A 71,595-nucleotide genomic window follows, 5' to 3' on the forward strand; every position below is an offset into this window, starting at 1 on the left:
TTGTCACATTTTGGACGACATACTAATGTATGACTTTTTTGTCACATTTTGGACGACATACTAATGTATGACTTTTTGGTCACATTTTGGACGACATACTAAACTATGATATTTTGTCAAAATTTTGATGACATACTAAAGTATGAGGGCCACACAGTGGTGTAGTGGTTAGCACTCTCGCCTTGCAGCGAGAAGACCCGGGTTCGAGCCCCGGTTGGAACAAGGGCCTTTCTGCATGGAGTTTGCATGTTCTCCCCGTGTGTGCGTGGGTTCTCTCCGGGTTCTCCGGCTTCCTCCCACAGTCCAAAAACATGCAATGTGGGGATAGGTAAATTGGACACTCCAAATTGACCATAGGAGTGAGTGTGAGAGTGAATGGTTGTTTGTCTCTATCTGTGTGTGGCCCTGCGATGGACTGGCGAACTGTCCAGGGTGTACCCCGCCTATCGCCCGATGTAGCTGAGATTGGCACAGCACTCCCCGCGACCCTCTGGTTGAGGATAAAGCGGTAGATGATGACTGACTGACTGACTAATGTATGACTTTTTTGTCACGTTTTGGACGACATACTAATGTATGACTTTTTTGTCACTATTTGGACGACATACTAATGTATGACTTTTTTGTCACATTTTGGACGACATACTAATGTATGACTTTTTTGTCACTATTTGGACGACATACTAATGTATGACTTTTTTGTCACTATTTGGACGACATACTAATGTATGACTTTTTTGTCACATTTGGGACGACATACTAATGTATGACTTTTTTGTCACTATTTGGACGACATACTAACCTAAGACTTTTGTTTCACATTTTGGACGACATACTAATGTATGACTTTTTTGTCATATTTTGGACGACATACTAATGTATGACTTTTGCTTCACATTTTGGACGACATACTAACCTATGACTTTTGTTTCACATTTTGGACGACATACGAATGTGTGACTTTTCTGTCACATTTTGGACGACATACTAATGTATGACTTTTTTGTCATATGTTGGACGACATACTAACCTATGACTTTTGTTTCACATTTTGGACGACATACGAATGTGTGACTTTTCTGTCACATTTTGGACGACATACTAACCTATGACTTTTGTCACATTTTGGACGACATACTAACCTATGACTTTTGTTTCACATTTTGGACGACATACTAACCTATGACTTTTTTGTCACATTTTGGACGACATACTAACCTATGACTTTTTTGTCCATGAAGGAAATCTGAAACTCAAGCAATTATTTAGAAATACTATGTCTTATCCATAGCTGTTAGTTAGATATGACTTTTGTGTCACATTTTGGACGACATACGAATGTATGACTTTTCTGTCACATTTTGGACGACATACTAATGTATGACTTTTTTGTCACATTTTGGACGACATACTAATGTATGACTTTTTTGTCACTATTTGGACGACATACTAACCTATGACTTTTGTTTCACATTTTGGACAACATATTAATGTATGACTTTTTTGTCACATTTTGGACGACATACTAATGTATGACTTTTTGTCATATTTTGGACAACATACTAATGTATGACTTTTCTGTCACATTTTGGACGACATACTAAAGTATGACATTTGTTTCACATTTTGGACGACATACTAATGTATGACTTTTCTGTCACATTTTGGACGACATACTTAACTATGACATTTTTGCCTCATTTTGGACAACAAACTAAACTATGAATTTTTTATCACAATTTGTACGACATACGAAAATGACTTTTTTGTCTCATTTTGGACGACATACTAAACTATGATATTTTGTCAAAATTTTGATGACATACTAAAGTATGAGGGCCACACAGTGGTGTAGTGGTTAGCACTCTCGCCTTGCAGCGAGAAGACCCGGGTTCGAGCCCCGGTTGGAACAAGGGCCTTTCTGCATGGAGTTTGCATGTTCTCCCTGTGTGTGCGTGGGTTCTCTCCGGGTACTCCGGCTTCCTCCCACAGTCCAAAAACATGCAATGTGGGGATAGGTAAATTGGACACTCCAAATTGACCATAGGAGTGAGTGTGAGAGTGAACGGTTGTTTGTCTCTATCTGTGTGTGGCCCTGCGATGGACTGGCGAACTGTCCAGGGTGTACCCCGCCTATCGCCCGATGTAGCTGAGATTGGCACAGCACCCCCCGCGACCCTCTGGTTGAGGATAAAGCGGTAGATGATGACTGACTGACTGACTAAAGTATGATTTTTTTGTCAAAATTTGGACGACATACTAAACTATGACTTTTTTGTCTCATTTTGGACGACATACTAAACTATGACTTTTTTGTCTCATTTTGGACGACATACTAAACTATGACTTTTTTGTCAAAATTTGGACAGCACACTAAACTGACTTTTTTGTCATATTTTTGTACTGAATTGTTTGCCCAAAAAGATTTGTTCATCAAAACGTTTTACTAAATAGTAAATGCCTCGCACAATTAACATTACAAAGATAGTTCTATATGATATCATTTGTTTCACTTGTTTCATGTTATCAAATGTGAACACTATAATAATTGCAAATAACAATGAATACAACTAAAATAATCATAAATAACAATGAATATCAATACATAAATGCAATAGGCAGTGCATTTATTTCAATGAGAGAATGCACATCGTTTTGTATTTTTATCTTTTTCGTCAGCGTCTTCTGACTTTGACGAACGTTCGTCAAACGTCGGCTAATTAGCAACGTGAATCACTTGATTGAAACTTTATTTGCTGAGTGACACCAAGTGGAATCAATCTTGTCACACAGCCCCAATCATGTTTTCTTCAAAGCCTGCAGTGAAGAGAAAGGTTGGGTATGAGCACAGGCAATTTCAGGGAAAGTGGGAGACACAATATTTTTTTGTTGAGCACAGGCTGCACCACGACGTGTCTTATTTGCACAGAGAAAATTGCGCTGCACAAGGAATACATCCAGAAACGTCATTACTCAACTAGACATGCTGAGGAGTATGCAAAATACCAGGAAAATGAGAGAGAGCCAACCAAGATTTAAAATGTCTCGTAAGGCAACAGGATTTCTTCAAGAAAATAACCAAAGAGAATAATACAGCAGTCGAAGCTAGCTAGCATATTACAGGCTGCAGCCTGAAATTTTTTTTTTCATAAATATCACACAGTAAACGGTTTACTGTGTGATATTTATGATAATTATCAGAAAACCTCGCATCCGTTTGGTCGATGTAGTCGCTGTGTTTCACCAGCAGATGGCAGTCAAACTCAAACTGAGCTCTTGCTTCGGGTCCGTCACTGTTTCCTGTTTCCTCCGGCCGCTGCAGACTAAACAGGTCAGTATATCACTATATATGACCGAAGTAAAACAGTTCAACAGTAAACTGAGCCACTAAATGATCGAATCTCTCTGTTATGAGTAATTAAAGCGTTAAAAGTAACAGTAGACTTTTTCCTGGGACGCTTAGTGAGTGCTTAAATGTCATGTTTACGGCGTCTTTTCCAAAGTCACCACACGACTAGGACTACCGGCACGCTTTTACTCACTTCCGATACTTATACTACTAATAATAACCTATTTGTTTATATAGACATAATGACCCCGTTTAATTCAGTCTTCTGTCCCCTCTGTCTCAAATAACCTTGTTTTTTTATTTATTGATATATTTTGTTCATGATTGTTTATCAACCTATATATGTATAGATAAATGTAAGTATATGTATATATATATATATATATATGTGTATATATATATATATACATATATATATATATATACACATATATGTAGTGTTCTGTGTCCTACATGAAAGTGTTTTTTTTTTATATGTTGGCTCCTGATTCAGTGAGGGTCAGCTCTGTTGTAGTGTCTCTGTATGTGTCCCTCGTTTCATCTGTCCTCTCTGTGTCCAGCTTCCTCAGGCGATGATGGCTCAGGCTCCTCTCAGGATGGACCCAGACCAGTTCAGCTGCTCCATCTGTCTCATGCTCCTCAAGGATCCAGTCACTATCCCGTGTGGCCACAGCTACTGCATGAGCTGCCTGACACAGTACTGGGACCGCCAGCGTGTGTGCAGCTGTCCACAGTGTAGAGCCACCTTCAGTCCCAGACCCACTCTGGGCAGGAACACTCTGCTGGTGGAGATGTTGCAGACACTCAAGCTGAGTTTGGTTCCCTCAGCTCCACCTCTGTACGAGGACCATGGCTTTGACCACGCTACATTTGATGTGTCTTCAGTTCGCCCTGAGAGGACTGACGGTCAGGTGAGGAGTCTGACAGCTACTCTTAGATTTTAGAAGACGTTTCGGCTTCTTCAGTTGTGATTTTGGTGTGGGAGTCCCCAGGTTATTAAACCCTGGAGTATATTTTGTTTTACATTGACTTCTTTTCTTTTAATTTTGTGTCATGATGATGTGATGTTGCTGTTTCAGAGGCTTTTGGAGAACACGCGCAGACATCTAGCAGAGCAAATCAAAGAAAGTGACCAGGAGCTTCAGCAGCTGAAGCAAACAATGCGTTCCTTCTCTGTGAGTAGACACAACACTGAATATTTAATAGTGCATTTAACATCATCTTACTTCAAACTGTATTGTGTAACTTTTGCAGATAAACAAACATCTGTTACATTCAAACAGCCTCAGGCTACAACCTGGTGTATTTAGAAGTCAATGTAAAACAAAATATACTACATTTTAATGTCCATTTGTTAAATAAATACGTTTAATTAAATTAAACAATAGTCAAATGAATTATAATGTGAAATATAACGGCTGTGCTGATGTTCGTTTCTTCAGCGTCTGTCCAATGAAGGACAGTAGCCGGATCTTCGTGGAGCTGCTGGAGTTCTTGGAGCGCCGTCGCGTTGAGGTGAAGGAACTGATCCGAGTTCAGGAAAAGGCGGAAGTGGCTCGAGCCGAGAACCAACTGCAGCGCCTGGAGCAGCATGTCTCAGAGCTGAGGAGGAGAGACAGCGAGCTGGAGCGACTGCACCAGAGTCAGGACCAGCACCTGATTACACAGGTGACGTGAGGTGCACACACAGACACTGTTTTTCAGTTTGTTGTCCAGGCCAGGGCTCATGCATAAAAGTAAAACAAACTTTGCACATTGTTCTACGTTTTAAAAGAAATAAAATCACAGCTTCACATCTTCCTGCAAAATCTTGGCTCAACTGTAAAGAAACCGTTGTAGACTTTATTGTGGTAGAAATTATGATGTCCGTCACTCTGTTATAAATCAAATCTGGACAGCTAATTAAGTCTATCCCTACATTATTTGCTCACTTGTCATCTTCAGACTGTCCTACATTATCACAAATGAAGTGTGTTACTGTAAATGGAGCTGTAAACGTACACTTTTACATTCTTGTTAATTATACATCAATGATTTTTCAGCGAAATTTTATAACATATTTATATTATGCTCAAAAGCCGTATATTCTATCAATCTGTGGGAAAATAGCATCTCTGAAAATCACTTATTTATTTTGGAAAAGCAAATGAGCAACATTGCTGTGAATCTTGTGTTGATGCTGATTGATACAGCTGCTATCCTGCCACCTTGTGGTTGACTTTGTCATAGTGTGGAATGGATTCTCAGTGGTGATTTAAACCGCTGTATCGAGTTTAAACCTCAGATAATGCTTCATTCTTGTGTGTGCCATCAAGTGCAGTGATTAATGTTTTTAAAGTTGTCCTGATGCTTTTGCTTCTGCAGATGTGTCAGTCTTACCGCAGTCCAGCCTCTGCAGGAGCCCCCGGATCTCTGACAGTCAGCCCGCACGTCTCCTTCGGGCCTGTGAGGAGGGCAGTGTCAGACCTGAAACAGCAGCTGCAAACTCTGTACCACAGAGAATTCCCAACTATCACCTCTGTAGGTCTGTTTTCCTCCTCTTTCTACATATATCTATATGGTTAAATGTTCCATCATCATCCCAAAGAGGTGCATTCAGCTGCTCCCAGTCTGACCAATGATTTCCTGTTTACACAGTGAAATCTGTCAACATCCTGCAGATAAAAAAGGCCAACATGGGTAAGTGCATTTTCAAAAAGATATGAGATGAAAAGGGTAAAACTGTCTGGACTACGTTTAGTATTGATTGGGCTTTTAGTTTTGATATATTCTGATGTTTTGTATGATTATTGTTGCTGCTTTGTACTTTGTAATCTGGATTTTGTAAATTGGTCTTTGTTTGTTTTGTTTTTTTATAAAAAAAACACTGTTTCACGTTTGGTAATTTTTTCCAATTTTGAAAAAACGTGTAAAGCAAATGCTGTTTTCAATTCCTTGAACTTTTTGTTTTGGACAAAACAAAAGATTTGAGGATGTGGTCTTTTAGAGGTTTTATATTTTCACCATTTAACACTCACAATATAAATAACTCACAAATACACAGCAGATGAATCTATAGTTAAAGTAATTGTTGTTATACTGTATAATACTATAACTTTTCTGGATCATAAGTTTTCCTACTGTCAGCATCACTTTGTCTTGTTAGTCACCATCTTCATGTTTTTAGTTTCATTCTTCTCTTCTCCTTCACCTGTGAATGCAAATACAAGACAATGACATGAAAACCTCACAATTCACATTTAGTTATGACCTAGAGAAAATAATGTGTCCCTATTTTTAAGTCTTCACAGTTTGAATCTTGCGCTCTTTTGACTCATGCAGCTATCCCTGCAGACATGCCGGATTTGGACAGCAGAAGTAGTCTCCTTCAGAGTGAGTAGCTTCTGATCCATCACTCTAAACTCCCAGTCCAAACTTAACTAAAATCACATTAAATGTTCTGTCAAATCTAACTAACAGCTATGGATAAGACATAGTATTTCTAAATAATTGCTTGAGTTTCAGATTTCCTTCATGGAAACTCTCCTCGACCTGTGTTTCTCTGACCTCAAGTTTGAAACCACACAAGCTTTACAAACACTATGAATCCCTCTGTATGTTTTTCTTTTTTTCTCTGCAGACTTTGTTTCTCTCTCTTTGGACCCGTTTACAGCACACAGGGAGCTCTCTCTCACTGACGGGAACCGTGCGGTGAGTCGAACCGGACAACTACACTCTTACCCGGACCATCCTGATCGGTTCGACTCATGGGGCCAGGTGCTGTGTCGCGAAGGACTCGAGGGCCGCAGCTACTGGGAGGCCGAGTGGACTGGACAACAAGTGGGACTGGGGCTCACTTACGAGAGCATCGGTAGAAAGGTACATCCTGAATTAATTCTTGCTCTTTGCATAATTGGAGGAAACTGGCAGGTCCCTTAGTAAGTAAATGTGTGTCCTTAGTTGACCCAGATAGAATCTAAATACCTGACCTGGTAGGGTAGACTTAGTTCAGACGTTGATAACAGAATGCCTGTCAGGCATCATGACAGGTTTGATTTGTCCTCTCTCAAGCTCCGTCTGAATTAGACAGAAAAATGTTATGGGAGGATGCATGTGGCAAATGTCTGTGTCTGGAGACGGTGGATTGTCTCCAGTTGTAGAGAAAAACCTTTAATGGGCTCTGAAACATGTTTGGATGAGACAAATCATGTATTTAATGTGTAGCTTTCACTTTTGAGTGTTATGTCTGTTAGTTATATAAAAAAACTAATTACTAAGAAATGTGTTTCAGCTCTTACCATGTGTCACAGTTTAACCTTTGATACCTCACCAGGGATCATCCAATGATTGCAGGCTGGGACACAACTCCCTCTCATGGGGTCTTAGCTGCAGCGCCTCCTCTTTCACCTTCTGTCATGGAAATGAATCCCAGGCACTGGCGACACCCTCCAGCTCTGTGTCAAACCGGATCGGAGTGTTTGTGGACTTTGAAGCAGGAATGATCCTCTTCTACATGGCGACACCCAGAGGAGTCCACCTCCTGCACAGCCTGAAAACCCACCTCACCCAGCCCCTATATCCTGCGGTGTGGCTCGGAGCCAATTCTACCGTCACCTTCTGTGCCGTGGACTGATGGAGCACACATCTAGATGCTGTCAAGAGTCTACACTACATTGCATTTCAAACAGCCGTTATTGTAGTAGTATGTAGTTATAATAATAGCTTGCATCACAGATTAAATTTAAGTGAAGCTAATGGAAATTAGTTTAAATAATGCAAGCTTCTTCACACAAAATGTTAAACGTACTTGTGCCTTTAAATGATTTCAACCTTGAAATTTTATTTTATTGTTTAGTTTAACAAAATGTGGGCTGATCTCAGCAACTATTCCAATATACTGTGTGTAGCTCCTTTCACAGATAAAGTTCCCCTCGTGCTTCACTTAAGTGTATTATTACCCGCTCAGGCAGCTACTACCATATAACCATATAACACTTCTACCTCTCACAGCTAAGCTGTAGGTCTGTAATCATATGTAGTATTTGGAGAGCCATGTTACAGGAACCACAGAAAACCTGCTTGGTGAGAAAATCATTTCCTGATCCTGGCAGAGCTGCGCTTGAGCAACCTGGAGTAAGACAATCTAGAGACAGAGTAGCTTTAGTGCTCAAGGTGTTTTTAATCATTAACCATTGACAGAAATCAGCAGAGAAATGAGGTGTGACAAAAGACAGAAAACAAAACGACACCATGGAATCAGATCTTGTTGAAAGCTGCTACGTCAACACTCTGGACCTGAAACAGAGGAAAAGTGAGACGTAAATGTAACTTTGGTTTTAAAAGTCATTTTTAGTGTGAAGCAGAATCACTGCCATGTGCACTCTGACTGCATCCTTTTGTTTACCGTAACAGTTTCGACTGCAATCTTCCTGACAGTGCAACCTCCTGGTAGCTGGAAGACATTCTTGCTGCCATGAGGCTGCTGTTATTGTAAGAGTCTGGCAACATTACCAAGGGCGTGGGTGTGGTTACAAGACTGGCGGGGACACTGCCACTGTGTTGTCAGAACAGCACATATCAGCTATGTTTCTGCTCGGCTCTGAATATGCTCGCCATCGCTATCCTCTCACAGCATTCGCGCACGCATACATGTCGTACATGTCCCCACCAAATGCTGTGAGAGGAGAGCGATAGCGAGTGAGTGAGCGTATTTTTTCGAGCGTCATTGAATGCATCACAGCCAAGCAGAAACATAACTGCGAGTCACAGGACACAAGAGATATGTGGACACAGCAGCACAGTGTCCTCACCAGTCTTGAAACCCAACCTACACCCTTGGTAATGTTGCCAGACTCTTACAATAACAATCCGAGCTAACCTGAATTTAGTTTACATGCCTGTTAATTTGCTGACTGCCTTTATTATAAGCCATAACAATAAAAAAAGGTTTGCAATCAACTGATACACATAACACTGTCTTTTTCATGCTTAAAATATTCCAATCTGAAATCAATTATAAGGTGTGATGTTATCTTTGTATTAAAAAATGATGTTACTATTGGATTTTTGAGGACAAATTTGGGTTAAAGACTTGGTTTTAGGTTAAGTTAAGGGGCTAGGGAATGCATTATGTCCTTGTGTGGCCATCTGTACTGTACAATGAAGAAAGAAGTACTTACAAAGTCCTCAAACTTGGTGATCTCCTCCTCCAGCATGTCAGTTCCAACCTTGTCGTCCTCCACTACACATGCGATCTGAAGTTTCTTGATGCCATAACCCACGGGAACCAGCTTGGACGTGCCCCACAACAGGCCATCAGCCTGAACAGACCGCACACACTCCTCCAGCTTCGCCATGTCCGTTTCGTCATCCCACTGTAAAATGCAGGAGGAGGGAGGGTGTTTTAAGACACCAGATTAAAAAAGGGGGACACAGTGTTGTTCAGTTTAAGATTTGTAGGCGATGTCAACTTAACGTACAGGTTTGACGTCGAGTAAGATTGAGGATTTGGCGATGATGGTGGGCTTCTTGGCTTTCTTCTCTGCGTACACTTTAAGTCTCTGCTCTTTAAGTTGTTCTGCCTCTTCATCTTCATCACTGCCAAACAGGTCAATATCATCATCATCTTCCTCGTCCTCGTCTTTAACTGGAACGCTGGTCTTTTGCGGGACGGAAGTGCCCTGAAAGGGGAACGCTTGGTCAATATTATAGCAGTGTCTAGCTGCCAAAATAAAAGTAAAGGAAGTTATCAGTGAATGATGAAGAGACGCACATTTGTGTAGGGAACTGAAGGAGTGGAAGCCGACGGCACAGGCGCAGGAGTTTTCTCCAGAACCGCGACTCGACATTCGAGCTTGGAAAGTGCCGTCCTCAAGTCGTCAACCACTAAAGAAACAGGGACCAGACATTATAGTTTTCAAAAGAGAAGTGATGTAAATGACTAAAATGTACATAACTAATATCGCTCAAGCAATGGGAGAAAAAATAACTGCACTAACTGGATATTTATATCCAAATAATTTTGTTTTAATTCCCAGTAAGACAAATAAAATAGGAAGATTGCTTCTCAAATCATTTAATCTCAATGATAATCTCTGCTTCATTCTGACCACTTATTCTATTTAATAACAAGGACAAATGAGCATCACATTACAGTCATATTTCTCTGAACAGCAGTTGAAAATGTGATTATTTATAATTTCGGTGAAGCTAGAATCCACAACTGTTTGTTGCAATATAAATGTATTAATGCCATGATTATTGTTAGAAGTACCTGAACATTGTGAGAGAAATTGCCAATGTTCTCACAGTGAACAAAAACAGCCTCGACACAGGTGGATAAGGGAAAAAAAGCATAACGTTTTGATGATGGATGATTAAAAAAAGCCCACCTTTGTGTAAACTCTGGTTTTCCAGCTCCAGGCTCTTGATGCGAGAGACGAGTTCTCCTTGGTCTGCTGTGCTACTGCTGCTGCTGCTGCTCGTGCTCTGCACAATAGAGACCGGGAGAAAATTACTAGTTAAAAAAAGGGGCGGAATTTAATTAATTTATCGGAGAGTTAGTAGCTTTGTCAAACCCAACACTGAAACTGAGATTTATTATGTGAACACAACCCACCCAGTGTCCATCTCAGCAGCATGTGCACAGACACAGGAGCTGCAGATGGACAAGGGTAATAAGCTGCTACTTCTTCAATAACTGTATAAAAAGATGGATGACACTTGAAACTATTAAGTGATGCCACAACACCTTGATCTGTTATGGAACATAGACTAAACATACTATAATTAAAGCACACTAGTATGTTTCTTCACCAATATATGTCCAAGTGTTTTTGTCTCTATGGTGTGGTTCTCATTTCTTGCTTGATTCAATAAAATCATGAAAAGGCGTCATGATTCACAGCTGAGATTGACTGCTGTGTCAAAGTCCTTATCAAGGATGCGTTCTAAATTTCATCCATCTTTATAAACAATTAGTCTGTGTCTACAACACTCCACACAAAACCGATATTCAACACAACAGGGGACTAAAGGTTGAACTCTAGTGAACGTAAAGCCAGAGCACGGATGTCAGCGAGGTCCACTGACAAAGCGTCTGGCAGCAGAGGTGCTTCCAGTGACACACAAGACCCACTGGCACTTACAAGCTGGGAGGGTTGGCTCATGGAAGTCTGACCTCTCTGACACAGTGTAGTCTTCAGCTGAGGGGAAGGGGATGGGAGGGTGGGTTCAGGTATGAAAGAGGGAAAAAAAAAAAAAAAAAACAAGAAAGAGGAGGGAAGATGAACAAAACACAACTGAATAAAGTAACAACCTGGAGTAGGCTTGCTCAGGAATGTGGAGTATAACACAAATAAACAAAAGGACAACAGAGAGCTGGGACGTTGGAGAAAGATCAAACGACACAACACCTCGCATTAACAAATTCCTCACATAATTAAATTTATCACTTTTGTCATACCCCTACTTTATCTGACATTTACACCCAACTATCCTGATCTATCAATAAACTGAAACCATGTTTCAACCTTCTAATAATACCCAAGTTTGAGGAGCAACCCAAATGATCTTCACGTCAACTCTCAAACATCTGGATGTGCCAAAAATGAATTTGGAATAGCTTTTTGAACAAGGCCTAAACTCAACTATTCCCCATTAAATATAGAGGTTCTTTTAACAGCATTTGTTAAATATCCTACTTCTGCTTGTGAGCTAATGAATCATGGCATATTTTTTACATTCATTTTTACATTTTGGGCCTTTCCTGTTTGAAGTCAAATGTTAATCATCTTCGATGTAATACACAAAACTACAGCTCAGACACAAACTTACTCCTGCAAGAGATTTCTGGATGTTTTCTCGGGCCCGTGCAATGTCTTGCAGAATGGTGTTTGGTCCAGCATCCTTGAAGAAAATGAACAGAGGTCAAGTCTTCACATGAACTTTGAGTATTCATATATACAAACTGGACCAGTATACTACAGTCTGAAAACACTTGATTTTTTTTTCCTGTCTCAAAGTTCTCCAGAAGTAAAGGATAGACCAAATAAACAATAGCATCAACATAACACGTTTTGTGTGCAGTGTGGAAAGACTTTATTTTAAGAATGTATACTGCTACCCTGACTCTGATGAAGAGAGATGGTGTAAAATAGATAAGAGCTGCAACTCACGATTATTTTCATAATCAATTAATCTCTCAATTACTTTCTCAATTTATCAAGTAATTGTTTGATCCATAAAATGTCAGAAAAAAATGGCGTTTCTCAAGTGTCTCGTTTCGTCCACAAACCAAAATGATTCAGTCTTAATGATTTCCAGAAAATATTCACTGAGAAGCTGAAAACATCATAGAACTTGTTTTAATTCTAATTAAATAATTGATTATAAAATTATTTGACGATTCATTTAGTAATTAATTAGTTGTTGCAGCCCTATAACAGATGAACTTTTCAATAAAATGTGTATATTGTTTTCAAATATCACAGAATTTATGTTTGCCTTTGTACTTTGATTTTAATATGGAGGATGCATTTTTGGGAGATTCCCTGTATTCAGATGTACATGAATCCCTTAGACAACTTTAAAGAACATGAGTGGTTGAAGGACTCCATGTTCACTTCACATATACTGTAAATACAGGTCTGACGGCAAAAAAAACAAACACTAGTGTAGGTACCTGTGCTGGTTGCGAGGGGCCATTCATACGTTCATAGAAACGCCTCTCTGCCTCGTCAAAGCGAGGTTTGTCGAACCAGATCTTCTCCTGGGTCAGAAAGTCAACAGCAGTCATGGTGCTAAAGAAGAGAGAGAGAGAGTCAGGAAGGAGAGGGATGTATGAGAAGGACAAAGGAAGAAGAAAAAATGGAATAAAGAAAAGTAAATTGTATTAGACCTAACTATACTTAAAATTGCATGATCTATGTGGATTGGCCACATCATTAAAAGTTAATTATTTGTGCCCAACGCTCGTAAGTGTGGCCTGTTTAGAAAGTGTTCAATCTAAACCATTACAAATGTGGTTTAAAACTTGTGGGTTTTTCAAAAAAAAAAAACAGTATTAGTACCACATTAATTATACCAGTTACATGTAATGGATGAACAAATTTAACTGTAAAATTTTTAATTTTATACCCATAAAATAATTTGATATTATCTGAACTTTCTACAAAGACACTATCCCCAACACACGTTTACAAAATAGGCTTTGAATAAAAGTAAAATTGACAAAATATGACAACGGTTCATTCAGTCATTCATGAAAGTAAAACTGGAAAAAAATAAAACCACAAAAAATACACACCAAATGAAAAAAACATGGACTACAAATGAACAAAGAAAAACCTCCACATAAAAAAGGAAACTCATGAGAAAATTAAATTTCAATGAAGTGAAACATCAGGAGCCCCTTCATTCTCCCAGTTTGGTCATACTTGTCCATCAGTGGGGTGGTGGAGGTAACTGATGTGGCATTGGCTTCTGGCCTCCGGCCTTTCTTCTTCACCCCCGAGGCTTTATCACACCTGTAACCATGGAATCGGCTCTCGGCAGCATCATACCGCCACTTGTCCAGCCACACCTGCTCGCTGTCTGGGTGGAGGAAGTAGCTGACGTCACCCCCCGATACTTCTTTCTCTGCGACTTCAGGTGGCTCCTCTTCCTCTTGGATCGGGTGCAGAGCATGAAAGATATCTGCTTTACTCTGCTGGACCACCCGTTTTTCCTCCACTACTAATACCTCCTCACTCTCTGCTTCTTCATCTTCCTCTTCTACAAGGCTTTGAGGGTGGTCAGCGCTTCTGGATGTGGAGGTGCAGCTGGAGCGTTTTGAGGAATTGTTGCTGCACAGATTCTGATAAAAGGTTGCCTCAGCACGGTCATACAGTGGTTTCTCCAGCCAAACATCTTGAAGTAATTCCACAGGGATGCGTGGCAGTCCATTAATCGACTGTCGATTAGTTGGTGTGACAGCTGCCTGCTGGACTCCAGGGGTGGCAGGAGTCGGAGCTAGAGACTGATATCCTTCATCCGGTGTTCTGGGTGCAACGGAGCGGTTGGGTGGGACTGGGAGATCCAGAGAGTTAGGAATGGAGCGCTGCATGGATTCTTCAACAAAGTGGCTTTCTGCTTGGTCAAAGGTATTCTTGTTCACCCACACTGCCTGGACAACCTGGTGACAAGCCACCTGATCTCTATGGTGGCAATCTGGACCTGAGATCGATGGAGACACAGCTGATGGAGAGTTTGAGTGTTTCTCTGGGGCTGGAGGTGACCGTTTTGACTGGCTGGTCCCATTGGACGAGCTAGCTAACCAGCACTGGTAGAGGCTCTCAGCACGCTCATAGCTACTATGTTCAAACCACACATTAGCACATTCAGACTGGAGGCCAATCAGACCAGCAGGGGTACCAGACTGCTGGCTGCCATTTTTGTCTGGCTTGTCTTCAGTCTTGGTCTTGGTCTTAGTTTTGACCTTCTCTTCAGTGCTGTTCTCATGATTAGATGAACGTTTCTTGCGGCGGCGGCTTTTCCCACTGCGCTTTCCATCCCCATTCAAGCTGCCACTCTCTGGGGAAGATGAAGTTGTCTCTCCATTTCTGTGACCCGATTCGGTCTTGTTCCTACACCCCAAAGCTGCGTTTGCAGACCGGTCCACAGGACAACGGTTGGGAGGCTGATCAGGCTCCAACTGATCTGCTGCAGAGCACTGGGGGATCTCCTGAGACATCGTCTTTGGTCCATTGCAAGAAGAAGAAAACAAACAGGTACAGGCTTTTGGATTAGTTAGAGAGACGCACATGGAACTGATATTAGAGAGAGCTACAAATCAATCAGTATTAGACACCAAGATTTGCTTTTTTAAAAGAGCTGGTTGTATGATACAGAAAAAAACATGCAGGAAAGGAAAACCATGCAGATGAAAAATGTTGAGAGCTAAAATACCAAAAGACGGAAATATGAATTACTGACTAGAGGAGTTATGCTGGAGTTAAATTCAGATGAACAATTTTTCACCTGAATTTATTTGGCGACCCTTGGACAGGACTCAATAAGCTTTTTACTGCTTTACAGAGACATTTAGAGTCTGAATCATCAGAGAGCCGTAGAACAGTACCTTATTTAAATACGTCTTGTGAAAGCTACAACCAGCACACTAACAAAAATTGCATTACAAACTCTTTGCAGTAAAAACAAAAATCTGTCACACTACTCAATTACATAAGAGCATGCAAAGAAGAAAAAAAAAAGATGTCCGAAGCAAAAATATTGAATTCAAACATTGATCAGTGACATCTTTAAGACATGCTCATACAGTAGATTCATCCAAGTCGCAAAGAGCAAGCCATGCTATTTGTTATGACATTACAGTACCATGTTGCAATACAGGAAATTCATACTCATGTGAATGTTAGTAATAATGACCGATGACCAATACACCATTGAAATGGATGAGGACACCGATTTAATGTCCCAGGCTTTTACTCACCCTCGTTGGTGAAGTTGCTGAGCTCAAACTAGTAATTAAGTCAAATGCTCAACACTTTCTTTTCATCCAGTGTATTGTCAGCCATTAAAAAAAAAAGACATTTACAATCACCAACAGTTACACCAATAAAAAAATACAAAAAAAAAAAAAAAAAAAAAAGAACAGCAGCAACATGAGACTCAACCAAGGTATATTGATGTTATGGAGTACTCACTTGTCAAATTCTGAATGCACAATGGGGGGGGGAAAAAAATTGAATTTAAAAAGGTTCTATACAAATAATAACATCAAAGAAAGCTTTTAGTTTTGAGAATGCAATGTTTCTTTTAGGGCTGCAACTAGAACTTATTTTTGATAATCAATTAATTTCACATTTAATCGATTACTTGTTTGGTTCTTAAAACGTAAGTAAATGTTGAAAAACGTTGATCAGCATTTCCAAAATCTGGAATTGACGATGTTCTTGAATGGAATGTCTTGTTTTGATTTCTGTGTTATATAGAGCAAAGAAACCAGTAAATATTTACATTTAAGCACCTGCAAAAATCTTGTTTCAATATTTAAAAAAACAAAACACAAACCAATTAATCCAGTATCAAAATAGTTGACGATTAATTTAGTTATCAATTAATTGATTTTTTAATCAATAATCAATTTAAACAAACCTCCATTTTCCTCCTTGCTTAAAACAATAAGTTGTGGAGACAATTTATTTTCCTCATCCTCGACAGAAATGCACATTTGCTGTCCCATAAAAATCACGTCAGTCAAAATACCAATTGAGCAAATGAGTAAGCAACAAAATCCCCTAAAATGCCGATTTTGTGACATTTTCAATTGTGCATGCGAGTTGGTTTATCGCCAAGGCTGCAGCTTTTAGTGAATTTGAGAGTCATGATGACTATTCATTTCCAGGTCAGAGAGGACAGCGATGCGTGTCGAGTAAAGGACAAGTGCTTTAGAGGAGCTTTTAGGAGCAGCTTGTTTGACAGCTAGTGTGGTAGCACATAAGCCATAGATTTACAAGGTTAACAGAAGCAAAAAATATGTTTTTATTATATTTAATATTATTTGTTAGACTGAAGCCCTTTATTCACACTTATGCCAGTTTCCCTTGGGATCAATAAAGCATTTCTGACTCTGATAGTGTCTTCAAAGTACTGCTATTTTTAGCCACACATTTGGTGCACTAGTATTTCTGGCTACAGTGTACATGTGGGCTCCATTACAAATAAACTCCATGTGTACTCGCGGCAATGAAGGTGCATGTCAATGGCAAGCCTTTTTAACAATTAATCACCAAGTCTGACAATCTGAAAATACCAGTTTCAGATATCTACAACATCATTATGACTGGTCATAATTCAAGTGTAACTTAATATCATATCTTTAATTATCCTGAATTACAATTCAAGTTCATAATTGAAAAAGGACAATGGAGATATTTTCAATAGAGGATATTTAAAGACATCTTGAACTTGAATTACAACCAGTCATGACTGTAGATATCCAAAACTGGAATTAGAAATATCTACAATTCGCAAATGAATTGTGGATATCTATAATGGATGGCAAAAGTGACGTCATTCTGACAAGTAAATCCTGAATTATCTGTAACATCACTGAAGCTCATTCGGTGGAATTAAATGTATGGCAGAAAGAAGTTTGTGTAATATGAACACCAAAAAATCATTAGTGTCAATTAGACTGCCTTTTAAACGGCATATATTGTAAATTTAGTACTAACTGACAGAAGTATTAACCAATTAAACTATCCTGCACATTTTCCAGCCAGTTTTTTTTTGGAAAATTGTACAAACAATAAAACTGCTTACACATACTTACTCATCATATTAAATGCGAAAAAAGGACAAAAGGAAGCTCACATTTAGTAGACATTGAACTAAAACGCTGACAAATGTGTAATGAAAAGGGAAAAACACTGTCGTGTAGGACGCGGTACAGAAAAAGGATCTTTAAATCCTCAACACAGCTGTCATCATGACAAGGTGCGCCCTGCTAATATTAGCTTTCTTTCCTAGGTCCTTGCTAAATGAGATGCTACGAATCACATTACACAGGGCAGCCGAATGAAAAAGAGTTTTTTTTTTTAAAAATGTTTGACTAAAATATTTTTGACGTATGTGAAACACGTCAGAGCCGGTCTCTGAAGCCGGTGTCGTCCCGGCGTGTCTATGGGGAGGCAGTTAGCGTGAACACGAGCACTAGCACTAGCCTTCTGCCCCATCCAGCTAGCCTGTTAGCCGAGCCGAGCCGAGCCGAGTCCCCGCTTGCCGCGAGTCACAACATATTCCACATTTTCCCATCATGTCTTTTAACAGGACGTCGACACTGAGGCCCTGCCTGTCAAACAGTCATCACTGAGAGTTACTTACTGATGTGTCTTTTTAGTCTTGAAGGAGTGAGACCAGGCCGGTGGACAAGAAGCGTGTTCCTGCAGCCGTGAGTGACAACGAAGAGGAAGAAGAAGAGGAGGAGGAGGAAGGAGTAAAGCGCAGCAGTGTGTACGTGCGTTTGTGTGTGTGTGTGTCACAGCAATCCTTTATAGTCCAGTCCAGTATTGTCTGCATGTGCAGCTGACATATTATAATTATTATATAATCATCAATATGACAAATCAGAGATGTTTGCTGGGGTTACTGCAGTGGTCATTATTAAAGTACTAGTACAGTACCTACATCTTCACCTTCAATTAACTAATCATGGGTCTACTGGGCCCAGACCCCAAGGGCCCAAGCCTCTGCTCTACTATCCCGATATTTACGCTCCCACCTTATTCATCCCAATATTAAAATGTGAGCCTGAAGCCAAATAAACATAGTTATGTTTTATATCTTAATATGGCCCCTGTCATCTACCACACTTTGTGTTATTCAGCACTTATATCTGAAAAGTGCTCCTCAGCCAAATAACACTGGTCATTATGTACTGTCTTTAAAGGGCCCCTAAGGCTATGTTATTCACCCCTGATGTCTTGAGGGGCCCCTCAGTCATATTATTATTGTCATTAGCCAGGTGTCGTCTGATAAAAAGTACATTTGGCTAGTGAGGGTGGGGGGGTCATGAGTCTTTACATTACTTATATTTTGACCGAATTTTTAGGTCAAAATATTTAGCTCTGCAGGGTGGGGGTGACATTTTCCAGTCTGTGCCCAGGGGCCCACTGTCTCATAATCTGTCCCAGCTACACAGCACGCTGTCTTCCAGGTCTCGTCAGAAGCGATACATCTGTCAAAATGCACACACTGGAGCCCTCAGTAAGTCACCTGTCAAGTGACCCGTTGGACAGTTATGCAATTAACAGACAGACTTAAGGCTATGATTTGTTAAGGTTAGGCTCATTTCTGTTCATCAGAAATGAGGGTCTGTCTCATTAGGATCAAAAGGGAGATACGGTGGCTGGCATTTTTGCCTCACAGCCAAAGGGATCGCTCCAAATCCCTATTCCCTATTTTGTGTGTGGAGTTTTCATGTTCTGTGTGTGTGTGCACAGATACTCCAGATACTCTGGCTTCCAACCACAGTCCAAAAACATGCAGAGGTTAAACATGTGGAGGATAAAGTGGAAATGAGGAAAATGTCATTTTGGAGGCTGTATTTTTGTGGTGCTGGTTTACATTATGAGGTGTCACTTATACCACTGCAAAAAATGAATTAAGAGTTACAAGGACATTTTGACAGAGACAACGTTACACAGGAAGGTTTAATGGTGAGAAATCTCATTAAGGAGAAAGGGCCTTTTTTAAGTGATAGAACAAGACAAAGATTGCTCTACAAAAACAAAAGTATGCTAGGAATCTGAATATTCTAATAATTTAGCAAAAAAAAAACAGTTAAGGTTTCAGCACACTAACAATAAACAAAAGGAACTAAACATATTTGTTAAGCTGTTTAATGTGAAACCAGCTGATAAATCAGCCAACACAAAATCACCCAACTGCAAAACAACAAGGCCAAAGCTACAGTGTGAACAACAACCTCCCTCTGCTCAAGGACCTAACCATTCTGAGGAGACTGAAGTATGTGTCTATATTTGGGACAATGTACTGCTTTACAGCTTCCAATTAATTAAGTTAAATAAATAAAAATAAAAAATAAGGCAATGCACAAAGTGATCCTTTCCCCATTATTGTAAACTATCTTTACACACTTGGCATTGTAGATAGTCAATACTGTAGTTTTCTACAGAGTGACTCGATGAATCCAACACCTGAGACTGAAGCTATCACTGGAATTCAGCCGTGTACTCGCAATCACGCTGACGTCATTATCACTCATTTAAGTGCCAGGCTGCATACAGCCAAATATTTAATACCATATTTATATAGATACATCCACACGTTTAAGAGCCTTTCTGCACTACACAATACATGGACGATATAAGCCAATCAAGGCCAGTAAGGCAAAGGTTGAAGTTTCCACAAGATGTTTCTTGGCCTGACTGGTGCTACATAACAGATCGAGTCTTCCTCTACACAGTATAGATTAGTACCTCCATTTAGTTATTTGTAGTTAAACTCAAGCTAACACCGTCTCAATAATGGCACAACTTCATAATCAAACATTTATGTATGACATTTAGTGCATCATACAATAGACTGCCTTCGTCATAATTACTGTTGTGCATGTAAAAAGTAGTCACTCTCTCTTAAGAAGTACCTTTCAGTGTCAACGTGAAGCCAGTTTTTTTAAGTTTTGCTCACAATTCATTCTGGTCAGAGAAAAGAAAAGTATAAAATGCACTTGTTTAGGGGAAATAAGAGCAAAAATCTCCATGATGAGGTTGAATTTGTCAGGTTTGTCATCACTTTTTTTTTTCATGTTGGGCTTTAAGTTCAATGAGTCCATTATTGAAAAGCAGCCGTCATTTTCGGTTTGCCGCCGCTGACTTACGGCCAAGCTCCCTGGCTCTCTCGGTGGCAGACTCCACAGCGCTCATGGTCGATGCCCTCACGCCGCCTTGTTCCAGCATGTGAAGCCCGTAAATAGTGGTTCCACCCGGGGTGCAGACCTCTGAGCGGAGCTGAGCTGGATGCTTGCCGGTGTCACGCATCAATCTCCCAGCACCCTGCAAGACAAAGTAAATGAAGGGGACTAAATCAATAGCCCTGTTATCAACATTCATCTCATGTAATCTGGCCACATGGTGTGGACACACCGAAGTCATATTTAAGATCTGATCACTAAGGCCTTATTCAGACCAAATCATTTACATAAAACAGGAAGTTCAGAGGCATCGCCTGAGGCAAGCACCTACTGGACAATACTAGCTGTCAATCACACTGGTGTCCACTCAAATGTGCTGTGTTTTATCACCTATTTTCCTCTTCACTGGAACATAATTTACAAAAGTGGCATGATGTGTTTTTGGGAGACAACCAACTTCCCAGACCCCTCCATTCAAACCAAGTTCAAAATTGCCTTTATTCATGCAGAAAAATGTGTTCAGCACCCCCAAACCACCAAATCATCGAGATTTGTGACTGTATCTGAAGATGCATTGGACCTTCAATTAGCACTGTCCACGTGTGATCTCATCAGGATAGATGATTGTAATACCACATTGGAACAGGGTCAAAAAACACATTAGGAGATTATTTTTGAACATCTTTTTAGCTGCGTGAATAGAAGATCTTGTGCCCTATCCTCTGACCTCTAACTTGCTACACCTTCATAAAGAACACACACAAAGTGACGAGGAATGTGACGTGAGATCCGATCAGAGGTGGTCACGACCGATGCATGAGGAGATGCTGTCTGTTTCTGATCAGATCACTGAAGATGCATGTTATTACCAGGTAGGCACAGCAATGACGAACCACAGAATCTTTGATTTAGGCATTTAGTGCACATTGTTTAACACGAAGCTCAGAAAATGTGCAGTATTTTGAGTCTCTGGATTTCAGAAAAATTCCCTTTTCTACTGGGAAAAAAGGAGTAGAAATTACTATGAACAGCATATGTTCAAGGCTTGATTGTAGGTGTTATATTCTGGTCATATGCTTAAAGGCATTCTTGTAAGTAAACAGAATATATACTATGATCCCAACAGACTGACACGAACATTGTAAAACTGACCAGAACAGTCTGAGATGCAATGCTGTGGGCCAGAGAACTCGGCATGCCCATTTTCACGGCTCCTTCTGCCAGCGCTTCAGCAAACAGATACACCTGCAGAGAAGAGTTACATGCATCAATTGCAGGATACACAAATTTACTATCACCATTTGGTGTGTGTGCTAATATAATAAATTATCTGCAGTTAGTTATTACATCCAAGACATGTTTGTTGACCAAAAATATCCACCATATGACAAATTGTTATCGTAATGCTGAAAAAGCATCAGCGATGTTAAAAAAAATTACACATTAATTTATCGTCTGACCTGATCAATTGGACTGCTAATTTGTGTACCCACACAACTCGAGGTCACTTACAAAAGCGACTCCACTCCCGCTGAGTCCTGTATGGATGTCAATCCAGGCCTCAGGTCCTTCTTCCACCAAACCACAGTGATGTAACAAGGAGCGAAGCAGAGCTCCGTCCTCCTCTTTTGCATGCGATCCCCTTGCAAAGATCAGAGCGCCTTCCTGAACCATACACGGTAGATTTGGCATCAAGCGGACAGTGACTGTGTTCTCTGGAAGGAGCTTTTAAGTCAACAGACAGAAAAAGGGTCAACAGAATTCAGAAATATCAAGTTCATTACATTGTGGCTGTTGTACTCACTTCCTCTAATGTTGCTAGTGTTATTCCAGCTGCAACAGACACAACTATGTGTCTGTCTGTGACGTGTTGCGCGATCTCATTGAGAACTGGTGGAATGAGGTGAGGCTTGACAGCCAGAAAGACCACATCCGAACCACACACCACCTCTATATTGGAGTGAGTGACAGCGACCCCGAGCTCCTGAAGGAAAGTAGACAAAGTGATAGTAACCCACATGAAGTGATAGATGTGTTACATTGTGTCATAATGATCGTATGATTTTGAGGTATTGAGGTATTTTGTGAAATTTGTTAGTGCTAGAGAACTGATTCATCTTGTTTTTTTTACCCCCCCCCCCCCCCCATCAAGGTGTTTTTGATATTCAGGAGAATGATGTGGTTGTGAGGACTCAGTGATCTACAGACTTTTACCACATAAACACAACGATCCAATCAGTTAATTTTCCAGTGAACTTTGGTTTCCTCTGGTGGTACTTGGTGGAAAATCAGAAACAATTTTCTACTGTATATACACGATATATCATTTTTGACAAGAGCCGAAAAATTTTTATCGATTACTAAATTAATCGACAACTATTTAGATAATTGATTAAACGGTTTGAAGCTTTTTTCATGATTAATACACAATTTCCGATTGTTATCAAAGCTTCTTAAATATGAATATTTTCTTCATTTCTTTGCTCTGGATAACAAAGGAATCATTAAAAATGAATCATTTTGGTTTGTGGACAAAACAAGACATTTGGGAACATCATCATTTCCAGGTTTGATGAATACTGATGAACATTTTTTAAGGTTTTCTGATATTTTATGGACTAAGAGATTATCGATTGAGAAAATAATCAACAGATTCATCGATTATGAAAAAAATCGTTAGTTGCAGCTCTAATTTGGACCAGGGCTCACTAGATTAGATTAGATTATATTAGACTTTATTGATCACACACTGGGGAAATCCACATGTTGCAGAATAAGAGAATAGAAATACAACACAATAAAAAGAATAATTGTAGTGCCAGAACAAAAATGTAGTGCAAATAAGATGAACAAATGTAGAAAGACAAGAATAATAAACCAATAGAAATTTGTATTTACATTCTGTATTTTCACCAACTTAAGAAAGACTTTGCAGCACTGTATTTTAACATTGGTGTAAAATACCAATGTTAAACCAGTGTTATTGGTGTGAAATGGTGTTATGATGAGAGCTCAATATTTTCTCAGGCAGCATTAAAAGTTTCATAACCACTGCTTTAAGGCGTTCCTGGACTGTTACGTTCATGAGAATGAGATGGCTGTTGGTATGTGAAAAAACAGAAGTACAACCCAAAAATGGAATGGCTCTTTGCACACCTGATTGTTAACATGAAAAGTACCTGAAACCGTCCTAGATTCCGGACTGACGGTGCGCTCACTTGAATGTTTTCAGCAAGAGTATTCCCTATATTAAAATAAAAAAAACATACAGTTAGACAACTTCACTTTTTTATAAAGCTCTCTGCCTGCATTACTGATACAGTGCTTTACTTACCAGACAAGATGCCCTTTGCAATGCCATAGGCCATGTTGCCTGCACCAATAAAACCAATTTTTAACTGCGAGTCCATCTCAGGGTCCATTTTGATCTGAAAGAGGGACAGAGAACAGATAAGAGTGGGCAAATCAACAGGATGTAACAGGTGTGTTTCACAGGACAGCACCACAACAGAATCACACAATTATACTACAGATATATAGTTAAAATAATAATTGCAATACAATTAGAGCCTCAACAATTAGTCCATCAATCAATTACTCAGTTGACAAGTGTTTTGAAGATGTTATCTTTTTCTGTTATTATTCAAGGATAACACATTAAATGCTGTTGATGCTGAGGGTTTATCAGTAAAGAAACATATTAATGATTTTTAGATTTTGTGAATAATGTTTCCAGACCTGAAGTAATATCTGCGGCAAAGGAGGCATGTTTTTAAGTTTTGTCTTATGACTGCACCCATTAGCCAATTAAAAGTTTAGAGCAAGAACAAAAAACAGCTCAGACGTCACACAGTCTGGCTCTAAATCAGATTTCACATTTGCTCATACCCTGTGACACTTTAGAAAGCAAAGCAGTGGAAAAGGCATGTTGTAATCAGATTTTCCAAAACTGATCTTTCTGTTCATACATGGTGTTAATTTTGTCTTGATCAGAAGTAAATGCACACAAGACACACAAGGACACTTTAGAATCTGATTACCCAGACCACATTCAGAGGTTATGTGATAAACATGTGACCACTCTTTCAGCTGCGTGAACACAATTATTTCCCGATCCACACTGAATGAACGTCCCACACAGCTAATGTCTTCAAATCCACAAACGTTTCATGATGAACCAAGTGTTTTGACCTCAACACCTCCCGACTTCAATCCCCTCAAGTATCTTTGGGATGGGTGTCTGACCGAATAAATGCTCTACAAAATGAATGCACAAAAAAACAACTTGAAAATCTTGAGGAAAGTCTTCGAAGAAGACTGGAAGCTGTTATTGCTGCAAAAAGGGGCTAACCCCATATTAAAGTCGTGTATATGTTTTCGATTTCAGTACTTGAATACAGAATACATGTTTTCAGATTCTTAAATGTGAATATTTACTAGTTTATTTGCTCCATATAACAAATAAATCATTCAAACTGAATAATAGCGATTAGTGTTTACGGATCAACATTGTTCAACCAAACAAGTACTCGAATAATCGAGTGTGGCTAAAATAATAATTTTAGTTGCAACACTGTTGTGTTTTAGCTTTAAATAACACGGAGTTAGGAGGGTTGTCATCAAAACAGACGCACAACGAGCAAACGAATGCATGCATCCAGACACTACATCACAGTTATGGGCAAGTGACTGAGATGACATCGCACCCCTACAATTAAATCCAGGTTCTGGGTGCTATTGTCCGGGCAGGGCTGCGGCCAGTGTAGCATTGACGCGTCTCCATCCGAGTCTTCAGTCACTTCATCGTTCCTGTCTGAGTTCACTCCAGCTCCGACCAGCGGGTGTCTGGACTCCATGATAGCGACCATTGTCTTCTCGTAGCGCCACCAGCCCTGTATCTTGGTCGGAGCCGGAGAGTTGGGCGCTCTCTTGCACTTGTAATACGCACTCTTGAGGAGTTTCCAGCGAAACTTTAACTGGTCCACGGACCTGTGGTAGCCGGCAGCTGTCATCCTCCTGTGAGCCACCTTGAAGAGTGTGTTATTCCTCACTTTCCTCCCGTCCAAACATTTCTTCATGTCCAAATCCTTGAGGATTTCAAGAAACAACTCCGTCTCCTTCACGTCCCAGTTCTGCTTCTTCATGCACGCGTCGTCCATTGTTGTGGTAGAGCTGTCTAGGTAGCTCGACGATTAACGACCGTTAGCTGAAATCCTCACACGGCTAGGTGGCTAAGTAGCATGTCTGATGTGGCAGTCGGGTCAGAGCTGTGCTATTGCTAGGTACAAAGTTAGCCGTTTTCAACTCAGGTGTCGTGAAAAGGAATGCGAGAAAACTGTTAAAACCCCTTCCTCAAAAACCACAACATCTGAAAACCGGCCGTCGCTACTGGTACCTAAGGGATAGCGAGAACATAATCCAGGACAGATTAGATTAGAAATACAATGCATGTGTGTTTAACTAACTGGACAACCATAAACTAACACGGAGTGACACAAACACGATGCCACTCGATGCCGTGAATAACACCGGCTACGCTAACGCTCGTGTTTGAGATGAGTATTTATTCACCTGCTGTGGGGTTATTTTCAGATTCGCTGGTCTCCGACGCTTTGTAAGGTGAAAATTGCAGTTTAAACTTTGACTGTCAAGCACGTCGGATCCACAGCCTAACCAGCCGAGGGTAACACACTACTGTATTCATGAGGTGTCGGAACTGGCGGAAAAACTATTTCCCGTGAACGCCCCCTCAAATCGGAGCAGTGGCTTTTTTTTCTAAGTATGGTTCCTAACGTCTGTGTTCCTAATAAATTCCTTAATTAATCAAATAGGACCCGTCACCTTGCAATTTTATTTATACTTTACCTTTTGTACACTGTTGCTGTGTGGAGCACCCACAATTTCGTTGTACCCTGATGTGCAATGACAATTAACTCTATTCTATTCTATTCTATTCTATTACACCTTACCTTGGATGCAACAAAGTAAGCTTGTATATCACGAATTACAAAGCACAAATTGTCTTTTATTCTTTGTGTGTAGTGTCACTTACTCCTTCTCAGCACCTTATGTGCCAAAAATGTCACATTCGCATTAACAGCAATTACAGTTTACCTTGAATTATTATTTATTTATTTGTTTCTTACGAACATGAAAATGTATTCGGTCATTATTTTCTGAATAGCATACAACACTGCCACCTGCTGGATTGTCAGGGAATTTACATTCATGCCAAACAGGAAAATGGTAGTAAAAATAGCAAAAAAAAACAAAAACATATTTATAAATTTGAGGCCAGCATCTCGGAATGAAAGCATAATAACAATGATTATTATTTTATGTTCTCAAGACAGGGAGATTAAAACATGTGGTCATAATGGGTGTTGGTGGCAACACTTTATATATACTGTATAAGGTGAAGAATGTAAATGTAAATGGTTAATCCCCTGTGGTCACCACATCTGCCTCCATGTTGTCCTCTCCCTTGTGTTTCACCAACTGTCTTCATGTCCTACTTCACAACATCCATGAACCTTCACTGCTCCATCTTCAACATCCTTTGTCCAATATAATAACTATCCCTCTTGTTTATGTGACCAAACCATCTCAACCTTGACTCTCTTAATTTATTTCCTAACTGTTCAACATGAGTCATCCCTTGAATATGCTCATTTCTAATCCTGTCCAACCTGGTCTCTCTCAGCATCTTCAGCTCTGCCACCTCCAGCCCCACATCCTGTCTTTTACGCCTTGTTTAGACTGCAGCCCCAATCAGATTTGTAAGCATATCCAAATTGTATCAAACTTTTTTTGGCAGTCTGAACAGCTAAAAACACATGAGATCCAATTTTCGCAAAGCTGATTCAAACCACAAAAGGAGGTGGTTTGGAATGCGATTATGATCAGATTTTTACAGATCTGTTTCAATCTGAAAGTCTTGGACACTCAGACAGGATTTAATATTTGGGTGGGGTAGCTCAGTGGTTAAGACTTCATGGTCGCAGGTTGTATTCAATTCCCTTGTAAATCGCTTTGGATAAAAGCGTCTGCTAAATGACATGTAATGTAATGTAATGTAATTTGCATCGTGTCTAAAATGGCGACGACACCACGACAATTGTCGTGGTGTGTAACTATTGAAATCCACGTGGAAGGTGAGACGAGACAATGTCAATATGGACACCTGCAGATGAATCCAATTTGGGCTGCAGTCTAAACAAGGCCTTTGACAGTTCCACTGTCTATAAGTCACACCATAACAGGTTTCACTACCGTCTTGTAGACTTTCCCTTTCACTTATGCTGCTCTCCCTCTGTCACACATCACCCCTGACACTCGTTTCCACCCACTCCACCCTCCCTGAGCTATCTTCTTCACCTCTCTTGTGCAATGTCCATTTCTTTGGGAGGTTGAGGACCAGGTATTCAAACGTGTCCACTTTCTCTACCTCTACTCATTGCATCCTCACCATACCACCTATCTCACTGATCACTGGTATTCTGTCTTGCTCCTAGTAACTTATTGTAGCCTGGAATATAATATTCTATGAAGTGTAATATAAATGAAATAGCTGTCAGACCACATTACAAAAATTGACACTACTGTGACTGTCTTTAAGCAGAAGAACCACAAGCATTTGAAAATATGTTAAATTTTTCTTTAGCATTTTTACAATGTGGGAAAACCTGTGAGGTTGCCCTGTGATATCTTTGTGATCACATGCGATTGCACGTAGAGAGTTCTCCCATGATGATAACTCAAGATAATCAAAAAAGATAGTAACGTGTACACCTCCATTCCTTTGCCTTGACACAAAGAGATCATACAAAGAGTAGATACATCATGGAGTTAGTAACATAGTACACAAAGTCAAATGTAGGGCTGAGCCCGTGACACAAAGCTCATAATGCAAATTTACAGCAAGCTTTCATTTTCCTTTTTATTGTCTATTTAACATTGTCAACACAACACTGTCTCAGAAAGAAACCTATGCTGTGTGTCAAGCAAATTGTCACTGAAACCCGATGGGCATGAAGCGAAGGCATAAACGGGTATCTCTACACGACAAAGTCCAAACCTGACAAATGGTGCCACGCCCACATCTAAATCTACATCTTCTCTTTAATGTACTGTATGTCTGCCACTGATGGAATCCAGCTATGCAATACCTGCACAATTGATTTAATGCATTAATCAAGAAGAGAAAACGCCCTAAATTCCATCAAACGCTGAAGACTAAACACTCACTGTCTAACTTGATGATTATCACCAAGGATACATAAATGAACTCAAACTGGTCTTACAAGCTGCTGGAAGAATTGGCATTATTCCTGTAAGGAAAGAGAAGACCTGTTGGGGAAAGTAGACCAATTTATTTCACAAAATTCAAGAGATTAAGCCCTCTTGGGTAGTGTTTGTCTTGTTGTACTCATAAGAGAGGAGTTGTAGCTGAGTTGAACTGTTGACGGGTTTTATTGCCTTTCATCAGTGAAAAACCAGTCTTTAAAATGCAACAAAAGTAAGGAGTGTGGGATTTGATTAAAAAATGTAATGAAGTACAAATTTATGTTACTGTACATAAGTGCAAAATTCATGTATCTGTACTGTAGTTTGTTATTTATATATAACCAGCAACTTTTACTCTGCTACATTTCCTAAATAAATTGTGTACTTTTACCCCATTCAATTTCCCCTATCTTTACTACTTGTTACTACCAAATAAAATCAGAAGAAAAAGAAGAGTTGTATTTGTATTTATATAGTGCTTTTCTAGTTTTGATGACCACTCAAACTGCTTTACACTTCAGTTCTGCCATTCACCCATTCATACAGCACATCTTCTATCAAACATCTTTCATACACATTCACAAGCTGCTGGTACAGCTGTCAGTACTGCCTTGCCCAAAGGACACATACAGACTAGTGGAGCCAGGAATTGAACCCACAGCCTTCCAGTTGAAAGACAACTCACTCTACCACTCAACGATTGTCAATCAATGCTAACTCCTCACTTTTCTAATACTTTCATTTCTAAAACGTAGGTACATTTTATATCAGAAAAGTGCTTTTGCTTTTGAAGTACAGTATAAAGTTTAAAAGAGACTTCAACTTCTACCAAAGTCATTTTCCGGTAAGATACTTGTACGGTCACTCAACTCGGTCTACTACTTCTTCATGTGGAACCGGCTGGTGTTACTAATTAAAACAAGCTTTCTGATACGTCACCAAAGAGAAGACGTTATAGCCATCAAACTAGAGAGATAATCACTTATCGCAAATGGAATTACAAAAAATTATGAAAAAACACTGGTTTTGCACAATGTCAGCCAGAGCTGTACAATTTGTTAAGCGATACCACATGGCACTGTAAAATATGACCCGCTCCATAGTTGACAGGTGTGCTACTTGCATTATTTTAAACATGTGATTTCTATTTAAAAGTAATTGATCTTTCAACCTTGATGTCAGTAAGACGATAATTCCTCTTAATAAACGGGTGTTTGAGGTCAGGGCAGAGATCAATGACCTTTGTTGTGTTGAAAACTGATTTTATTCTTATAAGGAAAAAAGCTTTACTTATATCTTTGCACTCACCTGGAATGTGATTGCATGAATAATGTGTGCATTTCTGTGAATGGACCATTAATGTTTGGCATGTGAGTGTCATTAAACAAGACAGACAGAGATAGATAGATACTTTATTCATGTATTATATTCTGTGTGGGAAATTCAAAACTGTTCATGGTCTCGTTTAAACCAAAACAGAAACTGTGTTTAAACAAAGAACAAGAAGAACAAGGCAGCAGTTGGAGAACACTACTCCAGTTGCCTGGAATTTGTTTGAGATTGTTTTAAAATCAACTCAGGCAATCATATGAGCAGCTTGGTCCTCTTACCTGCAGAGATGCTTGTCTTTGTCTTTTGTGTGACAAAACAATTAACATTGTTTTGTGTTTCATGCCATAAACAGTATCTAAAATAAAGAGGTGTAGTTTGAGATAAGGAAACTACAAGGAAGGAAAGACTGCCTTTTTTTTAACCCACTTTAAATGCTCATTGATTTGTGCGATATAAATGATCAAGGGTTTAAGGGTTAAGTGTGGGTGATGGAATTAACAATGTTGAGTGCTGTCCAAATTTGTTGAAAAGGGCAGTTTGTCACAACATTCATGGTTATTAACATGTTTACGGCTGGAAGATGAATAAACTCTTGGAGTCTTGGGATCCTAAAGGTGATAGAAACCCAAGTGAATTGCTTGCAGAAGTCAATTGGGAGTGAATGCCACTTTTCTTTTTTCTTTTTTGAAAGCAAAAGAGAGAAACGTCTCATTTAAACATACAAAAAAATCAAGCCGGTCTAATTTTGTGGAAGTTAGGAATTTAAATCCTTACACTTTCTGTTGTGGAGTACGGTGCTACACAAGTAGACAGAGAAATGTAAGAGGGTGTGTCAAGGTGTGATGATACTTTGTTTTCCCAAGGACTGATGCTCTAAATGATCATGCTTTAAAAATGAGATCACGCCCACTCCTCGACATTCTCAGACATCCACCAGACCAAACACCTGTACAGTATATAAAGAGGTTTACTGCTTATCACGAGCACTGGTCCACAATACTTACCTGTAGGTCATGATGAAGCTGCTCCTTTCTCTGACTCTCATCTGGGCTCTCTCCAATACAGGTAACTATTCTTATTGATACAAAATTCGTCCAGCATCCGGTTTTAATCTAATTCATATTAAACAGGACTGATTTAAACTTTTAAACCAACAAAAATAGTATAATTGCTGTAATTAAAAAGGGCAAATGCATACATTTCAGCACAGCAGAACAAGAAACACTATTTTCTTAAATTATGATCTATTGACATTTTAGATCTAATTTCATTGTTGACAACTTTTTGGTCTCTGCATTTCAGCTGGAGCACTTGACTGTGAAACATGCACTGATCAGTCGTGTTCGAGCATCATGGTACAAACATGTCCCTCAGGGACGATGTGTGTGACAGCTGCCATACAAGGTACTCTTTTCCTCATGTTACCTCCTACTTTTCAGTGAAATACGTTTACGTTGTAGGTGCTTTAAATAAATGGATGAATTCATTAATAAATTAGCCTTTTGTCTCGTCTTCCTCGGTTTGAAAAGTTTTTCCACGGCATTTTACGTAATTGACATTAACAGCCTGCCCTTTTACATTGTAGTTATTGGAACTGGTGGTCAATACCCACAAACCGTCAAGGCGTGTGCACCTACCTCTATATGTCCAGTGACGGGCAACCAGACCTTTTCAGTCAACTTGGGTATGACAGCTGCACTTGTATCTGCTTCATGCTGTAACAAGGATAACTGCAACTCAGCCAATCTAACTTGTAAGTACAGATCGATGATTATCTCATTCAACAAAGATAGATAAGGGAAGACTGTCAGACATGATCTAGTTTCATTTTATAACGCTTACTTGTTTGTCTCTGCTTATATGAACATACAGTGTTGGGGAGTAATGCTAATAATACAGTTACAATTTAAATGGATGCCAATGGTAAATGGTTTGTATTTTTATAATGCTTTTCTAGTCTTGATGACCACTCAAAGCTGCTTTACTCTACAGTTTTGCCATTCACTCTACACTTTAATACAGCGCATCCATGTGCAGCGCTTATTTCTTTTTATCAGTCATACCCATTCATACATGGTCCTAAACTCAATTGATAACACAAAAGTGTACTTTAAGGAAAACTCTGCATTGTTCACAAAAGAAAGGTGTTCTCTACTTTTGTCATACAGGTGATATAGCGAGAACATTATTGCCTTATGACACTGAATGGTGCAGTGTTCATGGCATTAAAAAACAAGTTATGTAGTAAAACATACAGCCAAAAGATGGCTGTATGTTGATGGAGCTTTCAGTTTAATGCACTATTAAAAGCTGTGATGTGTAACTTTTAAACCATTGCTAATTAAGTCTGTCAGCTCGACACAATCCTCTCTATGAATTTCTATCTCTCTTTGGAGATTTAATTTTATTTTAAGACAGATGGAGGCCACAGGTTAGAGTATGGCTAAAAACTCCAAGGTAATGTAAATGCCTCTGTGACTGCAATGACACTCTGGCCTGCACACCACAAATGTATAGAGTACGTTTAGACGAGCAAAGACAGACAGATCAGGAGGGACGTGTTATAATTCTGTGATGTAATGGTGAAGTAAAGGTTAAGCCTTCTAATTTGTTTCAGACCCTGTTTTACCAGAAGCTAACAGCCTACAGTGCTACACTTGTCAGCCCATGACCTTTGATTGTTCCGTCCCAACACAGTGTACGGGCACGCAGGATCATTGCATTGCAGTAGATGGTGAGTCTTCTGTAATACTGTATTTTGCAGGTGAACAAATATGGATTCCAAGTCAAATAATTTACCTTTTAGTATTTCTATATATTCTATATGTAAACTCTTGAACGTCAACCTGTGGCTCATGTATTAATCTGAAAGGCGCAATTTTATAATTTTTTTATTTACATTTGTATCTATGATATTTTCCAACTGTGATTTGTCTTTCTTCAGTGTCAATTGGGTCAACCACATATCCTGCTTATGGCTGTGCATCTGCAAACCTGCTGGAAGCGGCTGGTGGCCTGGAAAGCCTATCTACTGTCATGGAGTTGAATGTTAATATTACAAGTCAACCAACTTCTTGTAACACCACTTTATGTAATAAGCTTCCTGCCCTGAACACGACAACTGTTGCCCCGACAGCGACTACCGATGATGCCTGTTGTATCAGACTGGGAATGATAAATCTTCTAATCGGACTCCTTATCTTTACTTTTTATTAGAACAAAGAAAAGGAATGGACAAGGAACCCTTGGATATAACAAAGAATATCTGTATGGAAAGCATCTTTAGTTAGTAGTGAAAAGGGCTCCAAAAGACATATTTAGGGAAATTAAGGGGGGTGGAGTCAATGCAAAACATATTGTTCAAAATATTTTACAGCTATAGTTTACTTGGTATTGGGATCTTATTTATATGACTTACATACTTAAAGTGCACCCAATTACATTTTTGTATTCACTCTTTTAAATTACGGTAATTTATCAGCTGCTTTGTCACCACAGAGGAGAGAGTGGGAAGAACACCTGAATATAGACCTTTTCATTGTATACAAACATTCCAAGTGTAGCGAGAATGTGTGCGCAGTTTAATTGGGGTCAGAAAACGAAGCAAAGAGCATGTACGTCCACGGTCCTCCACTGAATAATTCGGAATATATTATTTCGTTGCCGATTAAGGACCGCAAACAATATCTTAGTATTGTTTAGGTATTAGTACCTGCTCGGGCGAGGTTCTAAAAGCGTGCTGAGTAGGTATTATGCAAAGATTGGTCACTGACTGGCCAGAGTGCTGTCACAGGAAGAGACGTCCCACACACAAATCAAGCCGAACAGCGCCGAACTGTAGAAAAGTTAAAACTACTTAACAATCCTAAAAACGTGGGTTAATCTCCAACAACTACCAGGAGTCTGGTGTAAAGTCACTAGTCACTCACGTGTGTGTGTGTGTGTGTGTGTGTGTGACGTATAAAACAAGTCACCGCAGTTTCACGCAGCCGTGCAGTGATGACTCCGTCCAAGTAGGTACTACTACTACTACTACTACTACTACTACTATTTGTAGTGGAGATAAAGCTAGCCCATACACGCGAGAAATTATATGCCCATATAAGTCTTACAAAGAATTTTTACTTTTCAGCGCGCTAGCTGGCCGCCAGCTAACTACAAGCTAGCTACGTTCAAAACCACAACATGACTTTAGGCAGCATAGGTTTCATATGTGCATTGACACACACATTTCTGTGAAATCCAGGCTTTTCAGCGTAATCTAACAGAAAGAGCCGGTAAATGATAACTTACCAGAAATGAAGTGAGCACTACAAACATGAGCCTCTTTGACTGCAGTAGCATCATCACAGTCTTCTCTTTTTAATGCTTGTAGCCACGGACGACATCTATTTTTTTGAAAAGGATGAGATCCTGTAGGGATTCTGAAGAACTTGACACCATTGCTGGTTCTATTTTCACAGCCAACTACGCTACAAGTAGGCATTTTATGTGTTAGATTGCTGTACGAGTTAATGGTAGGCTACTAGTTTGTTTTCTGACCCCAAACTGGGAACGCACATTTCTGTGACATAGCTCTCGAAAGGGTCTATAGTTTGTGTAGTTTTTTGCATATTGATAGACAAAGTCTCAAAAAAATGTTATTGTAAATATGTTTGATACTGTTCCAATTTCAAATTTAACATGGAAATTCTGTTGTTCATTTACAACTTAAGTGGTTTTCTTTGAATAAATAAACCTTTTTGTTTGTCTTAATTTTAAATTGTTAAAACCGTATTTTAACATGCAGTAAATTGTAAATATCTGCCAAATATTTGAAGTTATTCTGGAAAAATGGACAAAAGGACTTAGTTACGGGACATTCTGGTAATTTTCTGGTTAAATTAAGCGAAAAAAGTCCAGACAGACATTTTGAGGGTTAGGTGTTAAAGGGATTAAAGGTAACTTCAACTTCTACCAAAGTCATTTTCCGGTAAGATACTTGAGTTCATTCAAGTATCACCTTTATGTACCTAGTCAGACATCCTCAGTTGACAGGCCCTACGATAGAAACAATGGTGTTTGCTGGTCTTTGAAACAGGGGAAGCTAATTTCAGGCCCAGGTCAATTAAAAAGTGGTTCCACCTTTCAGACAGCTCCTCCACTCATCATGCATCAGCTCAGCCCACCTGCTCCCCACCTACTGCTCCAATGACTCCCAGAGATGCAGAGTTTCCCTGGAAGTGAATAAAAACTATTCTGTGCTGTCTCATAGAGATGAACTGAAGCTGAGCTTCCACTTGTTTTAATGCTGCTGCAGGAATGTATTTTTGCCAGTGACCTTTGTTGTGTTTAAAACTGATTTTATTCTTATGGGGAAAAAACTTTGCACTCACCTGGAATGTAATTGCATGAATAATATGTCATTACATTATTACATGTCATTTGGCAGACGCTTTTATCCAAAGCGACTTACACAAAGTGCATTTAAACATTTGGATACAAACAAGAGCTAGACGTAAGTTAGTGCTTCAAGTAAGCCAAACTATAAAGTGCTATGTGTGTTGCATTTTGTGTGAATGGACTATTAATGAAATGTAACCCCTTTTGAGTTATTGTGAGTGTCATTTAACTAGACAGACAGAGGTACTATAATTCCTGTGGGGGAAATTCAAAACTGTTTACTGTTTAGTTTCAACAAAAACAGAAACTCTGTTTAAACAATGAACAAGAGAGGCAGCAGTTGTTGGCTCTTCTTTTTTCCTAGAGTTTGTTTGAGATTATTTTTAAATCAACTCAGGCAGTCATATGAGCAACTTGGTCCTCTAATCTGCAAAGAAGCTTGTCTTTGCCTGTGTGTTCGCTGACTAACGCGTGAGAAAACAATTAACACAGAAGCAAATTTTACCTGCTTTACCAGCGATTGTGCCTGTGCATTGAGTTCTGGCTCATGCATCATATTTTTAAGGGTTAAGTGACTGACTGATTTCTTGACATTTTTCAACTGATATCGATGATGGAATAAAAAATGTTGAGTGCTGTCCAAATTTGTAAAAAAAAGTACAGTTTGCCACGACATTCATGGCTATTAACATGCTTACGGCTGGAAGATGATTGCAGGTCATGGCATTGTGCTGGAATGGATGCAGAAACTCTTGGAGATAAGTACCCACGTGAATTGCAGAAGTCATTTGGGATTGAATGCCAATTTAATGTATTTTGAAACAGAAACAACTCGTATAAACATACACAAATCAAGCTGGTCTAATTTTATGGAAGTTAGGAATTTGTATCCTTACACTTTCCATTGTGGAGCACTGTGCAACACAAGAATTTTAAAAAGAGGGTGTGTCAAGGTGTGATGGTATGGTTTAAAAATGAGAACACACCCAATCCTTGACTATACAGCATATAAAGAGGTTCACTGCTTATCAGCATTCACAAACACTGGTCCACAATACTTATCTGTAGGTCATGATGACGCTGCTCCTTTCTCTGACTCTCATCTGGGCTCTCTCCAGCATAGGTAACTGTTCTTATTGATACAAAATTCTTCCAGCAGCATCTCTGGAATATGATTTTAATCTAATTCATATTAAACAGGACTTAAACCAACAAAAATAGTATAATTGCTGTAATTAAAAAGGTAAAAATGCATACAATTCAGCACAGCAGATCAAGAAACCCTCTTTTCTTAAATTATGATCTATTGACATTTGAGCTGGAGCACTTTACTGTGAAACGTGCATTGATCAGTCGTGTTCGAGTAACATGCCACAAATATGTCCCTCAGAGACGATGTGTGTGACAGTTGCCATACAAGGTACTCTTTTCCTCACGTTACCTCCTACTTTTCAGTGAAATACATTTACGTTGTGGGTGAATGGATGAACTAATAAATTAGCCTTTTGTCTTGTCTTCCACGGTTTGAAAAGTTTTCCCAGGGCATTTTATGTCATCGACATTAACAGTCTGCACTTTTACCCTGTAGCTGTTGTATCTGGAGTTCCATACCAACAAATCTACAAGGCATGTGTACCGTTCTCTGTATGTCCAAAGACTGGCAACCAGACCTTAGCAGTCAACTTGGGTACGGCAGCTGTATTTATAGCTGCTTCATGCTGTGACAAGGATAACTGCATCTCAGCCAATCTAACTTGTAAGTACAGATCGACGATTATCTCTTTCAACAAAGATAGATCAGGGAAGACATGATCTAGTTTCATTTTATGATGCTTACATTGTCTCTGCATATGTACAAATAATACAGTTGCAATTATAGATGCCAGTGGTAAATGGTCTGTATTTATGCAGCGCTTGTCTAGTCTTGATGATCACTCAAAGTTGCTTTACACTACAGTTTTGTCATTCACCCATTTATACCCATTCATTCACACTTTCATACAGCGTATCTGTGGGAATACATCTATTTCACTCTAAGACTGAGAGCGCCCCGGAAAGATGCGGGTGTTATCTGAAACAATTACTCATGCCGACACAGCACCACACAAATAGTTGCCCGCTCACAACAACACCATACAACATACCAGTTCATAAGGCTGCCAAGGAGGGCTCAAACTGGATGCGGTTCACGCTGATTCGCTGACATCGTGCCAAGAGCCTGGGGACCCATCCTGTACGTACGCCAACAAGGGAGTGCTAAGTCTAAACCACAGCTCATCCCCATCTATTGAACCAATCCCACGTCAACACATACACATATAGACTATAATAGATCTTAGTTCTCTGTATCGTGAGCCCACAGCTGTGTTTTGTACTTGTTGCTTAAACAATAAACCTTTTAACAATACAGAAGTTTCCTCTCATATCTCAAAATACATGAACACAACACATCTACAGTATGTGCAGCGCATTTTCTATCACTCATACACATTCACACAGTGCTGGCACAGCCGTCAGGAGCAACGTGGGGTCTTGTCCAAGGACCCAATCAGAATACAGTTTTCTATAGTAACTATAGTAACATGTAACAACCAGCGACAGCAACTGATGACATGGCACTAACAATCTCATGATTTAAACACGGATGACATCTACACAATAATACCAATCAAAATAAGAAAAAAATAAATTGTTCACTTTTCCTGCAGCAAATGTTTTTTTTTTTCATGGCCTTTAATCAACATATCAAATGTGTGTTGTATCTGTCATATTGGAAAATGTCCTGCTTTTGTTGTTGACGTACTAATAAATGTGTTGCTGGTTCAAAGTGTGTCTGTTGGTTGCCGGTGATGATGTCACTCCACTATGAAAGGTGCTCCAGTGTGTATGAATTAGTGAAATGAAATGGTGAGACTGCAGATGGTAATTGTTGGTAATTGTTGTTCAACACATGGCTGCAAAGTCTCTTTTAACCTCACCTGGGCCTTGTGAGAATGCAGGCATCACAGTGGAACCAATACGATTAGTTGGAATAATCTGACTTGAACAAGTTTCCGTGAGCGACCCCGAGTGGTCTGCGAGGTGACAAGCAAGTAACATATCATGTTTTAAAATTAAAAATGTCACTGTTGTTTTCAGTTCAGGGTTTCTCAAACTGCCTGCGACATATATGTGTTGTTTTCAATATCAACTCAACTAGTAGCCTATGTAAAATCAAAAAACATTTGTTTTGTGGCATTGTCTGACTTGAACAGTGCAGTGGACCGGTTTGCGAAAATGTTTGAGAAACACTGGTCTAGGAAAAGATCATAGTTTTTCCTCATGGTGTCATCATTCTCTCTATAAATACACACAGATGTTTGAACCTCTGCTAGCTTTTGCTCACTTTGTTACACAAGCGATTTGAGTCTACTTTGTGTCTTTAGAAATGTTGATATGACAAGTATGGAACAATTCGCCAAAAACACTGTGAAGAGTAATTTGGCATAACAACTGCAATACTGTGACCTTATTTCCACCATGGGGATATTGGAAAAAGACACAGATTTGCTGTAAAGAATGGTTGATATTGGTTGAGATGTTTCACCAATAAACAATAGGTTGCTGTCAAGCGGCAAAACCTGGGTCCCCATGTTTTGTCATATAATCCATTATTTAAAGTCATTAATATGCATCATTTGGAAACCAAGAAAACTTCATGATGTTGAGATATTGTTACAGACAGATACAGAGTCATAAACATGAGCCAAGCCACATTTCAATGAGACACTCACCAGGCCTGCTCCTTCAGTCTCCACTTTCTCAGCTGCTGTTCTGTATGTTCACCCTCAAGGCTCTTTATCTATGTTAATAACTGTGATATCTGTAACTTAAGTGTGTGCCAGTTTTCTTGTGTTCTTTTGTAGCTGTGCAAACCTGTGTGTGTGTGTGTACTTGTATTAATATCTTTGTGAGGTCCATTTTGTCTTTAAAGTGCTTTTTTGGGGGTTAAGACCTGGTTTTTGGGGTTAAGGTTAGAATTGGGTTTATATTAAGGGTTAGGGACTTAGTTGTGATGGTGAAGGTTAGGGTAAAGGGATATGGAATGCATTATGTCTATGATGTGTCATCAGTAAGATATACAAATAAATTTTTGTCTGTGGGTGTTATCAGACACATCTCCTTAATTTGTAATCACTTCACTGAGACACTAGATGTCAGGATTGCATAATGGTATCGTCAAACTGCCTGTGGTTTGCTCATCTTCAGAAGTGATGAGATGTTCCTTCATACAGTGTGTTTGGAGGAAATTACGGACATGAAGTGGACATCATGCATCACTGACTAGATTTTAACTATAACTCTCACAATTATAGTTAATTTAGTGGCAAATATCATTTGAGTCAACTGAGGATAATGAAAATGGCAGTGATGCGAAGAAAGAAAAAGAAAAAAAAAGGATCAAAGTAGTTCTATACAATAAAAAAAAATGCATTTCATTTGATATTTATGACATTTACTGTATATAAGTTGATGAATCTGTTAGTCAATACATATTTCTTCAACTATAAAAAAATCATATGCTGACCCGCCGGTGAAGTTGTAATTTGTGATTTGTCTTTATATTTTCCTAATAAACCAGTATAAGTTCTCTTTAAAGTGTTGCTGAGTTTTGTTTTTTTCATATTGGAGCATAAAATGTAAAGAGGACCCAGCATTTTCATCAAAAACTTAATCATCTTGTTATCATGTTAACAGGGCGAAGGATATAATACCTGTTGGTGGTGATACCTCATAAAAGAATGTCCTTTTCACACGTCACATGTATTTGCTGCCGTTTATCATTGGAATGTTGTGAAACTGCCAACCCGCCTTTAATTCACTGCTGGCAACAGCAGACAAAAGAAAACAATCACAATCATGGCTCTATGATGCATAATCCTTGTAACACAAGAACAGTTTGATGCCCAATACTAATACCAAATACTCACAGATTTCAGATAAAAATCATTTTAATGACTTTTTAATTTACTACTTTGGTTCAGATCTAGCTAAATAGCATCATTTAGTTTCCAAGTAAGTCAGTTGGAAACAAGTCAAGTCAATTTTATTTATATAGCCCAACATGATAAACAGAATTTGCTTCGAAGGGCTTTACAGGCTGTACAGCAGATGACAAAGTCTTTCCTTAGACCCTCACATGGAACTCTACAAAAACTCTTTCACATGGGAAAAAATGGGAGGAAACCTTTACAAAGAGTGGGAACATGTAAAACATGTTCGACACAAGAATCAAACCGAGCAATGTAGATTGAAGTTAAAAAGACATAAAAATCCTGAAAACACGTGTTAATCTCCAACATTTAGCAAAGGAAATGTCTAAAACCTCAATATTTAACAGAGGGGTCTGGTGTATTTAGTGACAGCATTGCCGAAAGCCAGCGATCGTGAGCCGAATTACAACCCGTTTAGTCGTTTTTCAGTTCAGTGACTGAGTTTTTAATTGACTGATTCTAATGATTCAGTTCAACATAAGTGAGATGGATTTGGTCATTTGTTCTAAATGAGGCAATATGTGTTCAGAGATGTGCATAACTGTAATTTATAATATTTGCGTGAGACCAATGGAGATGTGCTTAGAGTTTAGCAGTTAGGGACGTGTTGGTGATAAGCGCGCTTCAAGTTTTCCAAAATGTGTGCATCGGTACTTTTTCTGTTTGTCATTGAAATGAGTGGAAGTGTATTGTAGATGGAAAGTGAAAAAAAAAATGTGGCCCAGCAATTTGAAATGCTAAGACGCTGACACTAACATGTCACTCTCAGACGAGGAAACAGAGGCAAGAAGACAGGTCAGAAGACATTGGACAGTAATGATCAGAGCTATTTTGGTAGACCATGTCATCAAACATAGGTTGAACCTGGTCAGAGGCTCCTACTGAATTTGGATTGCTACACTATAGCTGCTGATGATCAGTGTTCAATTTTACAATATTTCACAAGGCAATCTTAAAGTGGACCCTTAATATTTGCATTCTGTTTCTGCACAGCTGTAAGTGACTTCCCTTAGGAGGAAGCAATCGCCTGTTCATAAAAGAACAGGAAAAACACACAGTATCACAGACATGGCCATTGCAATAATGTAATTAAATTAAAAATAGTTATGTTTCAACCTTGTGTCAAAAGTTTGTAAGCTGTATTATCTTTTTTAGAGGAGTCATTTTTTCCTCCAAAAAATGACTGTATTGTTTCACCGCATTGTGTTACTGAGACCATAATGAGCATTTCTTGCAGCATCTAACAGAGAAAGAAAGAAATAAAGAAAGAAAGAAAGAAAGAAAGAAAGAAAGAAAGAAAGAAAGAAAGAAAGAAAGAAGCAGGTACATTTCAAAAATTCACCATGAGTTCACCCAAGTTATATAATCGTCTGAGGTTGGAATGTTACTCTCAGGTAGCTGCTCCTTTGAGCCATGGCTAAATTGTTTGTGCATAAATATTAAATCCAATTATGCTAAATTAAGGAGTAGTCTTTAGCCAGTGCTTTGTTGCATTGTTGAAGGCTGCTTCCAAAATTGCCACACCCGCTGTTGTTGAATTGACGTCACAGCCATTCTTTATTTCTGAATCTAAAATAGGAGTCATACAATAACACATCAAGTCGTTCATCAGGTTGTAAATCTCTCTCTCTCTCTCTCTCTTTCTCTCTCACACGCACACAAACAGAAATATCATATTTTGTTTTCAAAATTAATTGGCAAATTAAATTCAGTTGAGCCTTATTGTCTTATTTTCCTGTTCACCCTCCATCTGTCCCCATGTTCCCTTGTGTGCAAATTACAATAACTTATAATCTACAAAAAATGGACTAAACAACGTTAACAAAAAATATCAATGGGTTTGTAGTGTGTGTAGCAGCAAAAGCATTCCCATCTTGTTTGTCTGCCAGAATTTTGTTTGCAGCTTTGTCTTCTTTGTCAAATTAGCCTCTGAATGATTCATGATTGACATTTCAATGACTGCCAGCTATTACCCAACAAAAAACTGTTTATTAATGTTTCCCCTGCCCCCTCTGACTTTCTCCTCAGATCACCGTGTGAACTGTAGCACAGAGAACACTGTGTTACTTTAAACAATATACTGTAGATCAAACTTTCCTTGGTATCTAAAGTGTGAGTACCAACTTGACAAAAGTCAAAACAAGCAAACGTCACATTCAAGTTGTTACCCTCACAAAGGCTGTTGTTAGCTACAACGTTCCAAGCCGCTGAACTACAATGTGCAACCTTATCATCGTCAACATGCTCCAATATACCATCTTGTAAAGGTAAACTCAATTATTATTTTGAATTATTTTACATTTGGTCCATCCATCCATTGTCTACCAATCCCTTATTGGTGCCAATCCCTGCTGACATACAATATAAGGCGTGGTGCAACCTGGACAGGTCACCAGTCCATATAGAGACAAACAACCATTCACTCTCACATTCACACCTACAATTCAGAGTGTCTAATTAACCTCTGCATGTTTTTTTTAACTATGGGAGGAAACCAGAGAAAACCCACATGCCCTCTATCTTCTATCTCTACCTCACCTCCTTCTTGTCCTTTCTCTCCCCACTTTTTCTCCCCCACCTCTCCTCTGTCCTCCATTTTTCCTTTACCCCCCAACCGGTCAAGGCAGATGGCTGTACATCTTTGAGTTTGGTTCTGTCAGAGATTTCTTCTTCTGTTAAAATTGACTTAATTTTAACAGAAACTGTTAACTCGATCATTTAATTTAGTTGTTATGTTATTGTGAACTAGAATAGCCTTTGCTGTCATGTACAGTGTACCTGAAGACATATTGGAACGTACACATAATTCAAGTGATGGATTAAAAAATAAAAATAAAAAAAACACTCTTGAAACAACGCCTCCATTATCTTACCTTTGACAATACACCATGGTATGTTCTAGCATTGAATGAGGCAAAAGCAAATATGTAAGCTATGTTTGTGTTTGATGAAGAGTAAACATTTCATTTAATGATAGAGGTAAAAATAAAACGTGGGGCAGAGTCAATTTGACAGCAGTGGGTGTGGCAATGTTGCGAGAGAGAGATTCAACAATACAACAAAACAGTCTCTAAAGACCAATCCTTGATGTATTGTCTTTGAATCAAATTGTTCAGACATTCTTCTCTGACATCTGGCATCGAAAGTACGAACCCTAGAAATGGTTGCGCATGAGAATCAGGAGGTTCTGAAAAAGTGAGACAAGCACTCTCTGGTGCCAACAAACACGTCACGTTCAAAGTCACCTAAATCACCTTTTCTTCTCATTCTGATGCTCGGTTTAAAATTGAGTACGTCATCTTGACCAGGGTGTGACCCCGCCTTTCGCCCCCTGTCAGCCCCCTGTGATCCTCATGTGGAGGATAACGTGGTAGAAGATGAGTGAGACCATTTAGGTTGTAGCATATCCTGTGTGGCCCCTTAGGCAAGGTCCTCAATGCCATACTGGCCGATGCCAGGTACTGGGAAACCAGGGTAACTGTATGAGAGATGGACAACTGAAACAAGACATTTGTCGACTATAGCCGAGAATGTCAAACTGTTGGAATGCTACTATGCAAGCAAGGGCAACAGCAGGCAATATGGGATACTGTATATAAATGGCAATGAAAACCACCATCACTGACACAAAAACAACTTGTAGCTGAGTGCTCCAGCATCCACACATGGCAACTGCTATCAGCTGCTATGGTGGTATATTGATGCAAATGTGAAGAGACATTGAGATTGACAGCGATGTCTTCCACTTTCCACTCTTCAAAAACAACCCAGACAAGGCTCTCCACTTCTCACTGTCAGTTTCATGAAGCTGTAACACCTCAGCAGACAAACACACATGGACTTACTGTGCTGTCGGTTGCGAATCATTATGATCACATGGTATCAAGTCGAACTCGGGAGATTCCCTTCCATGTTGGTGTGAGTGTGTCTTCCTTAGTTAATTAACCTCAGGTGCTCTGTAAGAGGCCTGGGAGTTTGAGGGCTCTGCACAGTGTTTGTCTGTGGGGTTGCCCACTAGTGGTCAGAGACTATAGATGTTGTGCCTAAATTCTGCAGGAGCCACTCAGGGAGGAAGTTACACTTTATTGTGACTTTACATTTCAGTCCGTTTACTAATCTGGTCTGTTTTATTTACAAAGAGCTTTTTTGCAACACAGCCAGCAGCACTTTTTGGAAAGCAGAAATGTCAGCTGTTTCATGTGTTTCACAGAAAAAAGGTCTTTCAGCATTTGTGTCTGTAACATATTATGACAAACACAACACTGTCATGTCCCTGTTTCAAAGTGAAAATGAGGTGTGCAAGACAAAGCCGATCAGCACAGCAGCTGTCACACACTGTGAACCCAGCCTGTTGAGATCTGTGGAAAATGGCAGCACCATGTTTTGTTTTCTTTTGTTGTTTCCATTGTCTTGTTTCCTAAATCATTTAGTTACAGGCCAATAAAGAATTTTGGTCAAAGACGTCAGGTAGGATTGGTCATAGATGTTGTGCTGCGTTTGTTGATCTTCTCTTCATCTCTGCCACGCCTCCTATTGCTGAACTGACAGCAGTAAGCAAAAGATCGATTGCCAGTGTGCGTTTCTCACACACTCACAGCTCAAACATGTAATGCTGTCTCCCGCTGATCATTGTGCTATTACATGGCAATGAATGGATGCAGTTTCATGAGTAATTTATTTTAGGTTTCGGTTTCTTCGTCCATCAGCTGATTTTACTTATGTTACACTGTCAATCAGTGTCTTCTTGCAAAGCTAATCCAATGACCACAAAGAGACCACAGGCTCGAAGTAAGTAATAATGTATCAGAACAAGTAAATGGGAAGCAAACGAGAGGCACAAAGAGACACAAAACAAGGCGAGACAAGACAAGACAAAGCTGTGAATGTTTCATTCAAACACTGAGGTTATTGAGTGTGTTTAACAAAAATGAAATTGCCCAAAGAAGCATCCAAAAAAAAATCATATTTAAACAACTGTGCACAATGTATTGTGAGCAAGGCTATAGCATGATCGTTTATTCACAAAATTAAAGCACATCTTGAACCTCTCAACTATACAACAGTGATTTAATCCAAATAAAAAAAAAATTACAGATTGAGATTTTAACTGAACTAACTGAGTTACAGTTATGGCTGTTTTATAGCCACTCCACATCCAGCAGAGGGCAGCATAGTGCATGAATTCTATTTTACCTAGGTTGCTGTAGACTTCTGCTGCACATTTCAACTCTGAGAGGCTGATAAACTTGTCTGCTATATAATTATATAATTTGGAGACTAATTATTAAATGATTGCCAAAATGATGTCACTATTATACTGGTGTTTAAGCAATTCCACAAGGGCCACACACTATAATGATTACTATAATTAATCATTATAGTAATGATTAATTATAGTAATCATAATTAATTAATTACTTGTTACAAACTCAGTCACTTGGAACAATAGAAATTGATTGAAACTGGAATGGAATCCTAATTAATGTTAGACATTACATTACAAATGACAGTGATCACAGAATCTGACAGACATAAAAACAGCAGCCAGTGCTGGGACGTGATGGGAACTGGCAACAGCATTGTGAATAAGCTGAGGTCGTCTGATTGTCTTGCTTTGATGGAATTTTAAAAAAGGTCAAACTTTTTAAATCGTGTAGACAGTGTCCTTGGTCCATTTGCCAGCCAGAAGACCCAGGTTCAAGCTCCAGTTGGAACAAGATCGGTGCAGAGATTGGCACAGCACCCTCTGCGACCCTCCTGTGAAGGATAAAGTGGTAGAAAATGGATGGATGATCTGGCAATGCTTTTGAAATGGAGGGTTCTGTGGTTCAAAAGTCTTCCCAAATGAATTTGAATGAACGAGTGATTCACATATTTACACACACACGTGTATACACAGTGCTTAGACCACCTGTCATATATATATATATATATATATATATATATATATATCGATAGCAAGAAAATATGAAGGAGGAGGAGATGAAAAAACGCACCTCGGTGTTCTTTCTCTGTATATTTTTGAAGTGAAAAGTAGTTCAAACAGTTCCTTTAATTAACTTTGGGAGTAATTCCAAAATTTGACTTGACAGTAACAGATGCACCACTTCATGCTTAAAATCAATTTTCTTCCATGGTTCTTCTTCTTCCTTTTTGCCATTATATCGAACTAACAATTAAGGATATTGGACAAATAAAAATGAAAAATCAAATACAGTCCAAAAGTCCTATAATATTACATGCTTTAACAACAGCATTTTAGCTGAGTAATGTTGTGGCCTGTTTATGGGAAAAAGAACATTTGAAGTAGCTTGAAACAGCTTCATAGTTTAAAAAGTCTAACATGACTGTATCGGACTGGTATTTTGGTATCGGTAGACACTCGAGCTTGTCATGAAAATGTCTTTCAATCTTTAAGTTTCAATCATCCTAATTCCACTGATGTGGCCTCTACAATTCACTATGAATAGTTCACTCTCGATCACTCTTTTCTGTGCTATAAACATTGGCAAACAGTGAACATTATGATTCATAGACCTCGGTTTGCTCAAGGCTGAGGAATTCCTCCACACCTCACGTCTTATATGTGTGATGTGTGATTTCCATGTCAGGTTTTCATCTTGAACTGCACCTCAAAGTCTCAACTGAGACTATATTTAAATTAAAAACTCCATCTATCGTCACGCTACTTTTTAATTTCTGCTGAGGTCTTTAAACTTTCACCGGAACTGAAAGTTTATGTACTAGGACCAATGATTTTGGTTTGGAATCTTTAAATTATCAGAGTTACTGCAAAAAAGCTATACTAATTGTTGCCTGTAGTTCAGGACTACCCCTCTTAATTTACATGTTTGTAATTTAGATTATAAAATTAATTTTTATTTTCCTTTTAGAACCCTATTTTCGACTAAATACTTTGTCAGATTTGAAGACGTGTCTTTTCAAATATTGTTTGTTGGTTTATTTTCATAATCTTTATTTACTTTCATGTATTCTCTGTGCTTCAACTTTTATTAAATCTGTGGACGGTTTTGTTGTTTTTTTCCTTTTCCTTTTTACAAGGATTTTTGCAAGCCCTTTATTATGCAAGGCATTTCATTACAACATCTTTTACACATTTGATTCTAAAATGACTCAAGATATTACAATTTAACATTCAAAGCAATAATAATAATAATAATAATAATAATAATAATGAATACTTGATTTATGACATTAAGACATGATTTATTGTCATTATAATTATCATTGTTTTCATGAATATGATTGGATGGGCAAGCCGTCAATCTGGGGTTAGAGACTCAGGATCTGCCTCAGTAGCATGTAGAAGAACCATACACAGCCCGCCACCTCCTTCCCATGCTGGTCACCATGCTCGTGCACACACTGCTGTGGGACAGTCTCCCGTTCTTCAAACACACATTTGTCGCAAGTCGGCCAGTGTGGTTGTGTTTGTCACTCTGGCACGAACAGCACGCCCAAGCCAGGACTGCTGGCAGGCCATTCCATCCTCTCCACTCCCACAATTCTGGAGGTATAGTCTCGGATTTTCCTTGATTAGGCACCATTTAAAAGAGAAATAAACAGGCTTTTCCAGCAGTATAAGGTGTATTGGCAAGAAGCATTGTCACAACAAAGCAATAAACAAATTTCCAATTTCCTACTTTGTGTGGTAAGTTTATCCATATATATGGTTTAATGATGGTTTAATGCAATGCAACTGTTGTAGATTGCAGCAAAAGCAACATAAGAGTAATTGTTTAATGGGTGATTTTTTTTACATTTAGATTTAAATGGGGGGGGGGGGGGGGGGCACTGTAACATGTTTAAGATACAACTTTCACTTCTGCTGTTGGGTCTTGGATCTATTTTAGGCGATGCACTGACTTTACAGAAATCGAGCACATTGGCATTGCTAATATTTCAGTTAATCATGTACTTTTGTTTTGTTTGTTTTTTGACTGCATATAATGTTACAGCTTCAGGTTGTTTTTTTTCCCATGTTTGAGTGAAGTAAGTATTGCTTTGGTGCTGTCTTAACCCGAATCAGAGTGTTTTAACTAAATATGGAATTTGCAGCTCAGACAGACACCAACTCAAGACAGCAAGGGGGCTTGAAAAAAAAGAAAAGAAGTGGTAGTAGTTTTTGGTGCTGGTTCAGCAGTTTTTGCTACAGCAGTTGTTAGTACAGCAGTTGTTGCAGCAGTTGCAACAGTTCTTGCAGCAGTTGTTGTTGTTAGGTGCGGTAGTTGTTGTGGTTGGTGCGGTAGTTGTTGTGGTTGGTGCGGTAGTTGTTGTGGTTGGTGCGGTAGTTGTTGTGGTTGGTGCGGTAGTTGTTGTTGGGAGAGTGTTACATAGATTTGTTCCACAACAGGCAGGTCCACTGATTATACTGCCAACATCTTTCATAAAAGGTATTGTCCCCAGGCTGGCAGATGCTGCACACATGTTTGTAGATGCACAACCAAAGGCAGGAGAAGTGGTGGCCCCATCTGACACTGAAGATGAAAAGTCATTTCCATTATTTCACAATTGTATTTGTGGATTTTAGATTTGATTAGATTGGAAGTCATAGCCTTGATTATTATTTTTTTTTCCATTTAAAGCTACAACAATCGATCAGTCTATAGAAGAAACTTTGCTGAAAAAAAACCCATAGCAGCCTCAAACTTAAAAGAAAAGTAAAAGTAATTTCAACCATGACAAGTATGGGAACACAGCTAAATTGATGCCAAAATGACTAAAAGATATAAGAAGATGACTCACGGCTTGCTTGAAAGCAGCGATCCTCTGTTCCAGTACATGTGATTGGAGTGGTGCATAGAGAGGTGGCAGGGTCACATACGTAACACAGTAAGCTGTTGGGTGATTGAGTCGTCGGGACTGAAACAGAAAATAATGACATTGTGTTTATGAAGAATTGAGAACATTATCTCTCTCCTTATCATTAGCATTAAATGTGATAATCATCCACCTGTACTTACAAGATAAAGTGGCTGAGTTGCAGTTATCTGAGTCGCAGCACGTAGCAGATGCAAGTGCACTTGAAACACCCAAGTTAACAGAAAATGTCTGGGAGCTTGTGACTGGACACAGGGAGGACGATGCACATGCTTTGAAGATTTGGGTTCCAGGAGTTCCAGATGAAACCGCTGCAGAGTCAAAGTGCAGTTTGTTAATTATATTTTTCAAAGCACACTTGTTTGTCAATGAATAGTAACAAATGATGTGTTGAAAAAAGTACCTTTAATGGCAGCAGTTATACACATCGTCTCCGTGGCACATGTTAGCGGCACTGTGCTTGTACAATCGTCATCTGTGCAAGTCTGACACACAAGTGCTCCAGCTGTAAAGTGAAGAGAAATATGTGAATCACATCCATCGACACAACAGAGTCTTCAAGATTACAGGATTGTTACTAGTGACTATTTAAAATGAGATTAAAAGCAGATTTTGTCTTAGCAGCTGAAGGGTGATTGCATCAATATGAACCTGTGCTTTACCTGTGCTGGAGAAAGACCAGATAAGAGTCAAAGAAAGGAACAGCTTCATCATGAACTACACGCCAGGTCTACACCGCAAACGAGTCTGTCTGGACGCTGACTAACACGGAGGCACCTTATATACTGCACAGGTGTTTGAATACAACGAAAACAACTTCAGCAACTGGGCGTGTTGTTATTTTAATGTCAGACTCTTCTGAGCTCTTTTCGAAAAAACCCATTGTGTCGACTCCTCAGCACACCCTTTTTGTTTGGCTTTGTGGCCCAAAAATATTAATATAACATTGAAGACATTTGAGACAGTGAATGTCTGTTGTTAAATATCGATACAGCTTTTAAAACACAAGAGAACTGATAGAACTGAGTCCAACCCGCACAATCTCACTCTACGAGAATCAACTAAAACCAGTACTTTTTTTTCTTTTTAACATTACAAAATACTCAGGTTTTGACACGCTGAACTTTTACTTTAGCCTATAATAACTTCATAATTAAGTAATTGAACTGATAAATCATTTTCACAGGGTCAATTCCACCTTTTTCCACCAGGCCTACAGTTCTCAACGGGTTGGGCCAGCCCAACAAACCCGACCGGACCCGCAGATTTGAGCCTGGTTCGGTCCAAAAAATCTGCAAATGAGGCAGGTCGGGTCGGGTTTAATTTTTCTGCTCATAAAGCAAATTTTTTTGCAGTTTGTAAATTATATGTTGTTTGTTGTGAATCATCGCTGTTCATGTGTGGTGAAGAGTAAATCTGGCTGTCTGCTTGATGGAGAGGGGCAGACCTGACGCCGCTGCGTGCGTAACCACCGACACTTTGGGCATGATAGTGTCATTTTTGGAGCCCTTTTATGATGCTCACCGTGAACTGGAGGGGGACAAATATCCCACTCTGCATCTTGTGCTGCTATGGGCAGAACGACTCAGATATCACTGCCAGCAAAATGCCAACGATACTGCACAGAGCGCAGCCGTGCGTCAACGGCATGCGCACCGGTTTTGCGCACCACTCCCCAAAGCCGCAACATTCCTGTGGCCGAAATTTAACCAGTTGCTGATGCTGCTCACTGACCAAATGGCAAATGTACAGTATGTGAAGTCCCGCCTGTTAGCTGCGCAGCAGCCGGTACCGGAGGACCCATATGATCCAAGCCAGGAGTGCTGGGTCAACAGCAGCAGTAGCATACGCCGCTCCGCTGCAAATAAAACACCGCGCTTGGATCAGTGGGAAAATGTATTTCGGGCCGGGTCGGGTTCGGGCTTAAAGACCCGCGGGCTGGGTCGGGTCGGGTTGTAATTTTCAGGCCCATTGAGAACTCTAGTCAGGCCTTATAAAAGAATGTTCTCACAAATCCACTGTGAGAAAACATCTGAGTTCCTTTTGTCAAGGAAATTCAAGTCTATTGACTCACACATTAAACAAGTCTTTATGACACCAGTGCAACCGCATGAAACAACACATTAAAGGGATGCTGAAGAACTAGTTAATCCCCCACGATGTTCCAGTAAGTCAGAGAAAAGCCTCCTGTTGATCTCTCTCCTCTTCCCCTACCTCTCCTCTCTTCCTTCTCCACCTATTTCTCCCTTTCACCCCGACTGGCCAAAGCCGCCGGCCTCACCCGGCGGCTTGATTCAGCTTTAGGGTGATTCAGCTTTATAATATTGTCAGTTTCCTGAAGTAGGATGAGGTAGAACATGGGCCGGTTTTGCACCATTTTCTGGAGTGGTTCAACAGGATGAAACTTGTCCCTAAACACACCAAAGACAAAAGAAAATGACTGTAGACTTCAGGAAACTGCAAACCTTGAACACCACCTTCAGTAATGGGGGGCCTTTCCAGTCTGTCACTGAATATAAATACCTGGATATTGTTCTTTTTGTCTTTTAATGAAAGTGTTTGGAAATAACTTCCGAAAAAAATACAAATGCACTGAAAACATGAAATGGTTTGGAAGATAAATCATGCTGAACATATTACATGTGAATCTTGCAAGAATACACTAAACACTAAATCTGCCTCCTGTGAAAAGTCCGTAGCTGACTTTGCTCGGCCTATTTACACCACTGTATTTTAACATTGGTGGCAATATTTTCTCAGGTGGTGTTAGACATAAAAGGTTTGAGAACCACTGCTTTAAACCACACAAAAAACCTCAAGAACCAAAATCTTAAAAAAAACCAACCTTTTTTCAGCAAACAGTTATTTTCATTTTTCGTGGTTCTGGCTTGCTCTCTGGCTTGCTCTCTGGCTTGCTCTCTTGCGTGGTAAATGAGCAGTCAGGTTTCGATTAGCGCAAGAAAGATGCGAAAGTGGATGCTGAGGCTGAGGTGGCAGCGAACACACTGGGCTTTTTGTTAGACTTTCTGAAGCCGTTCTGTAAAGCACAGCGAGAACTTGAGTGGGACAAGTATCCAACACTTAATTGTGTGTGTGTGTCTCTGGTGTGAGAAACTGAAACGCCACTGTAAGCCCAATGCCCTGCACTCCCCTCAGCAAGCTGTCATGCCTAAACGGCACAAAGACTGGCTCGCGCTGTAAAGTGATAATACAGGACTTCCACAAGATCGCAACATTCTTCTGGCCAGAATTTAACCAGGTGAGAATGTTGTCACACTTGAAGTATATGAACTTAGAAGAACACATTAACACAGCTAATGTTTAATCCTTAAATGTATTGATGATTGACATTAATAAGTAAACATGAGACAAGAGGGTCAGTTGGACATGACAAGTCAGATCATACACTGTACAATAGGCATCCTGTATAGGACAGGGAGCTTGAGGGTCTGTCCTGGGCATGGTGTGTTAGGAAATATACTGTAGATGTCTCTTGTTTGACTAAATGGTGATATTGTCCAGTTTAAAGATCATGGGACAGTAATGTATATCTGGACCCAACTTGTTTTTCAAGTACGTGGCACCGTGGAAACAGAAGAAAGGCGAGGGTTGAAACATGTGATGCCTGCAATGACAATGCTAGATAATCTATATATGGTTAGTTTTGCTTTTCTGGGGCAGAATTGTTTGGAGATTGGGCAGGAACACATTGTGGCCTATGTAAATGTATAAATGACTCATTCTTGACAAAAGGCCGAAGAGCTGTGTGTGTGTGCACATTTGAATAATGACCAGGCTGTAAACGGGTTTGTGCTGTCAATCAAAATGTACTTGTCGGGCTCGGGCCGAATTCGGGCCAATTCTGTTGGGCTAAGGCCTTGTCGGGCCTAACTTTTATGGCCTGATTACAGCTCTACAGCAAAGTCAATTATAGCTAAGTCAAATCAATTTTATTAATATATCCCAACAATAAAAAAACAATTTTGCCTTGAAGGGCTTTACAGTCTGTACAGCAAGTGACACCCTCTGTCCTTAGACCCTCACACTGAGTGAGGAAAGATTCCACAAAAACCCTTAGGAGAAAAATGGGAAGAGCCATTTGAGCTGTGGCATTGAAGCTCTGGAATCAGGGATGCCTGTAAAATAAGAACAAACACAACAAAATTAATCAAACTGGTACAAAACAAAACTGCAGCCAAAATTTTGAGAGTGCATTGGTGAACTGAATGTCCGCCCCACCGGTGGGTGGAGATTAGGCCTCGCTCACCAAGCAGAAAAAAACATTTCCACATCTGAGCCTCGACCCGGCTCCCCTCTCCTCAGCTGCGAGCCACTTGCACCAGACCCAGAACCAGGAGGGAGCTGGGCATCTGACTCTGTCAAAATAAAAGCATTACATCTAATTTCAAGCCTCCTTGAAAGTCGGATCTGATTGTGTGCACTGCTTCCCCCAAATCATCGGTGCAGATGTTGTGCAGTTTAAAATGAAGCACTTAATTACAGTAACTGAAGATTGTGTGTCTTTAGTAGCGGATGCAGCATCGGTCGCAGTTCTAATATTAACGGGTGCAGCCGGGTGTGGATTGGATGTTATGGGGTCGGTTCTGGTAGTGAGCCTTACTGGCACACAGTTGGACCGACTCAGCCGGGTATTGTGATTCTGCCGGCGCCACTGAAACGTCACCTTGAACCCATCCTTCACTCCAACTGCACACCTCTCCACTGTGTCACTGTCCTCACATGTCCGGCACCACCCTCACATACTTGTCTGCCACTCCCAATTTACTCACACAATACCATCGTTTCTCTCTTGGCATTGATCATATGCTTTCTTTAGATCCACAAGGGCACAGTGTATCTCCTTCTGGCCTTCTCTATATTTCTCCATCAGCACTCTCAAAGCCAAAATCACATCTGTGCTACTTTTTCGAAATATATATATACTCTGTCTCTAAATATAGATGAAATAAGTTAGTTACCAACACCTAAAATAAGATTAAGATTAACTTTATTGTCCCACAAATGGGAAATTTGTCTTAGGCCCTACACCCATGCTGGGTAACTTATGAATCAGCCATCCATTCTTTCTTTTATGATACACCATAAAATGTCTCTGTGAGAAATACACAACTACCCCGTAAAAATAGATTTTCATCTTCTGTTGTCAGTTCAATAACAGAAGGTGTGGCAATGTTTCAGCAAACAACAACAAGACAGCACAATAACTCTGGCCCATCCTAGCTGACGTCTGTCAACTGTATATACTCTGTCGCCTGACACTAAACAATGATTCGAGACACAGCAAGACAATGGAGTCGATAAAAGAAAACAAAATGTGAGCATTTTGTTTTCCACAATGGCTGTCAGGTTGGGTCCGCAGTGTGTGACAACTGCTCCTTCACACAAAGAGCATCTCTGTTGTTCGTCTGCTGCTGTGTGAGATGCTCTTTTACAGTGTTTGCCTTTTGGGAGTCGTACAAATATTCTTTCAAATAAATACTGTAGGTAATCCTGGTCATTCAGTTCAAAAGTGACATTCATTCGTGACTTTGTACTCGGGTTCAATGGGAAATGTGCCATCCTTCATGGAAACTCTGAGCCATGCGTACGCAAACGGATCCGATGGCAGAAGGAAGAATGACCAGAAAGTGTTTCATTCCATATTTTACAGCTCCTATTGTACAATAATTCATTTACACTGAAAAATCAAACAAAAACTACTGCACATTCATTGTATATTTCATCTGTCATGTGTATATACTCTTTTTACTATGTACTCGCACTTATCTGCTGCTGATGAACCTGTACCATAACCTTATTTATTGATTTGTATATACCATGTTTTGCACTTCGGACTGGATGCTAAACCTCATTTCATTGTACAAGTTCTGCACTTTTCAATCATAATAGAGATGAATCTAATCGAATCGAATCTAAAATTTTAAGTCTAATTATTATTGCTCACAACGCGATTATGTTTTGTGCAAATGAACAACACATTCCCTTGTTAAGGAATCACAGTGTGCATATTACATAAGGGCAGATACCAGTTCAGTTAACAATGAAACAAAAACTAAATTAAACAGTCTGCTCGGAACAATCATTCAACAATAGAGCTTTGACAAAGAGCTCAACGCATAGCACAGACACAAATAACTTAAAAAAAAAAAACATTTCCTGGATCTAATACAATAATTAAAAGCTCAAATGTATTTAAAATGGGAGTGACGTCACCTTCAGGCAAACAGCATAGTGACATGTCCGTGGATAAAGTCACTAAAATGTGCAATGTATTCACTGTGAAACAAATAAGATGGACGTGCAAACAAGATAAAATGTACCTTTATTGATGGTGTATTGATTGGTGGGGGGAGATTTACATCGAAGCAGGAGCAAAAGAGTAAAGAGTTAAAAATTAGAATGGAAATTTGAAAAAATACTGTAAAAATATGGGAGACATTGCATGCTAAAAAGGCAAATATAATTGTACAGGGCCTTATCTTACACAATGTGCTTAGTAGAAATAAAATAGTACATATAATTGCACCAATACAAAAAAAGTAAAAATATTAAAAAATGATTAAAAAAATTATCACAGGTCTAAAGCGTAAGAAGTTTGATAATAAAATTAAAATATATGTTAAACATCTCAACTAAACAACAGGGAATTCCACACAAGTTTAGTACCGAATTGTAAGAGCTGCTATTTGTAAGAGCTGTCTGATTCATTGGCCTGTACTTGTACTGTTGTGTAATAGGATGGAGGACGACACAGAGGGACCTCCCAAACTTCTCATGTCGGGATTGGCGAAGTTGGTCTGACTTTCCAAGCTGGAAATCTCCTCCGAGCCACAGGGGCATACATATTGAGGGAACCCCTGCACTCAACTCAGAAATTCCAACATCCAACTACAGCTGGAAAGCGCCACAACTTTCTGCGGTTACATGTGTCGGGGATAAATGATCAACTATTTTAATGTCTTTGTGTGAGAGAGGGAGATGTACAACCCACGTAATGAATCAAAGGGGTGGTTTTATTTTTATGAGCCCTATTATACATGTAAAAATAGAGCGGCTGGACATGTATGACTGAGATTGTTTTCACACTATTGCTGGAACACTAAGTTACATTCTCTGTACCAAAAGGTCAGTGGAATAAACGTTTAACTTGCCCACTCTTTTGGCAAAACCTTAAACAGTTTTTACATAGTCAGGCACACTTTGCAAATTTCTTTTCCAAACCTCTAAAACATTATCACTTGCTGAACCATGTTTTGTATCATATGCAACTGTCCGTGTGTTCAAAAGGTTTTTAGAGAGAGTGTACAAGACATCTTGCATCTCCTGCACAAGCAAGCACATACAACAACTTACCGAACCTTTTAATAATGTATTCCCCTCCCCGAATACGGAGGAAACGAGACAAAAAATGAACAAGAAAACTCGCTCATCTATTGGTTAATGCAGGACAACTTTTGTTTCCTCCACATCAGAGCAAAACATGGAGCTGCATCAAATCCCATCAGTCTTGGGTTGTTTATTTTGTTTTCTGTGAACATACGACACATATAAGCTGCAACAATGGGCTCAGCCATTTCTCCCGGCTATCGTTCTACACGCGTGTATGATTGGTTTTGTTTACCCACAATGCCCTTCGTTGTAGTCCACTTCCTGCATTTGGTTTGCTTGAAGCTTGAGCCAGACCTACGTTTCAGGCAGACCAGGGTTTGCTTCTTTGGTTCGGTTCAGAGTTCACACAGGAAATTTGTCAGAGTAAATTTTACTCAAATTGAAGAAAATTTTACTCTAAAAAAGATAACATTTGATCCCTGTCTAAATAGAGTAAAAATTACTCTTCCCAAAGAGTGAATTTTACAGAGTATTTTTTACTCTATTTAGTGTCCATAGTTTACTCTACATGATGATAATTTACTCCATGTTGTATAAAATTAAAATAACTCTACAGTCACCTTCCTCAATGTGGTGATGTATTTTACTCTATACTGAATACTATTTCACTCAAAATAGAATTAGAATTCACTACAGAAAGAATTATATTCTACTCCATACCGATTCATATTCTGCTCTTCACCAGATTGTATTCTGCTCCATATACAATAGTACGATACTCTTATTAGAATAATGTCATTCCAAATAGAATTCTATTTCACTCAAATATGATTATATTCAACACTATATAGTTTAATATTATCTAACTCTTTTTTTCCTCAATACAAAATTGTATGTTACGCCATTCAGAAATGCATATCACTTGTCTGGAGTTACATTTGTGAAGTTTCTCTGAACACAATAAATCAGAAACAATTAAGCAAAGCACCTTAGCACATTTAATAATCACAAAATCAAAACATGTTTGCATTACACTAACTAATGCAACAGATAAAAACATTGCAAGATATTTAAAAAACACATCCATCATGTTACCAGTCAATTCCAGCAGATTTGTTTGAAGAAGCACCACGTCATACCATCAGAAATCAAAATTGTGGCCTGTTCAACAACAAATAGAATCCATATATTCAAATAAAATACAATGAAACTACATAAAACATGTAAAAGAAGACAGAAAAAAGCCAATGGACCCTATTGACACAACAGCCATATTCCCTCGATGTGATGCTAAGAGAGGGAAGCTCATTGTTATTATGCACCTTTACATTTCACAGAAAAGGGTATGGAACAATGAACAGATTTGAATTATCACTACCATATGATGTCTGTATGTCAAGTGCTTTATGACAAAAAAGCTCTTTGACATCAACTACATGAGGTCCAACTTTTGTGCACACAACTTTAAAAGCATTAAAATGCTCATCGAGACATATTGTTTGTAAGGAAATAGTTACCAAAAGCAATTTCTCATCTTTGACAACAACATGGTGGATTCACTGAAAAACTGGCATCTCACAATGAACTCTCACACAAACAACTAAACCTGGACGATACACAGTTCCATTGTGTTTGGCCCATCTCACATTTAATACCTTGATGTCAACAGGTAACTGAAGCATCCCTTATTATATTTTTGAAGCTGTTAACTCGTTTTTTAAAGAAATTATGTTTCGCTTCATAGCGCATACACCAGGTATGCAAAAGAGGTCCGATTTTCAAAATACACATAGGGTAATGCACCATGAAATGATGCTATGGTAACAGCCTCTTGTTTGGATACAAATGTTTGAATAACCTGTGGTGTTCTGCGATCAAGTGTTTCAAAAAAATTGTAATACCTTTTGATAAAATTGGGGAAAATACGATGTTTGCAATTTGGAGTAAAAGCAAAAACAAATACCAGTGCTGGTCAGTTGGACAGATTAAATCTCCAAAAATGAGTGGTAGATTGCGAAGTAAACTCCAGGATTGAATGGCATTCAACCCCAAGTCATTTCTGTCCTGTTCCAACTTCACTTCAGGTGGTTTGTTGGCTTGCTCAACATAGCCATAGTTAAAATTCTTTATTCTTGTGTGTATTTCCTCCAGTGTTGTGTAGTTGTCTATCAAGTGATGTAAAAGCAGCTTCATTTCATATTGTGGCACCCCTTCCAAGATATCGTGCATAATATCAACAGAGAAATTATCACAAGTATTGAAATACTGCAAGGAATTCAGAATGCAAGACCGTTTAACACCCATCACATAGGAAAGCCTGGGATTTGTCTCCATTTGTTGGCAGTGTTCCTCATGAAGTGCTCGAGTTCGCAAAACTATCTTAGGTGAATCTTCATCAAATTCAGTTTGAAAGTCCTCTTTCTCAGCAAGACAAAAGCGGCAACAATATCTGGCACTGAATGACTCAACAAAACCAAACAAACAGTGAAGACCAAGGTTGTCACCTGTAACTTGAACAATAGTTCCATATACTGGCTGATCATAAAGGGGAAGCTTAATGCCATCCCTCTCCAGTATTTTAATATCCTGCACAATCGGATCTAGTATTTTAGAAAAGCCATACGTTTTGATATCTTGGGCATGAAATAAAGCAACCAAATGAATATTGCTTAAACTTGAATTGTATTTTGGAGAAAAATTCCGCAAGGTGAAATAGATTGCACCTACTTTATATATTCCCTGTTTGGATCCTAAAGGATTAGAAGTTTCAAAATCATCATAGAAAATCTGAATGGCATTTTTGTGTTTTGAAAACAGAGGGTGACTTTTGAAAAGTTCCCCATCACACAAGTCCTTGAGAACATCTTCCCCTGGACTGAAATGACTGAAATCAGCCTGCACCATCTCCTTTATATTAGGGTGACTGTAAATTAACTGTAGTGTTTTCAAAATTGGAATGTACATAAATTTATTAGTAACCACCACTTGATCATAGCCTCCACTAGTCCGATTGCGCAGGGTATCAAATCTTGTACCAAGAACATATTCAACTGGGTCCACACTTCCCCACTTCATTTTGAAATACTTAGTTCTCTTACTTTCGGAGTTCAACTCACAAAAAGGATTTTCCATTTTTTCAAAACACTCATCGATTTTACACTCAACTTCACTTTTGTTTGGCTCTTGTAATGACAGACACTTCTTCACAGATTCTTTTGCTTGATTGTAGACATCATCAACAATCTCTTCCATTGAAGTCCCCAAAGAGTTAATGACCGTTTCAGCTACACCTGCCTCTTTAAGTTCAGCTACTGTTGTAGCACAGCTGTCTACAAGATTCTTACTGACAAGAAGGGGGTAAGAAGGGGGAATTGCTGATGGCAAATCTTCTAAATTACTTGATATTACATCTTCAGTTGTAGAGGGGCCTTCGCCAGGGTCAGAACCAGGATCAGAACAATGATCATTATGTGCTGTATTAAGGTGCTTTCGAAAACCAGAGAATGTTCCATAAACCTGTAAACAACCAGCTTGACCACACTTAAGACGAAGAGTCTTTCCTGAGCAAAGACCATGAACCAACTTAAAGTGCTTTATGAGGGAATTAACATCCACCTGGTAACATCTGCAGAGAAAACACAACATCTCATCTCAACTCAGTGCAGCATCCGAGCCCTCACTTCAGCAACTCTGGGACTCACTTTAGTGGTAGCAACATCTATTTCATAGATAGTGGTTTGCAAAAAGTTGTACACATTTGCCAAAGACAAAATGAGCTTTGAAAAGCTCATCAAAACAGGCGAGAGAGTCCGGTGACTTGCATGGTATGGCATGTTTGTCAATGATGATGAAGTACTTGCGAATCACGTTTTTCTGGGTTCCCACAGCCAGTAGATACGGTTGACGGCTTTCTGTGATGCTGTCTAGATGCCCTTGGATGCTGGTCCCGGTCTGTGACATGAGAACTTCATTTAGTTTATTAAGAGGAGTAGCAGTTCACTAACAGCTTGAGAAAATATATTTTATCATGAGCGCAAATCTTCCAAATTGCATTAAACTATAACCTCACCTTAATGAACTTCACAAGATGGTCACTGGCTTCTCTTGCAGAGAGCTTTCCTGGTCTCTTGCGACCATGAGGTGATGGTGGCAGAAGGTGGACAAGGACCAAAATAGCTGATATTTCACTGTCCCATCCTGAAAAAAAGAAAATTCAGTAAGGTGTTTTTACTAATAACAGTGATTCCATTTCTCTAGCAAAAACAATCACCACTTCTATTATAGTACTTTCCAGCTTACCATTTTCTACTTCTTCAGTCGATTCAGCATTTTGTACCAGGTCTTGAAGTTCAGCTGTCTGCGTGAGGCCACGGCTTTGTTGAAGGACTTTGCTTTTGTAGACTGTGGGCCACTTCTCCAGGAACCTTGCAGAGACGGCATCACCAAACATCAGACTGAAATCTTGCTCAATCTGCAGACAAGATGGAATAAGTAAAGACAGAGCAGTGAATATTTCTAATACTATTGTTATGAAGGATATTCACAGTTTCAAAGTGAGGGAGTTGAAAACCACATACCAATCCTGCAATGTCTAGAAATCTTGGAAACGCTGTGAATATGTCAGACGACTTCACTGGGTCATGAACCATCTTTTGGCGATAGGTGAAGGTCTGCTTCATCTTCTCCTTGACAACTACTTCATCTACTGTATGCTTCATCAGTGCAGTAGCCTCTGAACACAGGGTGTCTGTGTTTAGCCAGTTTTCCTCCACAAAGGGTTCTCGATCACCTTCTGGAGCACCTGTATCATTGTAGACATTTTACAGATTACTGACAAAATCTGACCCAAATTTAAGTGCTTTGAATGATTTCTTGCACACCAACAAACCCTTCATATAATCATTCTCCAATCATGTCATGAACTAGACTTTCAGTCAGCGTACAATTAAAATAAACATACTTCTTTGTGTGGGGGACTGTCTGCCGGTCCTCTTTTGTCCCTCTGATGCTTCCTTTTGGACAAATTTCAGTCTCCATGCCAGATACCCACTCCCATCTTGTGCATTGTAAAAATGCTCCTAAAGTAAAAATACATTCAGTTTGGTTAAATATATGTTCATACTTTTCCTTTGTAACATACCACGGATAAAGAGGTTGACTAATATTTGGCTTTTTTGTGAAAGTGAAAGGGCATTCAAAAAAAAATCTTAACTTGGACTAAGCCACCTAATACGGACGTTCAGAGTCTCAGAAAACAGAGAGATGAAGGAGAAATGGGTTAGACTTGGTCTTCATTGACTTACATAGCCAAACTTGCTCCTAGGATCAGCCAAGTATGGAAACAAGGCAGTAATGCCCCTTGCATACTCCTCTTTTACTCGCCTTGACGGACTCGTCCTAGACAGACACACAGATACATCGTCACTTCATGAGATAAAATTTAAGAATTAGATGCAACTGACACATGTTAAAAGGAGGGATGTTGTACTACTGAGTCAAATCAAATGTTTAGGTGTGTGAACATACCCATGTTCACTTGTCATATGTGCAACCAATATCTTGACCATATCACGTTGTAAAATTTTTATGTAATCAAGAAACAAATAGTGTGATGATGCTCAGGTTGAATTTTTTTTTCAGGATTTTTTTTGACTACTTGTCAATCTTAAATTTTGAAATAACTGTTTAAAAACATTCTTAAAATATGGAAGAAAATCTGCCGAGCTTACTTTAGCTAGAGAAGCATCCTCATTTGCACGCCTTGTAGTAGGACTAGGCTGCAATATGATGGTGCTATCAGAGTCCCCCTCCTTGTCTCCACTGATGCTTTCAAGTGAACAACTTGCAGAGGAGCTCCATGAATCTAGCAAACATTCAGATTTGACAGCTGTCATTAACACAAACAATTACACAAAGTGCGTGTAATTCAGGTTTGGGATTAGAAGGGACAGGTTAGCACAGAAAAGATGACGTTTAGATTTACTGCTTCAAATTCTAACATGATACCAATTGTACAATATAACGTCCAGCTTTAATTCAGAAAATGTTTAGAAAGGCAGAAATGTATGAATATATATATATATAAGGCTTAACTCACCATCAAGACTTGGGTTTACAGGCATACATATCTCCAGCACTCCAAGGTCTTGACTCTTTACAAGAAACTCAAACGCTTCCTCATCAATTTCCATTTTGGAGTCATCATAAACTTTGAGGTCCAGGGTTGGAATGTCAAATTTCTTGGCAACTGTAATGACAACGTCAAGATTGCACAACCTTATTGATGGATTTACTGAGTTTAGTAGAGAACAAACGGATCAAGAGTAAATCATTCTCTTGAATGGTTGATGTAATCTCAAAACTGACTCTGTGCACCCTTACAGGTAAATTCCACTTATCAATTTATTAATTCATTTAATAAGGGACAATGTGTACTTAAAACATAAATGTCACCATTTGATGCACTGCACCAGATTCAAGCTTTGATCTTATTAGCACCTGTACCCATCTCTAGCACATAGTTGAATAAAAATTTATTAAATTATCATGTCAGTAAATATATTATAGAATTACATCACAACTAGACTCCCCCTTCTTTTTTTAAATTAAGTTAATACATTTTTTAACTTGAACTGTAAGTTTTATGTAGTTGGTGAGTTTTAGATGACATATATCCAGCTTACTTTCTATTTGAAAACCCAACTTGACAGAAGTTAGAAGCAAACATTATCTATAATCTCCATTGTATGAAGAACATCAGTCATGCTGTCTTGTTTGTGACAACTTTTATTGCAACCATGTAAATTTGAAATTATCCTTCTAAAAAAACCTACAAACATATGAAGCTCATGATAATATCTCATGTCTGTGGATAATGACATGTTTCACTCACCACATTCCAAAAAGCATCTGAAAGTCAGTTGCCCCTCATAACAAATGTACTTTTGGCGTTCTCTGTACTTCACTCTTACAGCCTGCATCCTTGATGACAAGGGAAGAAAGTTAATGTCAATTATATAACCAACCATATACACAGCCATTTGCTAATTTCACCAGTGACAAGTTGAGAGAATGTAATGTCAACTACGTAATTAGATGCACAATCCCACAGTCACTACAAACTACTATGCCAGAATATGCAAATAATAAAACAGATAACATCAATGTGGTGTTGTGCCTCTAATGAGGTTACTTTATTCATAATACTGTTATAAAATTACTGTAAAAAATTAACAAGGCTTTCCATTTAAGATACAGCAAAAAAAATCCGCGCAAATTAAGGCATTCTATTCAGAGTTAAATACATGTGTTACACCTCCATTCTCACTAACACAGGAGCTCACGAAACCCGCGCTGATAGACCATCGCCTTACCGCTAAACCGAGTCAAACACTTTAGTTGTCCACACAAACTGCTTCGGAAGTGACAAGCGTTGGTCGGTGCCAATTAAGGCTTTCTGCTCAGAGTCAAACACACGCGCTACTGTTGCACTGGCTGCTCTCTTGCTAACACAATCGCTCACAAAACCGTCACTCTCCCGTTAACACACGATTCATCCATCTATTAAAGGCTGTTATTTGTTCAAAGTAAGACACGCTGGTTGTACAGTCAACAGTATCAATTGATGGCCGTTGGCCAGCGCCAATTTAGGCATTCTGTTCAGAGTCAGATACACGTGTTGCACCGGCTGCTCTCTTGCTAACACAATTGCTCACGAAACCTACACTGTCTTATACTTTAACCATATATCCGTTGATAGATAAAAGTGGTGTTAGCCCAAGCTACAATATGACATTTAATATGACATTCAATATGATATTAAACCCCGATAATGCACTGAGTTGAATTTTCATCCATCACATTAAATGAAGCTAAAAATAATGAACTTACCTCGCATTCTATTGATTCGACCTCCAAGAACGTAGTATGTTCAGCTCCTCTAAAGTCCATGACGACCGTGATTGAGCGCAAGTGTCATGGCGGCTGAAACGAAACTTAACTCAGCAAATTGGTGGGCGTGGTTTGTTTTACTCCAATATAATTTACTCTGTTACTTCAATCCCACTCTATTGGCTTCTGGTAAAATTGTGCACCAAAATGATTTACTATTACTCTTTCAGAGGAAAATAATAGTTACTCTGGGAAAAATACTCTCAAGAATTTCCTGTGCAGTTGCGCATTCACACCTCCCCAAACGAATCGGACTTTCCGAGCAAACAAACCTAAACCTTCCTTACCTAAAAGTACCTATATTAAAATGCAAGCAATTACAGGAATCCAATCCTTTAACTAGATACTGTATTATAATAACAAATTAGCATTGTATGATTTTGTTGCCAATCTTTATGTCCTAGCTATTCAAACTGCAGTTACATGAGAGTTCATTGCTTATTTTCTGCCTCCCACTAAATGCCATTGTAATCAGTGACGAGTGCGAAACATGAAGCTGATCTTTACCTTTCAGAACTCAGCCACTTTGATCCTGCACATTTCTTAATTATGATCTATGAAAGTACAACAACTTTGTTAACTTTTATTTAGATTAGGTTAAGAACCCGTTCCACGAAGCTTTTTGTTGTAGCCTACAATGACACTCTAGGGTTGGCATCTTTAAAGTATTACAACAAGTGCCCTTTTAAAGTGTTAAAAGAAAAATGAGCTGCACCATTCAATTGTCTGTATAGCTGGTATGAAATTGATCATCCTTTTTTATCTTCATCCCATTTACATATGGTATATAGTTGTTTTATACATCTTATTATTTTACTTGTTCCTTTTTTTTACTATGGACACATGACAGTTCCAACAGTTGCCCATTGTTCAGATAGAATAAATTGGATGACTGTGTACCATCACAGACTGTTTTGACTGATCTATTGCTCCTATGTTTTGAAAGCATTTTCACGAAGCTTGGTGGGAGTAAAACAAAAAGAAAGAAAGGAAGCCCCTCAAATTACCCTGATAATCTTATCAAATTTGGCACATTTCATAGTTATATTAGCGCCATTAAGTGATTGCTGACAACAAACAAAAGACAATACGACCAAGTATTGTGTCAAACAATCATTGTGTTGGAGTAACTATATAGTTCTTCTGTTACTATCTGCACTGAATGTCTGTATCTAATCTAATCCAATCTAATCTAATCTAATTTCAGTGTTTCTAATTGAATTACAGAAGAAGAAAAAAACAAACCAAAATCCATTCCAGTCATTAAAATGAATTTCATCTTGAGTGGTTTTATTGTTTTCTATCATAATGTATTTTTTCTGACTTTTATTCTCTCATTGCTGTTGCAGGCAGATGCCATCAGTGAATTACGTAAAGGCGAGTTGGCAGCTTCACAACATTCCAATGATTAACAGCGACAAATAAGTGTGACGCGTAAAAAGGACATTCTTTTATAAGCCATCATCAACGGGTAGGCCATATCCTTCGCCCTGTTAGAATGATGACAAGATAACTGATAACAAGTTTTGAATGGAGATGCTGGGCTCTCTTTACATTTTATGCTCTAGGATGAATGAAATAAAACAAGTAAAATTAGGAAAATATAAAGACTAAATCCCTGTGGTATGTTATACAAAGTTTTAGTTCTATAAATATTTTAAAAAGGTCTATTTATTATCATTACATTGTATATATATCTTTAAAATAGGCAACCTGTTAAATAGTACCTATTATAATATATATTATATAATATATGTATATATATGTGAAAATATATCTATATATTCATACGTATGAACTAAAATTCCATTTGAGTGTCACATCAATTATTTTCCAGGTTTTTTTACCTCTACAAATCTCTCCAAACATGTACTGCAACTATTATTAATGTTTAATAAATATAGTTTTTAAAGAAAAAAACAAACCAAAAATCGTTTCTGTGTACACAATACTAAACAAGTAACTACTGACAAATTTGAAAGGCGGGTGTGTTGTGAGGAATTGACGTGATGTTTGACTGAGACAAAAGAGGGACTGACGCTATGAATGATCTCAGAAACAAGAACACACCCAGTACCTGAATCTTTTAGACATGCATCTGTTATGAATATATTCAACACCTGTACAGTATATAAAGGGCCTCTGTGATGATCAGCATCAAGACAGACTAGTCCACAGTATTTACCTGGAGTGTACATCATGATGAAGCGGCTCCTTTCTTTGGCTTTGATCGTGGCTCTCTCCAGCACAGGTAACTGTTCTCATTTATACAATATTTTATCAGCAGCAACTAAGTGATTTTAATTATTTAACTGTATGGATTTACGTGAAGGAATTAGAATTTCACACTCAAGAAAGGCTTGATTGTAAGAATTAGACATCCTTATTCTTTAAAATATGCTGAGGATTTATTGATCCTAAGAGGGACAAATCATGTTTCAATACAGCAGAATATATAACAGTCTAAACACTTAGAGAATGTAAAACTGTGTCATTAAAGAAAGTTTTAAACATTATGGAGCTTGTGCATATTAGATTCCGCTAGTTGTACTGGTTTTTCTGAATAGATATTTTTTCATGAAAAAACATTGTTGCAGTTTTATAATTGATTTATTTTCTCATGGCTCTGAATTTATGAGATTTTTAAAAAAATGTTTTATGTAGAAATGGAAGCTTCTCAGCTAAAAAATTAATCTCATAAATAGAGAAAGAATTATCTCATTAATTTAGGAAAAAACAGCGCTTATTTAATTTAAGTGAATGCAACATGCCTCCGTATCTCTGAAGGCTTTTTAACTTGACATTTTTGAATGTTTTGAATGAAAAGTTGAAAACCATGTATTTAGATTTTGAATGCACTCATTCATGTTTCTCTTCACTTTACAGCTGCAGCACTTGTGTGTCAGACTTGCACAGATGACGATTGTACAAGCACAGTGCCGCTAACATGTGTCACAGAGACAATGTGTATAACTGCTGCCATTACAGGTACTTTTTTCCAACACATTCATTTGTTATTACTCATTGACAAACAAGTGGGCTTTGAAAAATATACAAACTGCACTTTGACTCTGCAGCGGTTTCATCGGGAACTCCTGGAACCCAAATCTTCAAGGCATGTGCATCATCCTCCCTGTGTCCAGTCACAAGCTCCCAGACATTTTCTGTTAACTTGGGTGTTTCAAGTGCAATTGCATCTGCTACGTGCTGCGACTCAGATAACTGCAACTCAGCCACTCTATCTTGTAAGTACAGGTGGATGATTATCACATTTAATGCTAATGATAAGGAGAGCGATAATGTTCTCAATTCTTCATAAACACAATGTCATTATTTTCTGTTTCAGTCCCGACGACTCCATCACCCAACAGCTTACTGTGTTATGTATGTGACCCTGCCACCTCTCTATGCACCACTCCAATCACATGTACTGGAACAGAGGATCGCTGCTTTCAAGCAAGCCGTGAGTCGTCTTCTTATATCTTTTAGTCATTTAGTCATTTTGGCATCAATTTAGCTGTGTTCCGATATTTCATATACTGCCACTTTTGAGATTGCTCATAGACTGCTTTTTTTTTTTTTTTAAGTTTGTGGCTGCTATGTTTCTTTTACCACAATTTCCAATATATAGACTGGAATATATAGAATATATATATATACTGGACACACGGACATAAGTGCATGCGTGTGTGTTTAGTAGATAGACTGAATTAAATAGAGATTGAAACACCAAGGCTTTCACTTGCATAGAAGATACATTAAGTGTAAAAAATAGAAATGATTTTTCATCGTCAGTGTCAGATGGGGCCACCACTTCTCCTGCCTTTGGTTGTGCATCTACAAACATGTGTGCAGCATCTGCCAGCCTGGGGACACTACCTTTTATGCAAGATGTTGGCAGTATAACCAATGGACCTGCCTGTTGTGGAACAAATCTATGTAACACTCTCCCAACAACAACTACTGCACCAGCCACTACTACTAATGCGCCAACCACAACTACTACTGCTCCAACCACAACTACTAATGCCCCAACTACAACAACTGATGCCCCAGCTACAACTACTGCTCCAACCACAACAACTACTGCAGCTCCAACCACAACAACTACTGCCCCAACCACAACTACTACTGCACCAACTACAACAACTACTGCACCAACCACGACATCTACTGCCCCAACCACAACAACTACTGCCCCAACCACAACTACTACTGCTCCAACCACAACAACTACTGCACCAACCACGACAACTACTGCCCCAACCACAACTACTACTGCTCTAACCGCAACAACTACTGCACCAACCACAACAACTACTGCACCAACCACGACAACTACTGCCCCAACCACAACTACTACTGCTCCAACCACAACTACAGCTCCAACCACAACAACTACTGCCCTAACTACAACTACTACTGCACCAACCACTACAACAACGGCACCAACCACAACAGCTACTGCACCAACCACAAGAACTACTGCACCAACCACAACAACTACTGCCCCAACCACAACTACTACAGCTCTAACCACAACAACTACTGCCCCAACTACAACTGCGCCAACCACAACAACTACTGCCCAAACCACAACTACTACAGCTCCAACCACAACAACTACTGCCCCAACTACAACTGCACCAACTACAACAACTACTGCTCCAACCACCACAACCACTGCCCCAACCACAACTACTACTGCTCCAACCACAACAACTACTGCACCAACCACAACAACTACTGCACCAACCACGACAACTACTGCACCAACAACTACTACTGCCCCAACCACAACTACTACAGCTCCAACCACAACTACTGCTCCAACCACAACAACTACTGCCCCAACCACAACAACTACTGCCCCAACCACAACTACTACAGCTCTAACCACAACAACTACTGCTCCAACTACAACTACTACTGCACCAACTACAACAACTACTGCTCCAACCACCATAACTACTGCCCCAACCACAACTACTGCACCAACCACGACAACTACTGCCCCAACCACAACTACTACTGCCCAAACCACAACTACTACAGCTCCAACCACCACAACTACTGCCCCAACCACAACTACTGCACCAACCACGACAACTACTGCCCCAACCACAACTACTACTGCCCAAACCACAACTACTACAGCTCCAACCACAACAACTACTGCCCCAATCACAACAACTACTGCCCCAACCACGACAACTACTGCCCCAACCACAACTACTACTGCACCAGCCACGACAACTACTGCTCCAACCACGACAACTACTGCCCCAACCACAACTACTACTTCTCCAACTACGACAACTACTGCACCAACCACGACAACTACTGCACCAACAACTACTACTGCCCCAACCACAACTACTACAGCTCCAACCACAACAACTACTGCTCCAACCACAACAACTACTGCCCCAACCACAACAACTACTGCCCCAACCACAACTACTACTTCTCCAACTACGACAACTACTGCACCAACCACGACAACTACTGCACCAACAACTACTACTGCCCCAACCACAACTACTACAGCTCCAACCACAACAACTACTGCTCCAACCACAACAACTACTGCCCCAACCACAACAACTACTGCCCCAACCACAACAACTACTGCCCCAACCACAACTACTACAGCTCTAACCACAACAACTACTGCACCAACTACAACAACTACTGCTCCAACCACCACAACTACTGCCCCAACCACAACTACTGCACCAACCACGACAACTACTGCCCCAACAACAACTACTACAGCTCCAACCACAACAACTACTGCCCCAACTACAACTACTAGTGCACCAACCACTACAACAACTGCACCAACCACAACAACTACTGCACCAACCACAACTACTGCCCCAACCACAACTACTACAGCTCCAACCACAACAACTACTGCCCTAACCACAACTACTACAGCTCTAACCACAACAACTACTGCCCCAACTACAACTGCACCAACCACAACAACTACTGCCCAAACCACAACAACTACTGCCCCAACTACAACTACACCAACTACAACAACTACTGCTCCAACCACAACAACTACTGCTCCAACCACAACAACTACTGCACCAACCACAACAACTACTGCACCAACCACGACAACTACTGCACCAACAACTACTACTGCCCCAACCACAACTACTACTGCACCAACTACAACAACTACTGCCCCAACCACAACTACTACAGCTCCAACCACAACAACTACTGCCCCAACCACAACTACTACTGCCTCAACCACAACTACTGCACCAACCACAACTACTGCACCAACCACGACAACTACTGCCCCAACCACAACTACTACTGCCCCAACCACAACTACTACTGCTCCAACCACAACAACTACTGCACCAACCACAACAACTACTGCACCAACCACGACAACTACTGCACCAACAACTACTACTGCCCCAACCACAACTACTACAGCTCCAACCACAACTACTGCTCCAACCACAACAACTACTGCCCCAACCACAACTACTACTGCACCAACTACAACAACTACTGCACCAACCACGACAATTACTGCCCCAACCACAACTACTACTGCACCAACCACGACAACTACTGCTCCAACCACGACAACTACTGCCCCAACTACAACTACTACTGCACCA

General features: G+C 39.3%; 5 protein-coding genes and 2 long non-coding RNA genes across 11 annotated transcripts in view; 3 read left to right on the plus strand and 4 right to left on the minus strand.

Annotated features, from left to right (window-relative positions):
• Positions 1-3,250: 3,250 nt before the first annotated feature.
• On the plus strand, positions 3,251-9,299 carry LOC131465708 (E3 ubiquitin-protein ligase TRIM65-like). The gene is made up of 9 exons (XM_058638576.1): positions 3,251-3,331; positions 3,910-4,260; positions 4,429-4,502; positions 4,792-5,017; positions 5,714-5,873; positions 5,987-6,028; positions 6,671-6,721; positions 6,969-7,207; positions 7,662-9,299. The coding sequence occupies exons 1-9, from the start codon at positions 3,251-3,253 to the stop codon at positions 7,959-7,961; spliced, it is 1,524 nt and encodes a 507-aa protein (XP_058494559.1). The 3' UTR covers positions 7,962-9,299.
• On the minus strand, positions 8,484-18,294 carry LOC131465226 (uncharacterized). 3 transcript variants are annotated; one of them, XM_058637666.1, is made up of 11 exons: positions 18,215-18,294; positions 15,819-15,876; positions 13,765-15,062; positions 13,011-13,128; positions 12,164-12,235; positions 11,476-11,532; positions 10,720-10,816; positions 10,101-10,213; positions 9,808-10,008; positions 9,508-9,702; positions 8,484-8,623 (listed from the first exon to the last, which is right to left on the minus strand). In XM_058637666.1, the coding sequence occupies exons 3-11, from the start codon at positions 15,057-15,059 to the stop codon at positions 8,585-8,587; spliced, it is 2,187 nt and encodes a 728-aa protein (XP_058493649.1). In that variant the 5' UTR covers positions 15,060-15,062; positions 15,819-15,876; positions 18,215-18,294; the 3' UTR covers positions 8,484-8,584. The 3 variants fall into 3 exon arrangements, with proteins under 3 accessions (XP_058493649.1, XP_058493646.1, XP_058493647.1); XM_058637663.1 differs by lacking the exons at positions 15,819-15,876; positions 18,215-18,294 and having other exon boundaries at positions 13,765-15,777; XM_058637664.1 differs by lacking the exons at positions 11,476-11,532; positions 15,819-15,876; positions 18,215-18,294 and having other exon boundaries at positions 13,765-15,774.
• Positions 18,295-19,524: 1,230 nt separating this feature from the next.
• On the minus strand, positions 19,525-26,468 carry pycr3 (pyrroline-5-carboxylate reductase 3). Of its 3 annotated transcripts, none has more exons than XM_058637669.1 (7): positions 26,337-26,468; positions 24,100-24,193; positions 23,945-24,009; positions 22,570-22,749; positions 22,278-22,490; positions 21,918-22,010; positions 19,525-20,907 (listed from the first exon to the last, which is right to left on the minus strand). In XM_058637669.1, exons 2-7 carry the CDS (start codon positions 24,185-24,187, stop codon positions 20,704-20,706), a joined length of 843 nt encoding a protein of 280 aa, XP_058493652.1. In that variant the 5' UTR covers positions 24,188-24,193; positions 26,337-26,468; the 3' UTR covers positions 19,525-20,703. The 3 variants fall into 3 exon arrangements, with proteins under 3 accessions (XP_058493652.1, XP_058493650.1, XP_058493651.1); XM_058637667.1 differs by lacking the exon at positions 26,337-26,468 and adding an exon at positions 25,472-26,272; XM_058637668.1 differs by lacking the exon at positions 26,337-26,468 and adding an exon at positions 25,478-26,271.
• Positions 26,469-31,377: 4,909 nt separating this feature from the next.
• On the plus strand, positions 31,378-34,974 carry LOC131465229 (phospholipase A2 inhibitor and Ly6/PLAUR domain-containing protein-like). Its single transcript, XM_058637671.1, has 5 exons — positions 31,378-31,448; positions 31,686-31,787; positions 31,969-32,136; positions 33,001-33,117; positions 33,328-34,974. The coding sequence occupies exons 1-5, from the start codon at positions 31,397-31,399 to the stop codon at positions 33,597-33,599; spliced, it is 711 nt and encodes a 236-aa protein (XP_058493654.1). The 5' UTR covers positions 31,378-31,396; the 3' UTR covers positions 33,600-34,974.
• Positions 34,975-49,813: 14,839 nt separating this feature from the next.
• LOC131465234 (uncharacterized) lies at positions 49,814-50,373 on the minus strand. Its single transcript, XR_009241296.1, has 3 exons — positions 50,302-50,373; positions 50,043-50,144; positions 49,814-49,950 (listed from the first exon to the last, which is right to left on the minus strand). It is a non-coding gene; the product is annotated as an uncharacterized LOC131465234 (long non-coding RNA).
• Positions 50,374-61,311: 10,938 nt separating this feature from the next.
• On the minus strand, positions 61,312-62,046 carry LOC131465233 (uncharacterized). Its single transcript, XR_009241295.1, has 3 exons — positions 61,950-62,046; positions 61,567-61,790; positions 61,312-61,460 (listed from the first exon to the last, which is right to left on the minus strand). It is a non-coding gene; the product is annotated as an uncharacterized LOC131465233 (long non-coding RNA).
• Positions 62,047-69,984: 7,938 nt separating this feature from the next.
• LOC131465709 (mucin-2-like) overlaps positions 69,985-71,595 on the plus strand; it is a gene marked incomplete at its 5' end in the record, with an annotated part of 11,877 nt that continues 10,266 nt past the window's right edge. The window contains one exon of the mRNA XM_058638577.1: positions 69,985-71,595. This exon is cut by the window's right edge and continues 1,530 nt beyond it. Within this exon, the coding sequence (XP_058494560.1) occupies positions 69,985-71,595 (1,611 nt within the window).

Source organism: Solea solea, chromosome 9, assembly GCF_958295425.1.
Source record: "Solea solea chromosome 9, fSolSol10.1, whole genome shotgun sequence".
In the NCBI taxonomy this organism is placed as follows: Eukaryota; Metazoa; Chordata; class Actinopteri; order Pleuronectiformes; family Soleidae; genus Solea; species Solea solea.

What these genes read in the sequence shown, in the direction of transcription:
- LOC131465708 (XM_058638576.1), top strand. Translation starts at nt 3,251, where the DNA reads ATGGCAGTCAAACTCAAACTGAGCTCTTGCTTCGGGTCCGTCACTGTT. An exon ending in GGCCGCTGCAGACTAAACAG is followed by an intron (nt 3,332 to 3,909) that starts GTCAGTATATCA and finishes CTCTGTGTCCAG; the next exon opens with CTTCCTCAGGCGATGATGGC. An exon ending in CTGAGAGGACTGACGGTCAG is followed by an intron (nt 4,261 to 4,428) that starts GTGAGGAGTCTG and finishes TTGCTGTTTCAG; the next exon opens with AGGCTTTTGGAGAACACGCG.
- LOC131465229 (XM_058637671.1), top strand. Translation starts at nt 31,397, where the DNA reads ATGATGAAGCTGCTCCTTTCTCTGACTCTCATCTGGGCTCTCTCCAAT. An exon ending in CAACTCAGCCAATCTAACTT is followed by an intron (nt 32,137 to 33,000) that starts GTAAGTACAGAT and finishes AATTTGTTTCAG; the next exon opens with ACCCTGTTTTACCAGAAGCT. An exon ending in TCATTGCATTGCAGTAGATG is followed by an intron (nt 33,118 to 33,327) that starts GTGAGTCTTCTG and finishes GTCTTTCTTCAG; the next exon opens with TGTCAATTGGGTCAACCACA.
- LOC131465226 (XM_058637663.1), bottom strand. Translation starts at nt 15,131, where the DNA reads ATGTGCGTCTCTCTAACTAATCCAAAAGCCTGTACCTGTTTGTTTTCT. An exon ending in GCCCCTCGCAACCAGCACAG is followed by an intron (nt 12,236 to 13,010) that starts GTACCTACACTA and finishes ATTTTCTTCAAG; the next exon opens with GATGCTGGACCAAACACCAT. An exon ending in TCTTACTCGACGTCAAACCT is followed by an intron (nt 9,703 to 9,807) that starts GTACGTTAAGTT and finishes TGCATTTTACAG; the next exon opens with TGGGATGACGAAACGGACAT.
- pycr3 (XM_058637667.1), bottom strand. Translation starts at nt 25,924, where the DNA reads ATGGACGACGCGTGCATGAAGAAGCAGAACTGGGACGTGAAGGAGACG. An exon ending in CACTAGCAACATTAGAGGAA is followed by an intron (nt 22,491 to 22,569) that starts GTGAGTACAACA and finishes TTGACTTAAAAG; the next exon opens with CTCCTTCCAGAGAACACAGT. An exon ending in TTGCATCTCAGACTGTTCTG is followed by an intron (nt 20,908 to 21,917) that starts GTCAGTTTTACA and finishes TTTGTCTTGCAG; the next exon opens with GGTGCTGGGAGATTGATGCG.